This window comes from Schistocerca gregaria, chromosome X (genome assembly GCF_023897955.1).
Source record: "Schistocerca gregaria isolate iqSchGreg1 chromosome X, iqSchGreg1.2, whole genome shotgun sequence".
Taxonomy (NCBI): domain Eukaryota; kingdom Metazoa; phylum Arthropoda; class Insecta; order Orthoptera; family Acrididae; genus Schistocerca; species Schistocerca gregaria.
In genome coordinates, this window is record NC_064931.1 from 549,871,391 (window position 1) to 549,943,479 (window position 72,089).

Below are 72,089 nucleotides of genomic sequence, written 5' to 3' on the forward strand. Positions count from 1 at the left end.
AAACTCGTTGGTAACGTTTGGAGTACGAAACGAAATGTCAAAACCAATAACGGGTCAGGGAGCAGCTACTGCTGCATCTCCTCGTTCTGCTGCCACCACGGCTCATTGCTGTCGGGGTTCTCCGCGGTGCGCGCGCCGCCCTGTCCGCCACCGCCGGTTGAGTCTGTCAACGTGGTCGCATCCGCCTGGCCACCACGCGGGGCTGCGACTGACGTCGGCGAGTTACTGCGAGAGCGCTGCTGCAGCTGCTCGCTGCTCTGCTCGCTCTTCTTCTTAGCCGTTACGGTGCTCGGATCCTTTTCAGCGCTCAGTAGTGCCTTCAGGTGTTTGGTTTGTTCACGAATGCGTGAGCATATACCTATGCCTCGCGGTGTCCACGGAGCAAGAAGATTGAGGTTCAGTCTCGCTGCCACTTTCTGACATGTGTACGGGTCTCAAGTCATTCGACTTTTCCTCTTTGCTACTATTCCCTTTGCTTCTCCTTCGGCGGCCTTTCTTCGTGTCTGCTACTGTCTCTACCGAGAGGGGTGGTTCAGGCAAACTGATCTGCACCCGCTCCTGTATCTCACATGGCTTAGTTTCAGAGGTGGCTGGCTCATCGTTGGTATCTAGCGGTAACTGCCCCGGTGAGGATAACGGTGCCGAATCGACGTCCGTCCTACCGCGAATGTCTTTGGCACTGCATTCCACCTGAACTGGCACCTCGGCCTCGCTGACATGTTCCGGCTGCCGGGGTGGTGGTACAGTCCCCGCGACCACCTCACTCAATAGTGGAACAAGCTTTTCACTACCGTCTGCAAGACGTTCCCGTGGAAGTTGAAATGGACGTCGACGTGTACAGTTCATCCGCAGATGTTCAGTTGAATGGCAAATCGAACAGGTAGGGGGTTGGCCAATGTAAGTTACCTGTGCACGACAGCCGCCAATGGCAACATACGAAGGTATATGTTTTTTCAAGTCTACACGTACACTTCGCACCCCGCTGTTAACTTGGTAGCGATAGGCACTCGACCATTTTTCATTTGTAACTGACAAAACCGCACCGTACAGTGACAGTGAACGTGCAATCACGTCGTTAGGGCACTCAGGTGGCACATTAAATACCCTGACGGTTCTTACTCCGTATCCCGAAGGCACGATCTGGACATTACTAATACTGCCATCATTATGACGGAATGGTCTCACACCAACATGCTCCTCAACGAATTTCTCATAAGTGTCACTCGAAATAAATTTCATAAATAACGAGTACTGCACAAAGTCCAACTGGAACGTGTCGACTATATCATCAGGCAATTTCAAATCCTCAAAGATCCACTCATGAATTTCAAACGCCGTCGGTCGCAAGGCAGCACGATCGAAAACACACTGAACGCTGTTCGCTCTGTTAATTGTCGACATCTTACTTACAACAGTTATACAGAAACAAACGTTAACAGCGCTTGCACACGCTGCTCAGCTCCCCACCTCAGCACTGCTCGCGACGTAAACACTGGCCCGCGCTACCGCCCGTCACCGTGCGATGTGCACTGGCCGAGTGCCGGAACACGACTGTTATCGGGGCGGCCACTTTGATAGTGACGAAGAGGTGCAAGCAGAGGTGAGGTTGTCGCACCGTCAATGGAGTTAAAAATTTGACAATCACGGTATATACAAACTAGTCTGTCGTTGGGAAATATGCATTCGTCGCCAGGCATGCTATGTTGAGAAATAAATATGTAGAGACGAATTATAACGCTGTACCACGTTAAAAAGTTCGTTTGAAAAAAAAAAACACTTTAAGAGTTTTCACTTAAAAATTCGGCGCCATTAGTTTTCAGAACTCCCTCATAATACCACTGTTAACAAATAATTATTTGAGTTTTGCATGATATATATTTTATTATAAGAGCTTATTATAAGTTATAAAATTTTAACTATCTCACAGGCACTTTTGGTATCGCTAAAACTGTTTTTTCAAACCCTCCGCATATCTCACGCTGGGAATTTAAACCCGTGAATGACCCAACACTTTGGTTTCTGTGAATCATTAGGACGACTGGAGAGACGATGGACACTGGCTTGAATAATACGAAACCTCGATTTGGGGTTTAAAATTTGTCTGAATTTCGCAGCTAACTGCAGACTTTGTGTTTTATATTATGGATTTGATGCAGAAAACGGATGTTTTAAATGTTCTTCAGAACACAACCCTCAAAATACGTCAATACCGTTTTGTTAAACCTTGTAAAACGTACTTTAATATTCCTTCCAGTAATGAATTACTCTAAAGTGAACAAGGAAACTGAATGCAAAATCAGCAGTTATTTGAACAGTGTGGATAGATCAATTCATTAAAAGGCATGCAGTGACAGTATTTGGCTGTAATACTGAAATCACAATATATTTGAAATTTATATGCTATTAACTCATATTAATGTAATAAAGTAAATTTATTAGTTAGAAATCACGAATTTCATACTTTAACTTAAGAAAACACTTGGTATTGCTGCGAATATTGTCGGTTATGCCAAAAAATACCAGCACTTCAGTGAAAATAACCAAATATGGTACCAGAAATGTAATAGAATTTGTTGCCATCTTTGTTGCTCAGTAAACGGCGATGCAATTGGAGCATTCCATTAGTCACAGTTACGTCCTGTTCATACTTTGACGACTGCCATGCTGTCACTTGACACAGCGCTGGCAGATCCATGCAACACAAGGTTCATTGTCTTAATTTTTATTTTGAAGTATTTGCTCTTATACAATGCATCTCAAACTCCAGTACTGTTCAGTATTACCATAAATTACTTACCTTCAGTTTAACATTATTCGGCAACTAAATACTCTAAAAGTTAAGAAGAATAGACATAAAAACCTCGTATTTATCTTCATTGTAAATTCACAGCTGAATCCCGAAGTTATCGGAACCGAATAAAATTTTGTTCGCCTTCTCTAGTTTATAAATCAAACTCTCGCTCTTTGTTATAAGACTTCACAAAGGCGCCCAAAGATTTATAAAATATCCTCAGATTACGACCCAAGTTGTAGCGTCATGTTGTCGCAAACATTTTGCTGTGACGTGCAGTAAATTTTTCAGTTTATTTGGTACCTTGATTGAATCTAAATTCACTTTTCGTGCATGTGTTGCAGTCGTGTGCTTACGTGACCGGAATATTCATGCATTCTTACGGCAGCCAATGTTCATACTAGGCACTAAACCCCTCCTCTCATTCGGTAACAGTCCTGTTGAACTCATTGATACTATTATTTTATGTATCCTGTAATGTGACCTATTTGTCGTACTTTGTTTAGATTCTAATGTTGATCAATGACCTACTAGCGCATAGTGCATCTGTTTACTCTGTGCAAGGAGCGCTTCTTCTAAAAGAGAAAATTATTAATGAGTCTGGTGTCCATAAAACCATTATCCGAAAGTTCCCTTGTTTTCCCCTCAACCACGTTCTTATGTATAAGATTTTGATCTGTGCCAGGCCATACTACCATCCATCCTCTTGTTAAGTGAGTAGTATATTTATGACGATTCTGCTGCCAAGAACATACTGCATTAAAAACTCCAGGATACAATCCAAGATTCTAAATTCACAGTATTCCCCAACCAACTCCCATTTGCCTAGAGCAAAAAAACCAAATTCTTATTTTCTCAAATGAAAATTTACAAATGTAATAAATTTTATTCTATATGAATAAGGACCATCAACCTCCATCTGCCTTTACCAGCAAAACGAAATTCTCATCTTTTCATTTATAAATTTAGAAATCTAATAAACTTTATTCTTTACAAATAAGAACCATCAAATCTCCTCTCCCATCAGCGAAAATATCAAATTCTCATTTATTTAAAATATAAGTCTAATGCATTTTTCTGTTTACAAAATCATATGTGTCCTACCTTGCCTATCTATACCATCGATTGAAATTTAAATTAAAACAGCTCAAAGGTACATTTTAGAAATGAACATTTTAATAACGAAACTTAAATTTGATTATGTATAAATACAACCAAATCAAAAGCTGGGGTATTTCAAAGCTTAGAAAATTATAGTAAAGGAAAGTATGGATTAAGTTTGGCTTTCTGGAGTGGGAAGCACCATCTGGTCCCCAACACGAATCCGCCCAGCAGACTTGTGTTGAGGTCTGGTGAGCCGACCAGTCTGTGGATGGTTTTTAGGCAGTTTTCCATCAGTCTTGGCGAATGTGGGCTGGTTCCCCTTATTTCGCCTGAGCTACACTATGTCGGTGATTGCTGCACAAAACAAGTTCTCCACGTACGCGTGTACCACCATTACTCTACCACACAAACATAGGGGATACACTCGTCTGGTCTGAGGCATTGCCTTGGGGAGGTCCACTGGGGGCCAAACCGCACAATAGCCATGGTTCTGAAGTGGGACTGTGGAGGGGTGAAGTGGACTGCTGTAGTCAAACGGTTCAAATGCCTCTGAGCATTATGGGACTTAACATCTGAGGTCATCAGCCCCTAGAACTTAGAACAACTTAAACCTAACTAACCTACAGACATCACACACATCCATGCCTGAGGCAGGATTCGAACCTGTGACCCTAGCGGTCACGCATTTCCAGACTGAAGCGCCGAGAATCACTCGGCCACACCGGCCAGTGACTGCTGTAGTCGTCATGGGGTTGTGGATCACTGCAGCTGTGGTGGGGACGCAGCGTCTCCATCGTTTGTAAGTCCCTAGTTAACATACAGTACATGCAAAACAATGGATTAATTTATAGAGATGTGGAAAATTGTTCTAAAGAAAATCGTTATTCAAATGTAACAATAAAAGATATGATAGAATTTATTGATTATTTCAATAAGAAAGAAACTAAGAAATAAATGAAGAGTAGAGAATTATAATACATAATTCTAAAAGAATTTCGATCAGTCTGAAAAACAGAAATTTTGAACAATTTTACAAACTTAATAAAAAAAATTGACAATAATAAAAACAACAATAACGATAACGAATTAAATGAAAAACCTTTAAAATAACTTCATCAGATCAGGAAAACAAAAAAATTAAAAAATATTCTAATCTTACAAAAAGACAATGGATCTCAGCAAAAAATCTGAAGGTAAAATTAATAACAATAACGATATGCATAATAAATCTTTACATGATCTTTCTAAAATTTGTAAATCAAAAAAATTTAGAAATAGTTCTAGACTTAGTAAACAACAATTAATCGATCTTATCAATAGATATTAATGTAAAATTAATAATATCGATGATAATTATTTTCCAAAGCTTATTGAGGATAAAATGAAGAAATTAGACAAAAAACTACAATAAAAATTTAACATATTTTAAATTTCTAGATAATGAAGATTTATTGAAATCATCTCAACAAACTTATAGGAAAGCTTCTGCTTTTGAATCAGGAATAATAAATTATGGAACTACTAACAATGCTAATATTGTTGAAACACAAAACTTTTTATAATCAAATTAAAGAATAAATAATCACCAAATTAATGAATATTCATATTCAAAGAACAGTGATGAAAGTTAGCATTAAATTTTGTTGTATTTTTAAAAGACAAGATGCAATATGGAATTTAATTTTGAAACAACAGATCAAGTTTTATTAAGAACAAATGATTTGTAGGATTATCATCAAAAATCAATGAATAATCTATTAACTGAATTGATAGAACTGCAAAGGAAAAAAATTTGGTTGTGTTTATTTTGTATAGGTAATTCACAAACACAATCAAATTTTTGGTTCTTCTTACATCGATTTACCAAAAGCAATTAATGATAGAATATTGTAGTTAACATAAATAATATGGATCATAAATGTTTTCTGTGGGCTATAAAATCTGCTTTATACCCTATAGATCGTGATGCAGAAACAGTTAGTAAACATCAGAATATTGTATTAGAAGCAGATGAAATTTTTGAAAAAGAGAAAATTAATTTTCCTGTTCAGGTAACAAAATCTGAAAATAAATCAAATATTTCAGTTAATAATAACATATACTTTTGGGAGGGCTCTGCCTTTAGTAAAGCACCACCCCCTGTCCCCCTCCACACATACATACATATGCACATATAAAATTAAAGTAAATAAATAAATATTTATAATTATAATAATAATGATAAGTCCTCAAACCTACTCTCTCTCTCTCTCTCTCTCTCTCTCTCTCTCTCTCTCTGTCTCTCTCTCTCAGACACACACACACACACACACACACACACACACACACCTCTGAGAGATTCAAAATAACTGCCAATGACATCTTCAACTGTTCCAGTGCCCGCCATCTAGTTTTCACACCTTTGGTTATTCCACTGTCCACCAACTTGTTTTTATAGCTGGTAAACAGTGACAGTGACAGTGACAACTCAATACACAGAACCTGATAAGGAAGATGACGAAAAAAAATATTAGAAATAGATAAAATACTAAGATAATAACAAAAAAATGGCTGAGCACTATGGAGCTACACTTCTTAGGTCATCAGTCCCCTAGAACTTAGAACTACTTAAACCTAATTAACCTAAGGACATCACACACATCCATGCCCGAGGCAGGATCCGAACCTGCAACCGTAGCTGTCACACGGTGCCAGACTGTAACGCCTAGAAAAGCTCGGCCATGGCCACAAAGTAATAACAGATGCAATAAAATTAACACATTATATTACAAAACCAATTTATAAATGTAGTATTGTATTTTCAGAAAATCTTTTTAGGAGTTAATATGATAAAGCTAAAAGTAATGTTCAATAATCCAATTTATAATGGAATGAGCATTTCAGATGTTTCGAAAATAAAAATGTATGATTCTCATTCTCTTATAAAAGAAAATATGGTGAAAACTCTGATTTATATTATGTGGATGGTGATTATCTCATTTATGATATATGAACTGAAGATGTCAATATAGATAAAAAATCAATGATTGATTATGTTGATACAAGTCAATATCCAAAAGATTATATTTATGGACTTCCTCTAGTAAATAAGAAACTTTGAGGACAAATGAATAATGAAAACTGTGGAAAAATATGTTACAGCATGTTACTTTAAGATGTATGCTTATAACGTTTATGAGACAAAATTAAAGGATTTTAGAACTATGTTCTGAAGAATTAAATTACTATCTATGATTATAGAGATGTTTAATTGACAAAATAAAACAATACAGGAAAATAAATTCGAGTAGATCTTTAAACCTAAATTGTGTACAGCTGAATGTAATAAAATTGTTTAAGTTCTGGCGATGATAAACATGTTTTATTAGAAGATGGAATTAGTACATTACCATATAGTCACTATAGATTTAAACCAAATAAAATAAAAGAGGATAAGAATGATTTCCTGTGAGAACTTAAGGGTAGCACAGAAGATAAAATAAAGTAAAAAATATATTTAACCAATACTATATTACTTTCTTATTTGAAACTTTTTCAACCATAAAACAATAGGAAAATTCGGTTTCAGCATATCGTGTTCATACAAATTTCCTTTCCTTTGTTCACCATTTAAAACTTTCAATTTATGTGCGATTGGATTAGGATGGGTAACATATTCTATTTCAAAGGTTTCTATTGTCCAGTTGCCAGTTTGGCCATTTTCAAAAAGTCCTTTCAGTTTGCTTATTCTTACTCAATCACCAAATTTGCACACATCAAAAAAATTTTCATGACCTTGGATCCGAGAGTTCCGGAACCTGAACAAAAATTTGGAACTGAGAGTAACAGAAACATATTTCTGCCCTTTTTATTGCTCATGAAAACCACATATTGCATGTTGTACTACCATATAGTGAGACCTTCAGAGATGGTGGTCCAGATTGCTGTATACGCAAGTACCTCTAACACCCAGTAGCACGCCCTCTCGGACTGATGCATGTCTGTATTCATCGTGGCCTACTATCCCCAAGTTCATCAAGGCACTGTTGGTCCACATTGTCCCACTCCTCAACAGCGATTTGACGTAGATCCCTCAGAGTAATTGGTGGGTCACATCATCCATAAACAGCACTTCTCAATCTATCCGAGGCATCTTCGATATGGTTCATGTCTGGGGAACGTGCTGACCACTGACGTCGATATCCTGAAGGAAGTCATTTACAAGATGTGCAGAATGGGGCGCGAATTATCGTCCATAAGGCGAATGCCTCTCAAATATGCTGCACTATTGGTTGGAGGATGGAATTCATGTATTATACACCCATTATGGCATCTTTCATAACCACCAGCGGCGTACGTCGACCCCACATAGTGCGACCCCAAAACAACAGGGAGCCTCCACCTTGCTGCACTCGCTGGACAGTGTGTCTAAGGCGTACAGCCTGACCGGGTTGCCTCGAAACACGCTTCCGACGATTGTCTGGTTGAAGGAATATGCGGCTCTCATCGGTAAAGGGAACGTAATGCCAATCCTGAGCGGTCCATACGGCATGTTGTCGGGTCCATCTGTACCGCGCTGCATGGTGCCGTGGTTGCAAAGATGGACCTGGCCCTGGCCGTCGGGAGTAAAGCTGCGTATCCTGCAGCATATTGCGCACTGTTTGAGTCGTAACACCACGTCCTGTGGCGGCACGAAAAGCATTATTCAACATGGTGGTCTTACTGTCAGGGTTCCTCCGAGCCATAGTTCGTAGGTAGCGGTCATCCACTGCAGTAGTAGCTCTTGGGTGGCCTGAGCGAGGCATGTCACAGACAGTTCCGGTGTATCTGTATCTTCTCCATGTCCTAGTTTTGGTTCACTCCCAGACGCCTGGACACTTCCCTTGTTGAGAGCCCTTCCACGCAACCGAATCACGGTACTGATCGTCTAGGCATGATTGAACTCCAGACAACACGAGCCGTGTACCTCCTTCCTGGTGGAATGACTGGAACTGACCGGCTCTCAGACCCACTCCGTCTAATAGGCGCTGCTCATGCTTGGTTGTTATATCTTTGGACTGGTTTAGTGATACCTGTGACCAGTCAACGAGACTGTGTGTATTGTGAAGCAAAACGCAAATACTACATAGTGATAATGAAGAATAAGATATCCAATTAAGAAAAAATATCGTAAATACATATTAAAAGTATGATTTGTGTATTATAGGAAAGACCTCATGTCATCTAGCTCATAATAACAGAGCGTACTTTTATGTCATGTGCTACGGAGCCCTAAGAATTATACTCACGGGAAATGACTGGTAAAGAGAATTAGATACTACAAAATTAATAGCAACAGGAATGGATATAGCACACAATATGACAAGCGTACGTGTAAAGAACATGTTGAGCACAATAATAGGACGCCGTTTGAAGGGCATATAAAAAGCAGCAAATATGAATTTCGTACAATAATAGAACAGATGGAAATGCTTCATAGAGCTCTATGGAGTATTTATTTTAATGTACTAGAATAACTTATTATTTACACCCACCAGCTAAAAATCCCGGAAGAACTGTTGAGTGAACAAAGCAAATTTGCACATCGTAGTTACTCTTAAATTTCTATAGCCATATTTCAGCCTTTATCAGCACATTACATTGTGATGAGGAGAGGCGCTTTACCACTAGTCTGCTGCGACGGCCGGCTCCGCATTGGCTGCGTGCTGTTTGACACGACGGAGGAAACCTCAGCGTGTGCCTTCTGTCGGTCTGGTACTTGCGCATCTACCTCTACGATGGTTTAAAAGAAAAGAAGAAGGAAGAGATTCTTAAGAGTTTTTTAACTATTTCCATTATCTTCAACGTCTGACGCCGCTTCTCGCTTCCCGTTTTCCACTTCCTCCTATCATGCGAGCCTTTTTCTAGTAGCCTTCTGACATCCACTGCGTCCAGGACATCTCCACTCCCACTCCTCCTGGGGCGTTCATGCTTTCTTCTTCCTTGGATATACTCTGCCACACGTTCTATGACAATGGGATGGACATCCTTCCTAGATGTCCATACCATTTTAGACGTTTCAGCTCTATTACTATTTATTTACTGACACACATAACATCTCCTATATCTGTACTTGGTACACAGTCCAGCTTGGAGATGTCATAACTTCGTCTCCTAAAGTCTGTCTCTAGTGCAAGCTACTTGTTTCTCTGAAGCTGATTTACCACCAACTTTTCCATGAGTAGCGATGTTTTCTACAGCTTAACGATGTATCACCTGTTTGGTCCATTTTGTATTTTATTATTCCAAAGGAATGAGTTCAGTTGCCATGCCCTATTTTAGTATTTGTGTCATCTTTACTTTTTCCGTTTGATAACATTATAATCTCCAGATACTTAAAGGAATTACAACTTCAGATCTCACTGGCTCTAATCTCCCGATCTTTTGTGGTTCTGTTCCCAACCTCCAGATATTCGGTTATTGCCATGCTTATTGTGAGCCCTTATCTTTCATACTCCTCTTTTAACTTCCAAAGTATGTACTCAGCATTATTCTGGTCGCCATCTGCGATGACCTGGTCGTCATTGAAGAGAAGTATTTACAAGATTTCGTCCCCTACAGGGACTGCCACACCTCCATAATTGTTCCTCTAGGCCTTAAGTGTTTCCTCAACAGAGATTTGAAATAGTGTCGGTGCTATAGCACGCTCTTGGCGTAGTCCTTTTGTAAGAAGAAACTTCGGTAACACTGACTTTCTTATTTTTACGGCACTCACAGAGTCCCTATAGAAATCTTTAACTGCTGTGATGTAAATATTTTACATGCCGCTATTCTTTATACTTGTCCACAGTCTGTTTTATAGCCCTGTATCGTTCAGCATAATCACGAACACTTAATGGGTCACTATTTCTCTGGCAGTTCTCTTCTTTATTAGATTCCGTAATGTGAATATTACATCAATACAATTAGCGCTCTGGTCAGTAACCATTCTGTTCCCCAGATATTACGGTCTCCATCTCTATTTTTTCTTTTAAGATTCTCCCGTATAATCTACAGCTACACATCTACGTATATACTCGGCTAGCCACCAAGCGGTGTATGGCGGAGGGCACAATTCACGCCGAAGTCATATTAACCCCCCACCCCCACTCCCTCTGTTCCACTCGCTAACGATGGCATCAAACTTATGCCCCGCTAATTTCCACAGTTCTGCCTATTCCTCTTCTTATAGATTGAAATAATAACTGACTTTCTCCATTCATTGGGTACCTGTTCCCCTCCCTAACACTTATTACACAGCTCGCCAGAATATATCAAAAACAACTAACGAGCTTCCTTTATTAATTGTATGTTTATTCCACACTGTCCTGGTGATTCCCCATTTTTATATGCTTTGCTGCCTCAGAGATTTCTGCCACATAAACTGTCGTGCACATGCCTTTCTTCCGCGAGTGGGGCTTGGTAATTGTTCAGCCAATCCTTGGAGCTTATTAGAGCAATCCGAACACTATCCTTGTTTTCAAATCTCGTCGTCTTCAGTATCTTCCGAGCTCTGCTTGCTCTAGTACAAGCTAAGTTTTGTTCTGTATCCTCCACGACTTTCTGTCACGCCTCATTTTTATCTGTTTCTCATTAATATAATACGTTTGTCAGTCTAGGAAATCCTCTGCAATACATTATGTTTAGCTTTGGGATATGTTATGAATAAATTATTTGAAGATCCTAATTATAAACCCGTTAGTACTTATAGGGGCACTCATTAACGCTGAAGGCTTTTTGCACCAATCAGATTTCTTATAAAATTTAGCAATGTACATCGAAGATATACTAGCATTATTTCATTATATAAAAGTGTAACTTAAGATTCAGTTCAGACTGGTTGTTCCATAACTACCGGAAATTATCTATTATACAACGTTTCTATTACAAATAAATTTTTATTTTTTTATTTTTGAACTGTTGTAAATGCAGGTTTATGACCCAATTCTCATTTATTGTTATACTGTTTACCAGATCTGAAGGTGTGCGAAACTGTTGGAAACCAATTAGTTTGAAATAAACAACGATCGACAGAGGAAAATAAGTATGTATAACATTTAACGTTTGACCTGTAAGTTCAAAATAACACAGACGGCAGAGGACCGTTAATTAATGTCTTTGAGACGCCGAATCAATGCTCCGAAATTTATACTTTAGGTGACACCTTGTGAGAACAGGACTGCGTCAATGGCGGTGAAATGCAGCCCGCTATGTTCCATGGAATGGAGCTACACACCTAGGCACCTTCCAGTATACTAGCGAAGTTGATATTTGTGGTACCACTGTTCTCTATTTTCGAAAATCTTTAGAAGCAGTTGATATAGTACTTCATTTAGCTTAAAGAGAAAGAAACAAAGTTGCTTCAGCGCTAGGTACCTAACGATGGTTTCGAATAATAGGCAGGTGACTTTCTACCCTTCGTATACAATTATTCACAGGTAACTATGGTACGCTATCATGGACCATTTATGAAATATTAGGTTGATGTTGCGAATTTCAACTGTGTATCCGAGCAGCACTGTATGAGAATGTGTAGATCGGTGATGTTTCGGTGGTAGTGGAAGCAGCAAATTACTGAGGATCTAAATTACCGCCACCACATTACTGGCCACGAGATGAGCTTCACATAAATCTTTGCTGTTAACGCACTCGCTTGTCAGCCACAGCTGTTGTACTCCACAGGCGCAACGTTGCCCACTAAGCAAGGTGCTTCAGCAGAAATAGTAAGTTCTTAAGAAAGTGATGGTATGGAGAACATCGGATAGGTCTTCGTAATATATCTTCAAATCACAGTAGCTATTAATATGGAACACTCTCAACTTGGGCATTACAACATTTATTAAAACTAACGAAGCAATTAATGCTTTTCCGCTTTGTGATTTTTACCGCAGCTTTGACTGATATTTAGACAAAAGTCGATGCACCTCTTCCTGAGAAATACTTTTTGTGTCTATCCTAGATAAGTATGTGTTTCTGTGAAATCGTCAGTCAGTTTAATTTACCTGTGGCCTAAAATTCTGACCGTACAGGAGCTATGTACCTGCAAATAGAACAGATTCCATAGACTCCACAACAGCATGTATTCTTTAAAAAGTACGACTCTTAGTGGTATTAATCATGATGTGACACACATGTTAAAACTAACACTTCTCGAACAACTGTTCATTCTTTTATGTCTTTGTAGTTGATATCTACATCTACATCTACATGAATACTCTGCAAATCACATTTATGTACCTGGCAGAGGGTCATCGACCCACCTTCACAATTCTCCATTATTCCAATCTCGTATAGCGCGCGGAAAGAAAGAACACCTATATCTTTCCGTACGAGCTCTGACTTCGCTTATTTTATTGTGGTGATCGTTTCTCCCTATGTTGGTCGGCGTCAACAAAATATTTTCGCATTCGGAGCAGAAAGTTGGGGAGTGGAATCTCGTGACAATATTCCGTCGCAACGAAAAATACCTTTGTCTTAATGATGTCCAGCCCAAATCCTATATCATTTCAGGGACACTCTCTCCCATATTTCAAGATAATACAAAACGTGCAGCCATTCTTTTAATTTCTTAGATGAACTCCGTCAGTCCTATCTGGTAAGGATCCCACACCGCGCAGCAGTATTCTGAAGGAGGACGGACAAACGTAGTGTAGGCAGTCTCCTTTGAAGATCTGTTACATTTTCTAAGTCTCCTGCCAATAAAACGTAGTCTTCGGTTAGCCTTCCTCACAACATATTCTATGTGTTCCTTCCAATTCAAGTTGTTTGTAATCGTAATTCCTATGTATTTAGTTGAATTTACGACTTTAGATTTGACTGATTTATCGTGTAACCGAAGTTAAAGAATTCCTTCTAACACTCATGTGGGTGACTTCACACTTTTCGTTATTAAGGGTCAACTGCCAATTTTTACACCATTCATATATCTTTTATAAATCGTTTTGCAATTTTTTTTTTCTTCTGATGACTTCGTTAGTCGATAAACGACAGTCTCATCTGTAAACGATCTAATACGGCTGCTCAGATTGTCTCTCAAATCGTTTATATAGATAAGGAATAGCAAAGGGCCTATAACAGTATCTCGGGGAATGCCAGAAACCACAGGAAATCACCAAATCCAGTCACATAATTGAGACGATATTCCATAAGCACGCAATTTCACTACAAGCCGCTTGTGTGTTACAGTGTCAAAAGCATTCCGGAAATCCAGAAATACGGAACCGATCTGAAATCCCTTGTCAATAGCACTCAACACTTAATGCGAATAAGGAGCTAGTTGTGTTTCACAAGAACAATGTTTCCTAAACCCATGTTGACTGTGTGTCAATAGACCGTTCTCTTCGAGGTAATTCATAATGTTCGAACACAATATATGTTCCAAAATCTTACTGCATATCGAAATTAATGATATGGACCTGTAATTATGTGGATTGCTTCTACTACATTTCCTGAATGTTGGCGTGACCTGTGCAACTTTACAGTCCTTGGGTACAGATCTTTCGTCGAGCAAACGGTTGTATATTATTGTTAAGTACGGATCTAATGCACCCCATACTCTAAAAGGAACCTAATGGGTACACAGTCTGGACCGGAACACTTGCTTTTATTAAGTGATTTAAGATGTTTCACTACTCTGAGGGTACTTAATTCTGCGTTACTCATGTTGAAAGCTGTTCCTGATTCGAATTCTGTAATATTTACTTCGTCTTCTTTTGTGAAGGCATTTCGGAAGGCTGTGTTTAGTAACTCTGCTTTGGCAGCACTGTCTTCGATAGTATCTCCATTCCTGTCGCGCAGACACGGTTCGAAAAGTTGTTCAAATGGCTCTAAGCACTATATTACATGTATGATTATCAGTCCCCTAGAACTTAGAAATACTTAAACCTAACTAACCTAAGGACAGCACACAACACCCAGTCATCACGAGGCAGATAAAATCCCTAACCCCTCCGAGTATCGAACCCGGGAACCCGGGCGCGGGAAGCGAGAACTCTACCGCACGACCACGAGCTGCGCACCGCAGACAACGCCGTGATTGATTCTTGCCGCTAACATACTTTACATACGAACAGAATCTCTTTGGATTTTCTGCCAGGTTTCGAGACAAAGTTCCATTGTGGAAACTGTTATATGCATCCCGCATTGAATTCCGCACTAAATTTCGAGTTTCTGTAAAATATCGCCAATCTTGGGGATTTTGCGTCTGTTTAAATTTGGCTTGTTTGTTTCGTTGTTTCTGCAACAGTATTTTGACCCGTTTTGAGTACCAAGGAGGATCAGCTCCGTCGTTTGTTAATTTATTTGGTATAAATCTCTCAATTGCTGCCGATACTATTGATTTCAAGCCGGAAGGCGTCAAGTGAATTTTTATCTGCTTTTTTGAATAGGTATATTTTTCGTTTATTTTTGGAGGATTTTGGGGTTACAGTATAAAATCTCGCTACGACGACTAATCCCTGTATCTGTTTGATGCTCGTTATTAACTCTGGATTATTTGTTGCTAAGAGGTCAAGTGTGTTTTCACAACCGTTCACTATTCGCGTAGGCTTATCAACTAACAGCTCGAAATAATTTTCAGAGAATGCGTTTAGCACAATTTCGGATGATGTTCTATGCGTACCTCCGGAATTAAACATGTATTTTCGGCTACATATCGAGGGTAAATTAAAGTCACCACTAACTATAATAGTATGAGTTAAAATGCACAAGCTGTTTGTCCTCGTAACGGAAAAAGCAACGACAAGCAGTAATGTTTTTACCACCACATGGAATAGGTACCACGTGCCACAAATTATTAGTTGCCGCTGTGATAAAGCCGAAATTTTCCTATTTCATAAGAAACCATTAAGCGTGGCTTAAGCTTTCGCAAACACACTTTTAAGACAAGATAATTCTCTGATTAGCTGAAAATCGGAAGAGGCAGCTTTGGATGTAAAGGAGTTTTTATTTTTGATATGAAATAAATTAAAAGTCTAAAAATAAATATTGTCTTGGATTAGGAAGTAAATATGGTGCTAAACTGTAAAATGTGTGTAATAATTGACATTCATTCAAGAAAACTAAATATTTATTCAGATGCAAACATCACAGTTCGTCTGTCATCGTGTCATCACTTTGCGAGACTGGGGCAAGGAGTGGCTTCGTTATGCATCACTCTCAGTTATCACGAGTGGACGTGACTGAAGTGGTTCACTCACCATGCGCCTTTTTTGGAAAAAGTGTTGCAGTTTAAATGGGTTCTTAATTCCGTATGTGATATGTTTGTACAAGAAAAGAGCCATGTGTATCCAACTCCACAGAGCCTTACTTCTGAAATGGGTGTCAGCGCAGAGGCAGTCATAGTAGCACCAAATTTGGATATTAAACCAAATATTTACACTAACGGAAGAAAATTTCAGACATCAAGAAAGATCTGTGAAAGGTAAACGGATGTTGGTAGGGGTGTTACTATATCTGAAAAACTACGCCTGATCAGATTTCGTGACAGTCGCACAATAGCGGCGCAGGTGTGGATTAAATTTACGCTGTAACGGTCATTAGCGTTAGTTACCTTTGAGATTGGATGTTGTGAGTTGATGTTAGTAAAGAATTCCTTTAAGACGATGAAGAAGCCATTATCAATAGCTCACCGAATTTCAACGAGGTTGTGTAGTAGGGCTCCGAGAAGCTAGATGTTCCTTCTGCGGCACTGCAGAAGGACTTTTCAGGAACGTAGCCACCGTTCATGATTGCTCGCAGCGGTGGTCACGGGAAGGTACGGTCAAACAAGACTGTGCTGCAGACGGCTACGTGGCACAACTAAGAGAGAAGAGTGTCGTGTTCGGCGTATGGCTTTGGCGCATCGTACTACGTCTGCAGCAGTAATTCGCGCAGTTGTTGACACCACACTGACACAATGAAATGGTACAAAACGGTTACTTTCAGAACAACTCCAAGCCAGACGCTCTGTAGCGTGAACTCTCAGGATGTAAGGAAAAAACATTTATTTTCTGCCAGGAACACCATTTCTTTTCCAGAGGTGGTAACTTTGAAGGCCGATTTAAGGAACAATAACTGGCTCCTGGCCGAATTACAACGGTACCAGATAATTTCTGGCTAAATGGCCAAACAACAAAGCAGCTCTCTGCGTAAGGCAAATTCTAATGAAATGATAGTTAATATCTCCACTATCTTCTCTGGAGAAAGGCTCGTATCGAGAAGTAGTTAAGCCAGTTTGACTTAGACTGTCAACGCATTTCACTTCGGTCACTGACAGTGTCCACAATAGGTAAGGCATTTTAGAATTTGGAGCAACCAATGTCAACAACTAGCATAATTTACAAATTGTTCAAATGGCTCTGAGCACTATGGGACTTAACTGCAGCGGTCATCAGTCCCCTAGAACTTAGAACTGCTTAAACCTAACTAACCGAAGGACATCACACACATCTATGCCCGAGGCAGGATTCGAACCTGCGTTCGAAGCGGTCGCGCGGCTCCAGACTGTAGCGCCTAGAACAGCTCGGCCACTTCGGTCGGCCATAATTTACAGATCCAGAGCGTGATACTGCGTGTCACGCCAAATGCCGAGCGGTACTATTTCGGACAGTAGTGGTGGCCCCGGGAGGACGACTGGGTGGCGTAGCGTCGGTGGTCTGCGATGCATCTCCCTGGATGCACCCAAGTAACCCCCTGATTGTGGAAGAGCGGCTGCTCTCGGCGTCTTGCCCAGAGAAGTACTCGGCGAAGACTGCCGTCTGTGGCCTGTGAGCGGCTTTAATGGGCTGCCTGCGGCAGGATACTCTGCGACCTGTTTTCAATCACGTGTCTAATAAGCAAATTCCAGTACGTCGTGACCTCTAGTGGCGTATCTGATGCCTCCTGGCGGATGCCGGTGTGACATGGACTCTGCTTGGCGGCAGACAGGCTGGCCCTTATTCCACATTTGGGCCGCTGACGGATCTGTTGCGCACGTGGTTGGAACGCGTACTCGCTCTGCCACTGGATCCAGACCACCGCTTGCGACTTCAGTGTTATCGAGCGACAGCTCACGGGAGCTCTTTTGTGCTTTCTGATGAAAACTGGTTCTGCCTTGGGCCAGTGAAGACCGTGTGTTGGTCAGCAGAAGGACAGGTCAGTGCCCGTAACCAATCTGTCTGAGGCCTAGCCATACTGGATCCACTCCTGCAGTAATGGTTGGGAGTGTGATTTCGTATGACAGCCGGACCACTCTCGTGGTTATCTCTCGCACCCTGACTGCAAATTTGTACGTCAGTCTGGTGATTCGACCAGTTCCTACAAAGGAGGTATTTTCCAACAGGATAGCGCTCGGCGACACCCCATTGTTGTAACCCAATATGCTCTGTGGAGTGTCGACATGTTTGCTTGGTCTGCTCCAACAACAGATCTGTGTCCAATGGAGCACGTATGGGACACAGCCGAACGACAACTCCAGCATCATCCACAAGCAGCATTAACCGTCCTTGTATTGACCGACCACATTTACCGACCTTGTGAAGCGGTTATGGAACTCCATCCCACAAACTGGCATCCGGAACCTGTACGGCACACTGCATGCATATTTCCATACTTGCATTCAACTTTCAGGCTGTTACGTCGCTTATTAATGTACAAGCATTTCACATTTTCAATGGCTTTTCTGGCGCTTGCCTTAATATGTAAACGTGCGACGTTAATAACTTAAATAAGGTACCCTTCTAACAGGCGTGTACCGCAAGTCTTTAGAGGAACAGAAGGTTCCAAATGATTGGAAAAGAGCACAGGTAGTCCCAGTCTTCAAGAAGGGTCGTAGAGCAGATGCACAAAACTATAGACCTAAATCTCTGACGTCGATCTGTTGTAGAATTTTAGAACATGATTTTTGCTTGAGTATCATGTCGTTTTTGGAAACCCAGAATCTACTCTGTAGGAATCAACATGGATTCCGTAAACAGCGATCGTGTGAGACCCAACTCGCTTTATTTGTGCATAACACCCAGAAAATATTAGATACAGGCTCCCAGGTAGATGCTATTTTTCTTGACTTCCGGAAGGCGTTCGATACAGTTCGGCACTGTCACCTGATAAACAAAGTAAGAGCCTACGGAATATCAGACCAGCTGTATGGCTGCATTGAAGAGTTTTTAGCAATCAGAACACAGCATGTTGTTATCAATGGAGAGACGTCTACAGGAGTTAAAGTAACCTCTCGTGTGCCACAGGGGAGTGTTATGGGACCATTGCTTTTCACAATATATACACTCCTGGAAATGGAAAAAAGAACACATTGACACTGGTGTGTCAGACCCACCATACTTGCTCCGGACACTGCGAGAGGGCTGTACAAGCAATGATCACACGCACGGCACAGCGGACACACCAGGAACCGCGGTGTTGGCAGTTGAATGGCGCTAGCGGCGCAGCATTTGTGCACTGCCGCCGTCAGTGTCAGCCAGTTTGCCGTGGCATACGGAGCTCCATCGCAGTCTTTAACACTGGTAGCATGCCGCGACAGCGTGGACGTGAACCGTATGTGCAGTTGACGGACTTTGAGCGAGGGCGTATAGTGGGCATGCGGGAGGCCGGGTGGACGTACCGCCGAATTGCTCAACACGTGGGGCGTGAGGTCTCCACAGTACATCGATGTTGTCGCCAGTGGTCGGCGGAAGGTGCACGTGCCCGTCGATCTGGGACCGGACCGCAGCGACGCACGGATGCACGCCAAGACCGTAGGACCCTACGCAGTGCCGTAGGGGACCGCACCGCCACTTCCCAGCAAATTAGGGACACTGTTGCTCCTGGTGTATCAGCGAGGATCATTCGCCACCGTCTCCATGAAGCTGGGCTACGGTCCCGCACACCGTTAGGCCGTCTTCCGCTCACGCCCCAACATCGTGCAGCCCGCCTCCAGTGGTGTCGCGACAGGCGTGAATGGAGGGACGAATGGAGACGTGTCGTCTTCAGCGATGAGAGTCGCTTCTGCCTTGGTGCCAATGATGGTCGTATGCGTGTTTGGCGCCGTGCAGGTGAGCGCCACAATCAGGACTGCATACGACCGAGGCACACAGGGCCAACACCCGGCATCATGGTGTGGGGAGCGATCTCCTACACTGGCCGTACACCTCTGGTGATCGTCGAGGGGACACTGAATAGTGCATGGTACATCCAAACCGTCATCGAACCCATCGTTCTACCATTCCTAGACCGGCAAGGGAACTTGCTGATCCAATAGGAAAATGCACGTCCGCATGTATCCCGTGCCACCCAACGTGCTCTAGAAGGTGTAAATCAACTACCCTGGCCAGCAAGATCTCCGGATCTGTCCCCCATTGAGCATGTTTGGGACAGGATGAAGCGTCGTCTCACGCGGTCTGCACGTCCAGCACGAACGCTGGTCCAACTGAGGCGCCAGGTGGAAATGGCATGGCAAGCCGTTCCACAGGACTACATCCAGCATCTCTACGATCGTCTCCATGGGAGAATAGCAGCCTGCATTGCTGCGAAAGGTGGATATACACTGTACTAGTGCCGACATTGTGCATGCTCTGTTGCCTGTGTCTATGTGCCTGTGGTTCTGTCAGTGTGATCATGTGATGTATCTGACCCCAGGAACGTGTCAATAAAGTTTCCTCTTCCTGGGACAATGAATTCACGGTGTTCTTATTTCAATTTTCAGGAGTGTATAAATGACCTAGTAGATAGTGTCGGAAGTTCCATGCGGCTTTTCGCGGATGATGCAGTACTATACAGAGAAGTTGCGGCATTAGAAAATTGTAGCGAAATGCAGGAAGATCTGCAGCGGATAGGCACTTGGTGCAGGGAGTGGCAACTGACCGTTAACGTAGACAAATGTAATGTATTGCGAATACATAGAAAGAAGGATCCTTTATTGTATGTTTATATGATAGTGGAACAAACACTGGTAGCAGTTACTTCTGTAAAATATCTGGGAGTATGCGTGCGGAACGATTTGAAGTGGAATGATCATATAACATTAATTGTTGGTAAGGCGGGTACCAGGTTGAGATTCATTGGGAGAGTCCTTAGAAAATGTAGTCCATCAACAAAGGAGGTGGATTACAAAGCACTCGTTCGACCTATACTTGAGTATTGCTCATCAGTGTGGGATCCGTACCAGATCGGGTTGACGGAAGAGATAGAGAAGATCCGAAGAAGAGCGGCGCGTTTCGTCACAGGGTTATTTGGTAACTGTGATAGCGTTACGGAAATGTTTAACAAACTCAAGTGACAAACTCTGCAAGAGAGGCGCGCTGCATCGCGGTGTAGCTTGCTCGCCAGGTTTCGAGAGGGTGCGTTTCTGGATGAGGTATCGAATATATTGCTTCCCCCTACTTATACCTCCCGAGGAGATCGCGAATGTAAAATTAGAGAGATTAGAGCGCGCACGGAGGCTTTCAGACAGTCGTTCTTCCCGAGAACCATACGAGAATGGAACGGGAAAGAGAGGTAATGACAGTGGCACGTAAAGTGCCCTCCGCTACACACCGTTGGGTGGCTTGCAGAGTATAAATGTAGATGTACATGTAGATGAAATGTATTATCGAAATTTCATTCTTCTACATTAATTATGCCTTGATGTTGGGATATTTTTCTATCAGTGTATTAGGATTTTAAATCGCTAGTTTTCGTGCTCTAGCTGTGGAAACAAACTGAACAAAAATAAATGTGTCAGTAAATAACGGAAATTATTTGTTTATCTTTCTTTGTTAGCTAGTATTGGAATTTCAGACGAGTATCTTTGTTCACTGTGTTCAGTTTGTGTAGTGTTCATACAAGGTCTATGAAGCCTTTATACACGGTTCGCTAGACAAACAATCACACAAGTCGAATTATTGTGTTTTAATACAATAAGGCAGTTATAATACTTAACTTTGGCAATTACACAGATGTGTCTCAAGCAAGGGGTGACATATAAAATAATCAATCTTCTTCAGTATAGACGTATAGACACTGCCTAGTCTGTGCTACATAGAGTGTACAAGCGAAGTGACCAGCATTGACGCTGCTATCGAATATCACTCATGAACAGAGACAAGAGTACAACGAACGTTGTATGGTACCGGAAATAGATCTAAGTTTTATTTGATAGAGGACGCTAGGTGATTGATCTGTGTAAGGAATAGCCATTCAACAACGTTATTGTCCTAAGAGAAGCTTAATTATCGAGCTCATGGTCCATTCTTGAGAACAAAATGTGAAATATTAAGATTAGTGGGTTGGTTTAAAGACGGCGAGGGAGGGGAAGGGGTAGGGGAACCTAACGAAATAAAAGAAGGCCCATTGTAATCACTCGCCCATTTGGCCAACTTACATAAACACCGGGAATTGCCAAGGTCCATCCCTCAGTACTATATGGTTTTAGGCTCTGGATGTACTATTTAGTTACTGACATGTGTTTAACAGCCCTTAACCCTGCGGAAGGCGCGCTGAAGAAAATTACGACAGCGTGATTCAGTGCCACCTAACGTTAGATACTATTTAACTGATATTATTTAGTTTTCCGGTAGAAGCTACAAGTAAGATAGTTATAATCACAGATTTCAGCGCTATTTAGACCTTTATTACAGCAAGTCTTACAGAAATGTATAAACATAAAAAAAAGTTTTGCATCACCTCGGTTCCGAGAGTCTCGCAATCTGTACAGAAAATTGGAATAGAGATCAATATAAACATCATTTCCACCCTTTTTATTGCTCATGAAAACCCACATTGCATGTTGTCCCACCATACAGCGAGACCTTCAGAGGTGGTGGTCCAGAGTGCTGTACGCACTGGTACCTCTAATACCCAGTAGCACGTCCTCTTGCATAGATGCATGCCTGTATTCGTCGAGGCATACTATCCAAAAGTTCATCAAGGCACTGTTGGTACAGATTCTCTCACTATTCGGCAAAGATCCCTCAGTATGGTTGGTGGGTCACGTCCTCCATAAACAGTCCTTTCCAATCTATCCCAGGCATGTTCGAAAAGGTTCATGTCTGGAGAACATGCTGGCCACTCTATTCGGGGCGATGTCGTTGTTCTGAAGAAAGGCATTCAAAAGATGTGCACGATAGGGGCCCGAATCGTCCTCCATGAAGACGAATTCCTCGCCAATATGTTGCACTACCTGACGGATGATGGCATTCACGTATCGTACAGCCATTACGGTGCCTTCCATGACCTCCAGCAGCGTATGTCGGACCACATAAAGCCACCGCAAAACAACAGGGAACCTCCAACTTGCTGCACTCGCTAGACAGTCTAGGATGTTCAGCCTGACCGGGTTGCCTCCAGACACGTCTCCGACGATTGTCTGGCTAAAGGCATATGCGGCACTAATCGGTGAAGAGAACGTGATGCCAATCCTCAATGGTCCATTTGGGACTTTGTTGGGCCCATCTGTACCGCTCTGCATGCTGTCGTGGCTGCAAAAGATGGACCTCGCTATGGACGCCGGGAGTGAAGTTGCGTACCCTGCAGCAAACACAATTTGAGTCGTAACACGACGTCCTGTAGCTTCACGAAAACCATCATTCAACATGGTGGTGTTATTGTCAGGGTTCTTCCGAGCCGTAATCCGTAGGTAGCGGTCATCCACTGCAGTAGTAGCCCTTACGCGGTATGAGAGAGGCATGTCATTGACGTTTCCTGTCTCTCAGGATCTCCTCCATGTTCGAGCAACATCGCTTCGGTTCACTCCGAGGCACCTCAACACTTTCCTTGTTGAGAGCCCTTTCTGGCACAAAGTAACATTGCGGACGTGATCGAACCGCGGTATTGACCGTCTAGGCATGGTTGAACTACAGACAACACTAGCCGTGTACCTCCTCCCTGGTGGAATGACTGGAAATGACCAGCTGTCGGACCCACTCCGTCTAATAGGCGCTGCTCATGCATGGTTGTTTACATCTTTGGACGGGTTTAGTGCCATCTGTGAACAGTCAAAGGGACTGTGTCTGTGATACAGAATACGCACTCAACGTCTATCCTCATGAGCTCTGGGATTTGGGATGATGCAAAACTTCTTTGATGTGTGTATTGTGAAGGAAAAGGTAAATACTATATAGTCATTATAAAGAAAAAGACATCCAATTAAGAAACAATATCGTAAACACATACTAAAAATATGATTTGTGCATTACAGGAAAGACCTCATGTCGCCTAACGCAACATAACAGAGCGTACATTTATACCATGTGCAACAGAGCGCTGTGAATGATACTCATGGGAGATGAATTATAAAGAGAGATGTTACAAAACAAATAGCAACAGGAATGGATATAGCACGCAATATGACAAGCGTACGTGTAAAGAACATGTTGGGCACTATAATAGGACGCTGTTTGACGGGCATATAAAAATATGCTGCCGAAATGGTTGCACTATCGGTCGGAGGATGGTATTCACGTATCGTACAGACGTTACGGCGCTTTCTATGACCACCAACAGCGTACGTCGGCCCCACATAAAGCCACCCCAAAACAATAGAGAACCTCCACCTTGCCGGCCGGTGTGGCCGTTCGGTTCTAAGCGCTTCAGTTTGGAACCGCGCTACGGTCGCAGGTTCGAATCCTGCCTCGAGCATCGATGTGTGTGATGTCCTTAAGTTAGTTAGGTTTAAATAGTTCTAAGTTCTAGGGGACTGATGACCTCAGATGTTAAGTTCCATAGTGCTCAGGACCATTTGACGTCCACCTTGCTGCACTCGCTATACAGTGTGTCTAATACGTTCAGCCTGACCGGCTTGCCTCCAAACATGTCTCCAACTATTGCCTGATTGAAGGCATATGCGATACTCATCGATAAAAGGAACGTGATGCTAATGCTGATCGGTCCATTCGTCATGTTGCTGGTGCCCATCTCTACCGCGATGCATGGTGTCGTGTTTGCAGAGATGCACCTCGCCATGGACGTCGGGAGTGAAGTTACTCATGCTGCATCATATTGCGCACAGGTTGAGTCGTAACACGACGTTCTGGGGCAGCACGAAAAGCATTATTCAACATGGTAGCGTTGCTGTCAGGGTTCCTCCGAGACATAATCCGCAGGTAGCGGTCCTCCGCTGCAGTAGTAGTCCTTGAGCGGCCTGAGCGAGACATTGTCATCGATAGTTCCTGTCTCTCTGTGTCTCCTCCATGACCTAACAACATCACTTCCCTTGTTGAGAGCCCTTCCTGGCACAAAGTAACAATGCGGACGCGATCGAACCGCAGTATTGAGCGTGTAGGCATGGTTGAACTACAGACAACACGAGCCATGTACCTCTTTCCTGGTGGAATGACCGTACTTGATCGGCTGTCGGACCCCCTCCGTCTAATAGGCGCATCTCATGCATTGTTGCTTACAACTTTGGGAGGGTTTAATGACCTCTACACTACTGGCCATTAAAATTGTTAAATCACGAAGATGCCATGCTACAGACGCGTAATTTAACCGACGGGAAAAAGATGCTGTGATATGCTGATGATTAGCTATTCACAGCATTCACACACGTTTGGCACCGGTGGCGACACCTGCAACGTGCTGACGTGAGAAAAGTTTCCAATCGATTTCTCATACATAAACAGCAGTTGACCTGCGTTGCCTGGTGAGACGTTCTTGTGATAACTCGTGTAAGGCGGAGAAATGAGTACCATCACGTTTCCGACTTTGATGAAGGTCGGATTGTAGCCTATTGCGATTGCGGTTATCGTATCGTGATATTGCTGCTCGCGTTGGTCGAGATCCACTGATCGTTAACAGAATATGGAATCGGTGGATTCAGGAGGGTAATACGGAACGCCGTGCTGGATCTCAACGGCCTCGTGTTTCTAGCACTGGAGATGACAGTCATCTTATCCGCACGGCTGCAACGGATCGTGCAGCCACGCCTCGATCACTGGGTCAACAGATGGGGACGTTTGCAAGACAACAACCATCTGCACGAACAGTTCGACGACGTTTGCAGCAGCACGGACTATCAGCTTGGAGACCATGGCGGCGGTTACCCTTGACGCTGCATCGCAGACAGGAACGCCTGCGATGGTGTACTCGACGACGAACCTGGGTGCACGAATGACAAAACGTCATTCATTCTGATGAATCCAGATTTTGTTTACAGCATCACGATGGTCGCATCCGTGTTTGGCGACATCGCGGTGAACGCACATTGGAAGCGTGTATTCGTCATCGCCATACTGGCGTATCACCTGGCGTGATGATGGGGGGTGTCATTGGTTACACGTCTCGGTCGTCTCTTGTTCGCATTGACAGAACTTTGAACAGTGGACGTTACATTTTAGATGTGTTACGACCTGTGGCTCTACCCTCCACTCGATCCCTGCGAAACCCTACATTTCAGCAGGATAATGCACGACCGCATGTTGCAGGTCCTGTACGGGCTTTTCCGTATACAGAAGGTTTTCGACTGCTGCCCTGACCAGCACATTCTCCAGATCTCCCACCAACTGAAAACGTCTGGTCAATGGTGGCTGAGCAACTGGCTCGTCACAAAACGCCAGTCATTACTAATGATGAACTGAGGTATCGTGTTGAAGCTGCATGGGCAGCTATACCTGTACACGCCATCCAAGCTATGGTTGACTCAATACCGAGGAGTTTCAAGACCGTTATTACGGCCAGAGGTGGTTGTTTTGGGTACTGGTTTCTCAGGATCTATGCACACACGTTGCGTGAAAATGTAATCACATATCAGTCCTAATATAATATATTTGTCCAATGAATACCCGTTTATCATCTGCATTTCCTCTTGGTGTAGCAATTTTAATGGCCGGTAGTGTATGAGCAGTCTAAGGGACTGTGTCTGTGTTACAATGTCCATAGTCTATCTTCAGGAGTTCTGGGAACCAGGGTCATATAAATCCTTTTTTCGTGTGTGTATTTATGGAAATACTTAAAAAGTTTGTTGTAACTTTTCACTCATGAGACTAGCACCGCGGTTCTGGGAGGGTGTCTGGAGACTGGTAAAGTGTTCTTGCAGAGTAGCACCTGTGATTTTAACGTCATCTCAGTAATTAGATGAATGCGCAGTTGACTATTCCAGATAGCGTGGGAATCTAACAAGCGAATTCTAGAGGACTTAAGTCACTTGTACAGCAATTATGTCTAAGTTAGATGTTCATAACTATTAATTTCATCATGTTTCGTCTTAAGATATTTCTATATAAGTAGCCTCTAAAAAAATTTCGGAAAGCCATTCTCCGTCTAAGATTCAACAACGGTTCTTGTTGGTGGCGTACTATAGAATAAGGGTTAGCTGCCTTTTAAAGAGCTCCACGTACCAACAGTACAGATATCGATCCTGTTTTTAGCGGATCCAATCCATTCATGCTCTTCTTTGCTTCAGAGCAACCCCCCGTACTGTGGGCCACTTTTCTTCCTCCGCACCTCCTTTGGGGGCCGCGCCATTGCACTAACGGCGAACGCTAGGCCGTAGGGCATTCAAATACTTCCGTAGGGCCTATTAGTTAGCTGTTTCTTTTCAGAAAAAGCAAATTGTCGTACCTTTCTACGCCAAATCAAACTCCATAGTGTATCACTTCTGTCACTTAATGTAACTGGGTTTTCTCTTTTGATGCTAGTCAGTTGTCAGGATGAGCATTACTGCAAAGGGCATTTGATTCTAAGCATTATGTCTGCGTGAAAATACTAAATAAATTAATTTTTCTCTCTTAACAACATGTGGGCAGGGAGGGTTCTTCCTTGGCTCGGGTATGAGGAAGAATGAAACAGCATTTTTACATAAGATAACTTTTATTGAAAGTTTTGTACAACTGTTTCCTTACTGGAAGTTCTGGCTCGGAGAGCGGCAGCTGTGTCGTTTGCGAAGCCTTCTGCTGCGGCGGCGTCTGATTACGCATGGCGGTGTGTATCTCGTGTCGCCGTCTCGCCCAGTTGACTGGAGACGTGCATCGTACTGTGGCCCGTTTAATTATTGAGAACGAAGTTGTGAATCGGATGGTGATACCTTGGATGTGGCGTCCCCGTGTTTCTCTTCTCTAAGCGCCCGCGTGTGTTAGTGTTGTGCGTCGGCCAGTGCAGCGGCGCAGCGGGGGAAGGCCAGTGTCCCTAACTCGAACAACGGACTCCCGCTTGCCAGTCTTCGGCTGTCAGATCTTCAGCGCAGCTCACAGGTGACTGCTGATGTGAGGTCTGTCCTTCCCGTCCTCACGAGTCACCCGGGTATGTAAAAATCAGTCTTAAACTACCTTTTTACTTCTGTCCTCTGGCGCCGAGGCTGCTACTTGCTATTACATTACAGCGGCGGACTTGGTGCGTCTGTGTGTGATGTAGTCTCTTCTTGCATGACGGTCTTCAGCACCGAAACTGACTGAAAACTATTGCTACTCTCGTCGGACCCACTGGGTCTCGCGTATTTATTCACTTCAGTTCACTGGAGGTGAACGACTTCACGGTCGTTGCCTCCTCTGTCAGGTTGAAAAGCTTGTCGAAGAATCTTCTTAAGGTCGGTCATTGGCTCTTGGAATGTAGGCGGGGGCCTTTGATCACATGTGACAATTGAGAAACACATGAGCCGGTCGGGCGATGCCCTGACGGCTGAATCGACAGCGTCCGATTATGTGGTGATGGCGATGGCTTCTTCTGTCACGTTGAAAAGATTCTCGGAGAATCTTCTTGACGTGAACCGGTCGGGCGATGCCTGGACGGCTGAATCGACAGCTTCTGCTTCTCTCCTGAACGTGCTGACTTCAAGCGCCGGCCGTTGCCACTGCTGCTTTGTCCGCTGTTTGCCAGTGTGTAATTCTTCTAAACTAAAATAAGTTTTTCATTTATTTTCTAATTTCTACTTCACTTCATATTGCTTTCACTAATTTATTTACCTATCTTAAGTACCACTCAATAATAGAACACCAAGCTGGCACATTCCGCCGGTGTTTCCCCCGCCCTAACCCGCAGCACGGCTGCAGCGAAAGAGGCGCGCGAGTCGGCTGTTCCTGTCGACGTCAACGTCCCGCTTGCCGCCGTTGAGGAGGTATTGGCCGACAAGGATCGGCAGATCGCTGCGCAAGCGCATGAACTGCTCGTCCAGCTTCGAATAATCACCGACCTCTGCGGCTCATGCGATTCCCCCACACGAACCAGCACACTACATATCTCACTACGCTCGCCTGCAACTAGCGACTCCTGCAGAACAGGCAATCGAAAGGCGATGCTGCCTACACCAACACCCGCACTTCCGGCTAGGGACAAAGACACACCAACCAACATGAACCGACATGCGGTCAGCAGCAACACAGAAACACCAACCGCAAGTACGCCCGCACAACAGAAAACTGGTTTTCCCCCAGTTGTAATACAAAACTATGGGGACCTTAGTGTCCCCAACACAACATTCGCAGAAAGGCACACACCTTGTACGCTTCACACCAAGTACTCTGGAGAAAGGGCCTCATTGTACGTGTTTACGAACACTGAATACAAAGATCTCATTATCTTCCTCAAACAAAAGGCGATCGTGCACTATATGTACAGTACAGCAGAAGAACGAACACAGCAGTACGTGGTCAAAGGAGTGGACCCCAGTACCCCAAACACAACAGTTCAAGCGGCGCTCAATTTCCTGCAAAAGTGCTTCCCGGAAGAAGTGCTTCCGCTCACACACTCGTCTGCCACACTACCTGGCCGAGATGGCCTTTACGGTCGCCTCCCGCGGCCTTCTGCAGATCAAGAACCTTCTGCGGATGGATGTAAGGGTAGAGCAACGCGAATCACCACACGTCCCCCAACAAAGCAACAATTGCCAGAGATTCGACCATTTGGCCCTTCGCTGTGGCCTGGCACCCTGTTGCCGCGGATGCGCTGACAAATACGCATCCAACGCTTGCACACCCAAACAGCAAAACGTACGCCTTTGCGCCAACTGTGGTCAAGGCCACTCGGCCAACTACTGGGGCTGCGACGTATAGAAAGAGGCGCAGAGGCGCAAAACACAAAAACTGAGGACACCAAACACCATACCATGTCCAAGATCCGCACCAAACCCTGTTAGGAACGGAGTATCGTTCGCCATGGCTACGCGCCCTGGAGGAGAGGGGCGGGCACATTACACGCACTCGACACAACCGCTGCGACCACAATACAACCGTATCGGCCAACACAAAACACCACAACCCCACCGGTCCAACACCAGCTCCCCAAAACAACACGACCCCACTCCCCGAGGCCACGGCCTGCGAAACCACGCACATCACACAGAAAGACGCATCCACACAAGGTGCTCCAAAACCGAGAACCCAGAGACAGCATAGGAGACCACGAGGGAACAGGAATGGGAACATACACACACCACAACAAGCCACCCAGCAACAACAGAACACCGAAACGCAGGCACAGGCGTCTATCGTACCGACCGACCGGACGGCTCTGGTCACGGTGGAACGCACATCATCATACACAAAGACATGGAACACACAAACATAGTGCTCCCCTTAGTTGAGAAATTAGAGGCAGCCGCCGTCAGGGTCAAGTTCAAAGGAGCCTACACTACACTGGTGTCAGTATGCAACACCCTTAAGAACATCAAAACACGCGACATCAGCACTATACTCAACATATCACCGAGCGTAATCGCCGCTGGAGATCTTAACGCAAAACACCCTGACTGGAACTCACCTATACGAAACTCCGACGGCAAGAAACTATACGAACACGCACTGGGACGAAACTACATTACACTAGCGCCGACCGAAAAAATGGTTCAAATGGCTCTGAGCACTATGGGACTTAACATCTATGGTCATCAGTCCTCTAGAACTTAGAACTACTTAAACCTAACTAACCTAAGGACATCACACAACACTCAGTCATTACGAGGAGCGCCGACCGAACCGACGCACTTTCCCTAGACATGGCCCTCATCAAGGGCATTACAACGACACTCAGCGTTGCTGTTGAAAACGATCTGCCCTCAAGTCACCAGCTCGTTATACTGTACATTGAAGAAACAGTGCAGCACATTTACCAACCCAGGATGTTAGACTACTGGCGCGCGATTTGGACTTTGTTGAAAGAAATGCTTGACAGTCGCATCCCACCCACCCACGCGATTAACGAGACAGCTCAAATTGATGAGGCCGTTGAAACCCTCGCTGGCGCCGGCCAAGATGCAACAGCCGACACCGTACCAATCTGCACACCACAACAACACAGTGCTGCCCTGCCCCAGGAGATCCTGGGCCTTATCTCAATGAGGAATCGCCACAGGAGACATTGGCAGCGTACCGGGCGCCAGCACTTCAAACAGCACATGAACAGGATCCAGGGAATAATCCGGGACAAAGTAAAAACATTTAAAACATAACAGTGGAACCAGAAACTCGAAGGGCTGGACACCACGCAACCTGGCGTGTGGCAGATGGCCCGACGCTTCACCAGGGAGAAACTGTACACACCCACGCTACAAGGGCTCGACGGACACGCATATTCTGCTGAAGAAAACGCGGAACTGACGGCCCTCACACTTGCAGCGTCATTCACACCGAACCTGGATCCCTCAGACCCAGCGTTCACACTTTGCGATCGACCAGGAGGTTACACGCATCCTGGCCCAACCATCGCCAACGTCATCCGACAGGCTAGCACAGCTGAAGTCAAATGGGCCATGGTCACGATGGCATTCGAAACCGTGGCCTCCAGGAGTTGACGGATAAAGTAGTAGAATATCTCACACACATCACGAATGCCATACTTAAACATCAACACTTCCCCGTCTTTTGGAAGACCGCCAAGGTCCTGATGTTCAGGAAGCCGGGGAAAGACCACTCCCTCCCACAAAATGACCTACCCATCAGTCTGCTGAGCGCGCTCAGCAAGATCGTTGACGAGGTAATACTAAAACGACTCACTAGACACTGCATTACAAACGACACCCTGAAGCCGGAGCAATTCGGCTTCAGGAATCACCACTCGACAACACAACTCCTCCGCGTCGTTGAGTACATAACACACGGATACAACACAAACAAAGCAACTGGGACGGTGTTACTGGACATCGAAAAAGCCTTCGATCGTCTGTGGCACAACGGCCTCATACGCAAACTCAGTGACGCAGGGTTCCCCGACGGGCTCGTACGTCTCATACACTCATATCTCACGGACAGGAGTTTCAACACAGACGTGCTGGGCAAACAATCGACACGACATGGTATCCAGGCAGGAGTACCCCAAGGAAGCATCCTACAGTCCTTACTGTTTAACCGCTACATTAACGACCTCCCAGCTACACGCAACACGACGATGGCAATCTACGCGGATGACAGTGCATCCTTGCGCAAGATTTGAAGCCGTCTAAAATTAACTCACGACTACACTCAGTGCGGCAGATCCTTGGCTGGTGAAATGGCGTGTTAGAGTAAACGTCGACAAGTACGAAGCCGTTCTGTTCACTAGAACATCGAAACTACTGCGTAAACATCAACACTGCAACCCAGTAACACTACATACACGCCCCATACGTTTCCGCGAGAAGGTCAAATACCTCGGTGTCAGGTTGGACCGGAAATTACTCTGGGGGGACCACATTCAACACGTGACTAACAAAGCAAACGAGAAGCTCAAACAACTCTACCCTATGCTTAACAGGCATAGCACACTGAATAGGAGGGTGTCCAGATCCATGTACACCACCCTTATCAGACCTCTGATGAAGAACAAAGTACTCAGAATCATAAGCAACGCTCCGCACTACATACGCACAGCGTATCTTCACCGGCAATATCGGCTACATACCATCTAGCAGATATTCCAAAAACTCTCTACAGGACTGTACAGGAACATGAGACACTCGCGTAACCCGTTTATCCTTTCTCTGGGTAACTACGACCACAACCATAGATGGAAACATAATAGACTAAAGACACTATTTGCAAGAAAATAAACATCTATGCTCGAAAGCACGGTAACACGACAGTACTGGCTAGCCCCTGCAACACAGCTACTACTGGCAACCCCAGATGCTCGACTCGCCGAAAAACAGGCAATCGCAGGGAAACCGTACTGTACACAGCACGCAAACCAGCCACACACACACACACACACACACACCCTACACTGTGAGCTGATCTATGACCGATCGCCCACTAACGTATGACGACCTTGAATTGTTACAGGGACGCAGCAGCTGCAGCAAGCCCTACAAAGAGCACCCCCAACGACACAGGTAACGATGCACGATACCTCGCACTAACATGACCACACCTTGTATGCACTGTCGCAGCTACCAAGCCGCTACTGCCCTTACTACCCGTCCTACTGTCGCAGATGTTTTTCTCCCTTGGCGCTTGCCTTGGCACCTTTTTTCCTCTGCCCTTACAAACCGCTACCCTTCCATCGCTTTCGTCCACTTTCTGTCTCCTGATGGACCATGTCAACGAATAAACCTACCCGGACGCATGGACAACATCACAGCCAGCATCCTGTGACTCAAGATTTGAAAACTAACATGTTATACGGAGGTGACAGTAGATCTTTTAGATTGGTCAACACGTTGGTGTGGGCGTGGAGGGGCCCCATCCTAAACATATCCAGTGCAGCGGCGTCGGTGAAGCGGATGCCTCATAATTCTAGAAGGGACAGACAGTGATAGAGTGAGTCGCGCCAGAGAAATTACTCGAGTAGGATGAATGTGTGTATAAGAAAAGCAATCGTGGTCAACACAATAAAGTTGTAGATTTTCTTATGGTTCAAATGGCTCTGAGCACTATGGGACTCAACTGCTGTGGTCATTAGTCCCCTAGAACTTAGAACTACTTAAACCTAACTAACCTAAGGACATCACACACATCCATGCCCGAAGCAGGATTCGAACCTGCGGCCGTAGCAGTCGCACGGTTCCGGACTGCGCGCCTAGAACCGCGAGACCACCGCGGCCGGCAGATTTTCTTATCCGTGCACTGTTTACATAAATGAAAGGCGACCCTACGCTAATAAATCTGCAATGGTAATCTCATAAACGCTCGTGATAGATGAGTGACTGTAATTGCAGGTTGACTGCGACCTGAACATGTACGGATATAACACTTGGAGTTAAAGTTAAGTAAATTAACTATGTCGTGCAAAAGTGCTGAGATACTGCAGCCTCTTCATTATTGTTAGAATATTTAGGAAAGGAATGATGTATAGGACAGTGTGGGAGAATGATAGGGCATCTGTCGTAGCCACGCGGTCAGAAATTTAGTTACAGCACATATACTTTGGGAGTAACTTCGTGCTCTAAATCTGGATAATTATGAATGCGCGATACCTAATTTTCCAACCAGCCACACTATAGCAAATAATACAGAAGTGTAAATTAGTAAAAAGTACAGAGTGGCGGCTTACAACGTGAACGGAGAATACCTTGTTTTACTAGTCCCTTGAACTTGGCCGTAACAGCTGCTTTTAGTGGAAATGGGATAGGGCGAGCCCAGTATAGTTCCAGCACAGCGGAAGGTTTCATAGTAATATCATTGTCGTAGTTAGTTCCACAACACAAACCGTAAGTAATTACGGGCACATAATCTCTAAATGTTAAAACTAAAAAAAGTTATCAATTGAAAATTTGAGATAGCAAAGTTATCGTACCTGATTTCCTTGACACCCAGAAGATAGAGAAGGCAAAGCTATCTGTGTGTTTCCTTCAGTGAGAACTTGTGTTTCGGAGTAATTAGAGAAGCAAGCGTCAGTCAACTTCATATACCTGTGGGGAATCTAACCTGTAATAAGCCTCGTGATTAATTAACGTTGCCGACGCCCCTGTGTCTGCTGGGAACTCGACCTGTTGATTGCTTCCGCTGAATCTTACATACAAACGATTTCGGAGTAAGAGTTTCGAAATGAAGTTTTGTCCCTACTCTGAACATTCAACACCTTTCTGTGTACTTACCTGCGAACGGCACAGTCACATTTCTAATTACAGGCAGTGCATAATATCTTTGACCGTCTGGGTTTTCTCATTTCAGCTTACATTTGTGGCTGTTGTAAAAAACAGAGTGGCCCATGACAGATACGACTGGCCTTAATTAATTGCTTACTAACATCTCTAAATGAAACTATCACTGCATCAGCAAATACAAAAAATTATCCTGGTACGAAAAACCTAGGAACAATTCAAGAAGAGAAAAGTGATAAATGCCAGTCAGGATCTGTAATTTTTCATGCAGCAAGATAAGGCGCAGCAGACACAGTTTCTATTCCCGGACTTCGTAGAAGGAACCAATTAGCAGTAGACTTGAAGGCTGTTCTGGTATTGCATGTGGTTGCCGTGCGGTTATGGAAACGCGTGATAGAGTCACTTCAGATCCAACCTTGTTGATTCTGTTTTTTCAGCTGCTGGATCAATTTCGCAAATGCTAGATCGGTTCTGTCTATTGTACTTTGACAATTTCCTTTAACATCGGTTACCACTTTTTGTCTCGTTAACGGGTCATTATTTAGATACCTCATAATAAATTAAGCCTGCGTAAACGTGGATTATTATAACCAGCACGAATCAGCAGTGGTTTCTATCCCAATGCGCCAGCACTAGGTGAGCCGGCTGCCTAGAGCAGAGAGAGCTCAAAGACTTTGCATTAGTCTTGGTTTAGTTTTTTATCGCCTTTCTGTTTGTAAGTAAGCGGAAAATAATTTTTGTCAAAGTATGGTGTTCTTTAACAGCTGTACATAGTTTTTATTTACGATAACTAGGCTAAAGCATGTTTTTCTAAACAGTATAACTGAACCACGTCATGAGCGTAACGCTCGTCTGATTCAGTCCGAGCCAGCGATCGCTTATAATACACAGTAGTGCTTTAGATTCGTTGCTTCAAAACTAGATGAGGGCAAAACTCAACGCTGCCAGAACGTAAAGATTGTGCATTGCACATGCTTTAGTTTTTATATGAGCACATCTAGTTTTCGGTTCAAATTGTTCAAATGGCTCTGAGCAATATGGGACTTAACATCTTTGGTCATCAGTCCCCTAAAACTTAGAACTACTTAAACCTAACTAACCTAAGGACATCACACACATCCATGCCCGAGGCAGGATTCGAACCCGCGACCGTAGCAGTCGCGCGGTTCTGGACTGCGTGCCTAGAACCGCGAGACCACCACGGCCGGCACCTAGTTTTTACCGTGTTTCCTCTACTTATCCATACCTCTCTAAGAGCTTGCTGGAGATCGTCGCGCCCGCATCTCGTGATCGTGCGGTAGCGTTCTCGCTTCCCGCGCTCGGGTTCCCGGGTTCGATTCCCGGCGGCGTCAGGGATTTTCTCTGCCTCGTGATGGATGGGTGTTGTGTGATGTCCTTAGGTTAGTTAGGTTTAAGTAGTTCTAAGTTCTAGGGGACTGATGACCATAGATGTTAAGTCCCATAGTGCTCAGAGCCATTTGAACCATTTTTGGAGATCGTCGCTGGAAGCTGCATTGGCACAGTCAGTCGGCTGAATGTGACTGCTATGAATTTCAACGTGGCAGAGCGACAGCCTCCTTCAAATGGGCCGCGGAGCTTGCCAGCTACACACTGCTTTTGCCGACGTGGCACACAGAGAACTGCGGTCCGTTATCAAGCGTTCACCTGATAGGGGCTGGCCGGTTGTGTCTATATGTGCGTAGTTTCGCCAGGAAGGTTGCATGTGGTTAATGGACGGTATAATAGCCCTTCACCGTCCGTTCAAGAAGTTCCGAGACTGATTTTATTCCTCGGGTACATGCGAAATGAGTGTAGTGACTATAGTGCCAGCTTTAAGTAACAACTGTAACCAAAATGTACGTTGGACGAGTCACCTGTGAGCAGGCATTGTTAGGCAATGGACGTGCCGCCGTAATGTTTCAACGTTCTTGTGCCACCAATTGAAATGGAGCAACACCTTTAAATAAACTGTTCAAGATGTTCTCCAGAATGTATAGAAGATGAGAAAAGTAGTAAGGTTTTCATATATTTCCTGCCATTGTAAACAATTCACCATTACCGTACTGAGACAAAGATGAATGTGCGCGTTCGCTTGCTCACCTGTCAGTTGGGAAGAGCTGGGGCGTTCTTATTTGAGGATTAGTAGCGAGCAGATGAGTTTTTAGAGAATAAGATTCGATATTTGTCAACTTGAGAGAAATGATCTAAAATACTTTGTAATGGAGATGAAAACTTGTTTGTGACCATATGTTCTTGATTCTATTGATGGAGAAGTATTTTTTTTTTTTGAAGATTTTTTCAAGGTAAGCAATACATGTGCAAGAATGAAATGTTTGTTTATCAGAATTGCTAACTGAAGGTAATCTTTATCACTCAGATAACAGCAACGTTGATTATTAGTGTTAATTTGATCACTTTGTGTGCCGGCCACGGTGGTCTAGCGGTTCAGGCGTTCAGTCCGGAACCGCGGGACTGCTACGGTCGCAGATTCGAATCCTGCCTCGGGCATGGATGTGTGTGATGTCCTTAGGTTAGTTAGGTTTAAGTAGTTCTAAGTTCTAGGGGACTGATGACCACAGATGTTAAGTCCCATAGTGCTCAGAGCCATTGAACCATTTTTTGATCACTTTGTTTTCATTAATGTCACAAATAACGCAATTATCAATGTCAATAAAATCCACCTACAGCCGTATCCTTTAAGATATTATTTTATTTTATTCTGAAAACATCCAGCTTCGATATTTCATTATGCCATCATCAGGCCCCATACGGTTCTATCCAAATAAATGAACTTGTCGTATAGCGCCATAAATCACTGATTATCGTGAAACCCAATCGTTATACAGTTGCTTCATACGAAGACGTGACAGCAACCTCAGCAGGCTCCATGGATTCATGAAGTTGTCGCCATACCCATACACTTCCATCCGCTCGATACAATTTGAAACGAGAATCGTCCGATCAGGCAACATGTTTCCAGTCATCAACAGTCCGATATCGGTGTTGACACTGTTCACATGCGCAACACGGTGCCACCTACCAGTAATGATCAGCAGTTGAATACGATATCTAAAGCACTCGTTACAGGAGGAGAAAGTGTTTGAAAAAGGAAATTTCTTTTTAGATGACACCACTAAGGCGGTTTGCGTGTCTATGATGATGAAATGAAGATGAACAACACAACACCCAGTCCCCGGGCGGAGAAAATCTCTGACCAGGCAGCGAATCGAACCGTGGCCCCTCGCATGGCACTCTGCCGTGGTGACGACTGAGCTGTGATGGAAGACAACTGAGGAGAAGCAAAGGGGTATTAGTTATACGTAAGTTTACGTTTAGATGCGTGATAGACCCTCTTATCTCGAACCCCTCGTGTACGAGGTCGCAAAAGCCCAATGATATTTACGGCATCCGACGCCCCACATATTGTCTACCAAACAACCGTAAAGTTTGGAAGGTAGGAGACGGATACTGGCAGAAGTAAAGCTGTGAGTCGCGGGCGTGAGTCGTGCTTCGGTAGCTCAGATGGTAGAGCACTTGCCCGCGAAAGGCAAAGGTCCCGAGTTCGAGTCTCGGTCGGGATCACAGTTTTAATCTGCCAGGAAGTTTCATATCAGCGCATACTCCGCTGCAGAGTGAAAATCTCATTCTGGAAACAATCCCCAGGCTGTGGCTAAGCCATGTCTCCGCAATATCCTTTCTTTCAGGAGTGCTAATTCTGCAGGGTTCGCAGGAGAGCTTCTGTAAAGTTTGGAAGGTAGGAGACGGATACTGGCAGAAGTAAAGCTGTGAGTCCCGGGCGTGAGTCGTGCTTCGGTAGCTCAGATGGTAGAGCACTTGCCCGCGAAAGGCAAAGGTCCCGAGTTCGAGTCTCGGTCGGGCACACAGTTTTAATCCGCCAGGAAGTTTCATATCAGCGCATACTCCGCTGCAGAGTGAAAATCTCATTCTGGGACCGTAATACTGACTGCTAATGGCGACGGGAGGTGAAACTGTCGATATCCAATGGTGAACACAGGATGAGGGTACCGAGTGAAGCTGAACAGCTTAGTTGACGAGTGACTCGCAACATTGCTGCAGTGATAGTTGTGTTGATAGAAAGCAGAGCAATGGCATCGATAAACAAAGCAAACCTTGCGGTATACCGACAACAACAGTTTCCGAAGTTGACATTTCGTAAGAAAGGAAGCAAGGAATTTCGCAGAATGGGAAAGAGGCGACAGATGAAATATGAGCGTTTCTGCAAGATTAATCAGTGGAGTATGTGGTGCCGTATACGCTCGACTGTGTGGACAATGTATACGAGGAATACAGTGATGATACGTGCTGAACAAGTGAAAGTGATACTGAAACAGGGTTTGAGCGACGTAGTTCACCTTCCTTGTGGGGCAGATAGCCACAAATTCAGTCTCCAGTGAAACGTAGTAAAGGACATCGTTGTCCAAGGAGTGGGTGCTAAACACAATTAGCTATATGGAAGATCATCCCCACTACAGTAAAAAATTTTTAAAAAAATGACAGATTTAGAATAAGTCCACATCAGTGTGACCGTGTAGTGCTTAGGAAAAACTACGGATATTCAAGGAGGACAGGGCGCACTTGGTACAAAAACCGGTATTTGCACGTTTCAAGGATGATCGATACGATTTACAGGATATGCACGACAAAGACTTACAACTATGCACATCATAGATTGCAGTGATTTCATGGAAAGCTGAGGATGGTTGCATAACTTCAAACAATGCTACAGACTTGGAAAACGTAATATAACAAAATTTCACCCAAAGCGTCAACTTGGCAATGCACAGCAAACTGAGGAATCAGCCGAAAAATGTGGAGATACTATAAACAAAATTACCCCATTGTTCAATAAGAAATTTGTTTTCAACTCCGACTAATCGGATTTGAAGAGGGAATGCATATCAAAGGAACTCTGTGAATTACAGGTACCAAGAGAGTTGTACCAAGGTCAGCTAACATCAATTCTTAAAGGCATTCGCATACAATTATGCCGACTTTTCATCTGGATGGTAAATTGACTGGAAAGTTAGTTATTGTGCTGCGAGGAATTGGAGGTGCCCTGTCCAATACAATTCTTCCTCGCGTGCGTGATCGTGCAAGGGCAGTAGATAATATTTACGTCACAGCAACCAAGAGTGGGAAACTGGGCTTAAGAGAACTTCGACTATGGTATGAGCACTCCTTTTGGCCAATTACTGTCCAAATAATTTGCATTTGCTTGATTCCTAGTCTGCGTATAAAAATCATACTCATAACAAACTATCCCACCCGAAAAATGTGTGACATTGCAATTCATACCACTGGAAAAATTCATCCTCTGAATATTTGTTTTTTCCGTCCCTACGAAACATATTATTGCACTACCTGCAGCTAACGGATAGCCACTTTCGCGAAGGCTCCGAGACAGACTGATTCACATTCCGTTGCATGCCATCACATTCCATCAGCTCTTATCGCCCCGTTACACCAACATCAGTGTAAGACCTGAGTTTCTCCTGTCGTATACAACTTTCAAATAACTTCCAGGAATTCAGCCAGGTAACACTTTCAGCAACCGCCGATATTTCGGAAGGAGAACACCCCGCCATTTTCCAAGGCAAACTGCAACGGACAGGCGACGTACATGCAAATTTAAAACCTCGGTTCTCGAACTGATGCTGGAAAGGTAACACACACACTGAACGCTAGTGTCACCAAAGATGACCAAAATAAGAGATATCGATAGTGAGATTACTAACTCGCAGGTGAGGTAGCATTGACTCTGTCCTTCTGTTTTTTGACAAGGGAGGGAGCCGGATTCCTAACAGAGTTAAAACAGAAACCTCCACTCCTGTTAATGAGGTTGCTCTCTAATTTAATCTCAGTTGCCTCCTTAATAACACTGTCCCAATAGCTGGACGTGCAATAGCAGATCTACTTGGCTGCTGTAATCGTGTGTGCCATTTATGCTCAGTACATCGGTCTTCCACAGTCCTGATAGTTTGACCAATACATGCCATGCCGCAGCTACAAGGAATGCGATCTACATCGTCCTTATAATTAAATAGTAAATTTCATGAGAGTCTCTGAGTGAAGTGATTCGTGGGAAGTGATGGGAGGCGTATAGAGGTAACTTACGATGACACTATGCTGCACTTGCACTGTGACAGCAACTGCTTGTAGGCTGATGTTGACAAGAAGTGACGAAGTTTACATCACTTAAAAAAATGGCTACTTCTTTTGGAACGCACTCCCCATTTAGGTTAGCCTCTCTGTGGGGACTATAACTCTTTAGTACACTGCCGTACGACAATTAAAAAGTTTTACTTTTGAAGTAAACACAAATTTTTGCGCTTTGGAGGGAAATCCAAATTGGTGCAGAACACTTTCACAAGTTGTAGAAGCCGGTAGAGGGCGATATTTGACTTCACACCGAAAGTAACATGCCTATAATTGACATAACTGAGTCCCAGTCCGTCAGAAGCAACATACAAAATTGTTTCAGTTTATTGCAGAGCTAAATCAAATTCAGGAGGTTATCAACACAATAATATGATGGTGCATGAAAGAGTCCGTCACGTAAAGTATGTGGAGGTGATTCTCGCCCACTGGGCACACTTATTTAAGGTCTAGGATAAACGAAGAATTTTTAATCTGCGTCATGTCTCTTGGCAACCACTGCTGCTATACGGCTCTATATCCATCCTGCATCCCCCATGGCGATGACTAATGCAGTCCACGTCCACAATATTCCTCTACTTTTTAATTGAGCCGTAGTGTCGGAAACTAGCCGAACAGTAACAAGACTGGCGACGGAGGGAAGTTTGGGGATACAGATATCTGCAGCAAAGGATTGGGCAGCATAGGAGGTTACAACAAGGGAACGTCATATCCGCTTCGTTCGAAGGTGGTAGCACACCCGATGGGGGGCGAGGGGAATTGCGTGTTGGGAGAGGGTGGTTTAAAAGTGAGCCATGCTGGTACCGGCCCCTGGGACTAAAGGTGTGTGTGGGTAGAGGGACTGGCTCATCGGTTGCTCCTTGTCCCCATTACGACCTTGTTGTTACTTAAACCCCCCCCCCCCCCACAACCACTACCTCCACCCTTCCCCTCCCGATTGACATGGAGATCAGAACGTGGTGACAGCACCTGAGACAACGGCGAATGCAGCGGAAAAGCAATCTGTTGAGGCCTCAGTGTGTCTTTGTGCACGGGTCAAAATCTGAAGCTGCTTGATGCCTCACTAAGAGTTTTCGTGGGCTTGGTGTTCTGATGGCGTCGCGGCCACAGCTGATTTCTTTGACGCGCATGTAATTTGGTACTGCTGACCGTCAAACTTTTGACGCCCTCTATAGTCGGCGTCCACCCAAATTTAGACAGAAGTTGCGAGCCCAAAAAGAAGTGTTTCAGTGATAAAAGGCGTATGGTGGGGCCTGGCTCGTGACATCACATGCGGGATGTGTTGTAAAGTTCGTGATCGTCGTCCTTACGAAGTTTCAGACGGGCAGAAACCGCCGATTGTCGTGGACCTGTGCGATGCCTCATCAAAGGTCGCTGTGAACACGATCTTATGTATCTGAATTTCAAACCTTCTGACCAGCTGCCCAGCTTCCGAATTTGAGGCTAGGTGGAAGGGACAAATGGTGAGTTGAGTGATGCCGTTAAGCTGTCAAAAGTGGCTGTATAACATGCAACGGATTTGGGACCGTTGTATGAGACTACTGCGTGTAGTGTCACTTCTATTCCGAAGGTATAGGACAGAGTATAGACTGCTCCAGCGGTGATTGTGGAAGACATCCATAACACACAGGGAATACTGGAGAGGACGTCTGACACTAGAACCTACATTACGCCTTTTAATAGTCCAACGAAATCCATATAAACACACTCCAATGTTTCTTCCAGCTCGGGCCATGGCGGAAATCTCTGCGCAGGGGAAGAGCGTTTTTGCGTGGAAGCATTGCAGAACGGGACCGTTCGTTCAATACGTGCGTCTCCTCCCAGCCAGTAAATATGACTCTTTCTGACGGCCTTCATACGACTCCTTTTTCAGTGCTCTCGATGCAGGAGCTGGAGGATATACGGTTGTAACCTGGGTAGTATAACGACTCTGCACTTTGGGTTCCGCGACTTACAGCAGGACGCCGCGGACAACATTAATCGATGTAGCAAGGAGAAATACAGTCTAAAAGAAGATTCCGAGTGACTGGCAATACGCCCAGGTCAGTACCCTGCGAAGAAGCGTATCCGTCCGTGTTTCCATCGCTACGTCATGAGTCGTGATTGAAATCTCAACTAAGTTATGCCTTACGTCTTTGCCGATGAGAAAGTAAACGGCTTGAAGTTCAGATCGGGCCGCATTGGCAGGCGGGATGAGGTATCCGCGTGTACGTGTCGAGAGGTGCCCCTGAATGACTGTTGTAATTACTGCTGGTGAGGAACAAGGCCCATTACTGAAGCTGACGACCCGCTTTATCAGGAAGTTTCGAATTTCGACTAAACGAGACTATCAACAGCTTTTGGTCTGTTAGTAAACGGAACTTGGTACCACACAGAAAAATGTAAAACATTTTCACTCCATAATCTGTGACAAAAGTTTCTCTCTCGATTTGCGAACAGCTTTTGGCCTCACAGACAAAGTTTTACACGTCAACACTAAGGATGCACTGTTCCATCTGCATATCCATGAAACAACACGGCGCTGATGGCAAACTGTGACGCGTCCACGGGTAAAATAGCGTGTCTTCTGGGTGTACACATCGATAAATATAGAACAGATTCGGGGCACTGGTTTGAAATAGCAAAGATTCTCTGGTAGGCATGACCGCAGAAATTAAGCTTCCATTTTTCCCAAAATATTTAGCGTATGACAAATGTGGTCTGACCTGGGTATGATTTATCCGTAATAACTGCTTTTTCTGAGAAAAAAACTGGAGTTCTTTAAGATTTTGGGCAACTGACAGTTTGTCTACTGCCTCCACATGATCCGCCATTGACAGATGGCAATCTTTACTTGATATGTGTTCCAACTATTTGACACTAATCTGCATTTAACACCATGAGCTTGGAGACTATCAAACAAACCACGCAAATTTGCGAAATGCGATTTCCATATTTTTGAAGCTGTGAAGAAAGACATTCGTGGCCGTCGCTTTCTTGAGACGAATAAGTACAATCATGGTTCCGTAGGCAATCGTAAACATTTTTCCTTTAATGTACTGACCGCCTTGTTTCACAGAGGGATAAATGTGTTAACGTTATCGTTTAAAAAATAAACCGTTTACTTACTTTTTGTCCATCTGTATCATTTTAATTTGACCGCCCGTTATACATATTCCCTAGCGACGACAAGGAGGGTCGTGAGAACTAACTTAAACAACTAAACTAACAGCCCACAAACGAAAGAAATATTGTATACAGAGTTTTGAGAAATTCCCGTTACAAACTTCTAGAACTTAGAGAGAGGGGTGAGTAGAAAATATTTTGAACTGGGACACATGTACGGAAACGTGAAGTCTCCGTGCTACAACCCCTTGCAAACATGTTGATAACGTAACCACTTTTAGAAATGGAAATGGAAATGCCGTGTGGCTAGGGCCTCCCGTCGAGTAGACCGTTCGCCTGGTGCAAGTCTTTCGAGTTGAAGCCACTTCGGCGACTTGCGTGTTGATGGGGATGAAATACACACAACACCCAGTCATGACGAGGCAGAGAAAATCCCTGGCCCCGCCGGGAGTCGAACCCGGGACCCCGTGCGCGGGAAGCAAGAAGGCTACCGCAATACCACGAGCTGCAGACACTTTCAGAAATAATTGGTTACGTCCGAGTTAGTACACAATTTGTTTTACAATTCCACTCATTAACAGGAAAAGAAACTGCTCTAGTACCTGTTAATGGGCTATCTTCAACGTGAAAGAGGCTCAAATCAGGTCGGAGAGGTAGGATAGGCGAGAAATGACATCAGCCGATCTGACGTAACTACTCCACACCATGACTACACTGTTCCATATCTACCTAGCAAACATATTTTCAAACGGCTTTAGCACGGAAATGGCACTTTTATGGAAAATGGATTCCTAGTCAAAATATTATGTACTCACTCCCCTCTACAAGTCCTAGAAGTCTGTAACGGGAGTTTCCGAACACCCTGTATATGCTGGCTATAACAGACATGATGTTTTCTAGAGTGTAGCCAGAGAGAGAGTGATTAGCAATCAAAGGTTATTACAAAAACGGTGGTCGCCTAAGGCAGAAAAGTTATCAAGCGTGCCAAAAGTGTGTTTGTGTTTGATATAACTCATGGAAAGTAACAAATTACTTAAACGACGAACCGAAAACATTCAGTTTCGATCCCACAGATGCAGAACAGTTTTGGCTGAATTTTCAATACGTTATGAACCACAGTTCAAAGAAATAAGCAATTAGTACAGCAATAAAAGACTAGTAAAAGACGACAAAGACCCATCTTGATTTAGGGCAATATTCTAACAATGATTTTATAACAGAGACTACTAAATTCTCGCTATGACTGAGACTGCAGAAAAAGTCACAGAGAAATCCTAACAGCAAACGAAGGCTGCGCATGGAAGTGAAAATAACTTCCACTGTCAGAAAATCCTAGGAAGGTGTCTAGTCACATATAAAGTCAACCAACAGAGAAATACCTTCCGTTCATTCTCTCGGATATTAATCTGGTGTTGAAACTGAAGATAGCAGAAAGAGAGCAGAAATATGAAATTCCGAGTTTTTAAATCTTTTTACGCACCAGGATCCTACCGTTCGAATGCCTGACTACCGCACAAACTGAAAGATATTTCTGGAAGCATAATCTATATGGAAAAATATGTAAGATTTTGTATTGATTATGATGTGAAAGTAGCCTCTTTTCTAGCTCGTAGTTCAGAGAATCTCTTGCTCACCGAATAGTCTTACGTGACAGGAGGAGGGCAACTCACTCCCATTCATAAAATAGCTAAAAGAACGAATGTTCAAAATTACAGACAAAAGCGCTGACATCTGTCTGTGGGGATTTTAGGGCACATTATAAATTCAAATTTTATGACGTTCCGAGAGGAAAAGAGGTTCTCCAAAAAAATCAGGGTGAAAAATTACTTTTGTGAACCACAACTTCCTGTATTTATAATAGATAACTCTCAGATAGCAGATGCTTGTAAACAGGAAGGTTCAATCTTTTCAGATTTCCGACACGCTTTCGATAATCATCTACTAATGACCACGACACTATCGTAGATAGTGTCTTCGCAGATATGTGACTGGCTCGGTGAATATTTGACTAACAGAATCCACTATGCAACACTGGACGGCGAATGTTCAGTATAATCGAAAGGATCTCTAATGTTCAAGATAAATATAAGCGATTTCGTGGGTAGGATCAGCAGCACTATTAGGAGAAAAAAACCTTGTACGTAATGGCATCATGTTGTAATGAATGAATTTGGATAATAAGTGAAAGATAATGCGAACGGTACGAAAACGTTAGTATTGCATTACAACAGTGGTGGTTACCAACTTGTGCACGGCATTTAACAGGAATTCACAGAGGTAATATTAAGAGGCGATTTTAAATCGGATGAACACGTAAAATCAATGTAAGGAAGTCGAATAGGAACAATCAATTTTTTGTTGCGTTGTGAGAAATGACAGTGCATCTGTTAGGGAATTACATACACTCCTGGAAATTGAAATAAGAACACTGTGAATTCATTGTCCCAGGAAGAGGAAACTTTATTGACACATTCCTGGGGTCAGATACATCACATGATCACACTGACAGAACCACAGGCACATAGACACAGGCAACAGAGCATGCACAATGTCGGCACTAGTACAGTGTATATCCACCTTTCGCAGCAATGCAGGCTGCTATTCTCCCATGGAGACGATCGTAGAGATGCTGGATGTAGTCCTGTGGAACGGCTTGCCATGCCATTTCCACCTGGCGCCTCAATTGGACAAGCGTTCGTGCTGGACGTGCAGACCGCCTGAGACGACGCTTCATCCAGTCCCAAACATGCTCAATGGGGGACAGATCCGGAGATCTTGCTGGCCAGGGTAGTTGACTTACACCTTCTAGAGCACGTTGGGTGGCACGGGATACATGCGGACGTGCATTGTCCTGTTGGAACAGCAAGTTCCCTTGCCGGTCTAGGAATGGTAGAACGATGGGTTCGATGACGGTTTGGATGTACCGTGCACTATTCAGTGTCCCCTCGACGATCACCACCAGAGGTGTACGGCCAGTGAAGGAGATCGCTCCCCACATCATGATGCCGGGTGTTGGCCCTGTGTGCCTCGGTCGTATGCAGTCCTGATTGTGGCGCTCACCTGCACAGCGCCAAACACGCATACGACCATCATTGGCACCAAGGCAGAAGCGACTCTCATCGCTGAAGACGACACGTCTCCATTCGTCCCTCCATTCACGCCTGTCGCGACACCACTGGAGGCCGGCTGCACGATGTTGGGGCGTGAGCGGAAGACGGCCTAACGGTGTGCGGGACCGTAGCCCAGCTTCATGGAGACGGTTGCGAATGGTCCTCGCCGATACCCCAGGAGCAACAGTGTCCCTAATTTGCTGGGAAGTGGCGGTGCGGTCCCCTACAGCACTGCGTAGGATCCTACGGTCTTGGCGTGCATCCGTGCGTCGCTGCGGTCCGGTCCCAGGTCGACGGGCACGTGCACCTTCCGCCGACCACTGGCGACAACATCGATGTACTGTGGAGACCTCACGCCCCACGTGTTGAGCAATTCGGCGATACGTCCACCCGGCCTCCCGCATGCCCACTATACGCCCTCGCTCAAAGTCCGTCAACTGCACATACGGTTCACGTCCACGCTGTCGCGGCATGCTACCAGTGTTAAAGACTGCGATGGAGGTCCGTATGCCACGGCAAACTGGCTGACACTGACGGCGGCGGTGCACAAATGCTGCGCAGCTAGCGCCATTCGACGGCCAACACCGCGGTTCCTGGTGTGTCCGCTGTGCCGTGCGTGTGATCATTGCTTGTACAGCCCTCTCGCAGTGTCCGGAGCAAGTGTGGTGGGTCTGACACACCGGTGTCAATGTGTTCTTTTTTCCATTTCCAGGAGTGTATAAGAGGCAAGTACTACGAATTCTGAAGTACTGCTCCAGCATTTGGAGTACTTATCAAGTACTCGAATCAGCAGAAATGAGTGAGCGTTTGCTGGTTTCATGACAGCACAGCATAGGTCATACGAAAGGGTAACTGAGGTTCTTAGGGGCCGCTAATGGGAAATTGTGGATAGGCGACGTTTTTCTCGCGGATCCAGTAAAGTGAACTGACAGAAACTGCATTCCAGGAAGACTGGGGAAACCTTCTGCGAGCACCACTGTAAACTCACCGGGCAGGATATTAGTCACCCCCTTGAACAGCAATCTGATCGTGCTGGAGCACTGTAGATGACGTAGAACTGGTATGTGGCGGTCACGTGGCCCTCTACTGTTGACGTTAAGTCATGGCATTGATGTGGATCCCTATATTTCTGAGACCATTGCTCCTGAGTGTAAACGAATGGTATCTAGTACCCCTCCGACGCACTCCTACCACCTCCCCTTTGAATCAATGTTAGCTTCCAACCAAACTTTAGAATGAAAAAGAACTTTCTTTGAACACTTTTATTTTTAAAATGACGAAAGGTAAATGATATTTAGTTTTTATAGCTGTTTAGTCTAACGACGAACTAAGGAGTCATTTAAACAACTGATACTGATTATTTCTAACAGCCTTTATTTGTAGACTGATGAAACAATTCCCAATGCATTGCGAGTGCTACCTGCCACACCTTCTCCGCAAAGAAAGCTAACTATCCATACTGAGGGTATAGATTTAATAACAAATTTGCTTCCTCTGCACCACTCTTCTCCCTAATAACAGTTGCTACATCCACACCCAGAACACATATGTAATATCAAAAAAGTTAAAATGTGCTTTATATTTACTGTCTGTGAATCACTTGATTGCTGCAAGTCTTTCATTTGACCTGACAGAAATGGGGAGACTTCATGCTGCCAATGCTTTGTGTCTGAGCTCTGCTGCTACCTCTACTTCTAATAATAATAATAACAATAATAATAATACTTTGTAGGCTCTACGTCATTATTGTAGCCGTTGCATAGTTACTGTTGTGTTGTGCTGAAAATTAGTTCTTTTATTTGTTAAGAAGTGAATAATGAAGCACTTTCTGAACCACTGAGGGAACTACCTACAACTTCAAGATGGCTTTTTAATAATATGCCTCAGTTTTACTGTCATAGATGCATCGTGCACAGTACAAACTGTGTGTATAGTGGGTGGACTATGTGAGAAATATAATGTTCAGATATTCGTTTCACAAGTTGTAACCTCCCCAACATTCTGAGACGCGCGTGTAATACCAGTATTAGAAACAAAATTAATTATTGGTAACTTTTGTAATTAGTATTATAAACTTAACGAAATAAAAATGATATTTTTTAAACAATTTAATTTCGTGATCAAAGCTCACTCTAACCCATTCGCTTTTACCCCTCAGAAAAGCTTATTTTACCCCTAACGGGGTGGTTACCTACAGGTTGGGAACCGGATGTATTAAATCAGCGCAGTAAACAGGGTCGATGTGGAGGCGTGACACAATGACAGAAATCAGCTATCGTGTTTAGATGGGTCCCTAACCTCGCCTTGGATGTGATTGCCCGATTCGTTGATATATCAGCACGGTTTGCACAACGTGCCTAAAAAGAATGGTGTATCACTCGGAGCCATGTAACACAGAATAACAACATGGATCCTAGTAACATCCTAACCGATAGGGAAGATGGACGAGTATCATTCGGTTTCTGGAGGCAGAAATTGTACCACAAGCACTGTAAACTTACTTGTAGACTATATGCGCAGATTTAGACTTCAGTTCGATGTCCTCCACTAACAACAATCTGCAGACAAAACCGAGGCAGGCGACACGTAGTTTCTACACCACACACATGTTTCCATTGAGAGTGATAACCTTCTGGATGGTACTAAATTCATATACAACCATAAACACACAAAACAATGTTATCCACCTTTTCTTCATTAAATTCTTGTCAGACCTACGAAATCGTTATACCACTAATTTGTCTTCATTCAGGCACAAAGATTATCATGCATTTACGCATCACGGTGATTAATGAATATGATAAAGTGCGTTGATATTTTTCACTTGCGTCACCAGTCGCTAGTCGTCTACGTCAAAATAGGTTACAGTTTTCTTTAACGATGGCCACAGTAATAACCAAAATTACAAATCGGGCAATAGTGCAATATGAAGGACAGTAATTCTGAACAAAACGCCGAGAACAAGCGGACTAAAGAAACACCGATGCCTTTTCGAAGTCGACGAGAGGTTGCGCCACTCGATTTGCTGATAAACAAACGGGCCGAAGGGTGTAGCCGGGCCGTGACAATAACGCTCGAGTAGAATTGGAAGGGGAAACGCTCGCTGGAGGGGAATGTCTCGCGAGCCACGCTTTGCCTGATCTGATCTACATATTTCATTGAGCGCTGTGTCCGTCTTTCTGGTAGACGGTGATCCAGTTGAAATTAAGTGTCTTTCGAATAGCGCACCATACTAACCTTTATCCTTTCCGTATCAGGCTTCTTAGCGGATCTATGAAGCCTACATCCAACGGATTTTGTTTTTCATATATTTGTTACTATCTGTAAGGGACAACAGATCTTCTTGTTTACTGAAGAAGCTGTATTCACGAGCCATCGAAACTTAGATGAGCCATCGCAGCTGCTATGGGTCCCGCGAGATCTGTGCGCAACACAAGCGGCAGCTAGGAGCCTCTCTGACCCCCGAGCAACGCCCGCTAGATGTAGCTGCAGCGGGAGAGACATGAAGAATGTAAGCGTCCGAAGAGGAGAAAGGAACTAGTCGCCGAACTGACAGGAAGTACGTAACACGGTGCAGTGTGGAACCAAATTAGTGGCGAGTGTGCCTATCTTGCAGCACGCTGTCCAACTTCTCCTTTAGTAACACGACGCCTGTAGACCGAGGACGCGACGCGGCTGTGGTTGCGTCCTGCTGTCTTTTGTTTGTCATTCCGTCGCACTGCTTTGCGTTATATCCGTTACCGATTGTAGACATAACTGAGGTGTGAAGATTACACACACGTCGGTGGCGTAGCTAGTGGACAGTGGTGAATTTCACTTCCGATAATCCGATGTCTGACGAATCGGCGGCTGTCTGAAGTCTCAAATTGGTAAATATGTTGTTGGAGCAATGCACTGAGCAATGATGGGACATGCTAGACGGCGTTGCAGTGAGTTATTCAGCCTGTTTAGGTCACCGAGTTTGGTGTCGCTGTGAGTCTGAGCTCCCTGCTAATAGACGCATGTCCAGACAGTTTATTTCTTGAAGGTCACCGTATCGTGTCGCTTCTGTCTAGCGATTCTAGTTAAGCTTCATTTGGTCCCGTGTGGTTGTCATTCATAGTAGGTTATGCCCTGTTGCATGTAGTACACTACTATGATCATATTCCGTGGTACATCAAGCTTAAAGGAGTTATTTTTGTTTGTTGTGTGTAACAGGTTCTTCCCTGTTGGACTAATTAAATTATTGTTAAACTATTCTGTGGCACACTAACATCAAAAGATATTTTAATTTTTTGCTGTCAATTGTAACAGGTTCTGTCCTGTTGGAAGTAGTAATTTATTGTAAAATTGTTGAGTGGCACATATAGAGCAAAGCCTTACAATGTTGACCACTGTTGAGTAAATCGTAGTTGTACGGAGCTAGGCGCTTCAGTCTGAAACCGCGTGACCACACGGGCCGCAGGATCGAATCCTGCCTCGGGCTTGGATGTGTGTGACGTCCTTAGGTTAGTCAGGTTTAAGTAGTTCTAAGTTCTAGGGGACTGAAGACCACAGAAGTTAAGTCCCATGGTGCTCAGAGCCATTTGAACTATTTTTTGTACGGAACTAGGCACATATAGTAGCTGTAAGAATATTGTCATTATTATATGTTAATTTCACCTCTCATGGCTGTTCTGTTAGATTAACAAATTTTTTCGATAGAATGATTCATGTTTCAACTGCATTATAAATTCCAAAGCTGTTGTTCTGAGCATCGGATCTAAAGTGATTAACTTCTCATCTACAGAAAAGGAAAATAATTTAATTGTTAACTGAGATCTGTTCCATCACTATTATCGTCGACACACAAAGAATAATACAGACAGTTTGCAATCAGATTGTTTAGTTTCTTTTTTATTCGATTTCACATATTAGAAATTCACAGGTTTGCACGACGAAGAAACTTATTTAAAGAGTTCAGCTGCATCATCGTACTGTGACACGACGGTTATTTGTGGTGAAGTAGTGTGATCCTTTCCTTGCAAATGTAATTTCCAATTATTTAAAAGATACGTAAAATATGTTAGAAATGAAGTTTGATCGCTGGTCGCCCTTCAAAGAAGCGCGTGATGGTTGGTGAGATCTGCGGGGACAGACGACGGGGAGCGAGTGGTCAGCGACAGATCGCTCCACGTGCACTTGTCAGTTTCAAGCGACTGGCGGTTACGCAACGTCACGAGGGTTTACCAAGTTCTAGTACATGGCTTTAACATAGTGCTTTATCCACGTCTGCGTTAATTACACTGAAACCAAATTAGTTTGAAATTGGGAGACTTCATGGTGCCAATGCTTTGTGTATGATCTCTGCTACTACGTCTACTTGTAATAATAATAATACTTTGTAGGCTCATTATTGTAGCCGTTGCATAGTTGCTGTTCTGTTGCGCTGTGGATTAGTTCATTTATTTGTTAAGAAGTGAATAATTAAGCAATTTCTGAACCCCTGCCGGAACTACCTACAACATCGAGATGGCCTTTTATTGATATGCCTCAGTTTTACTGTCATAGATGCAACGTGCAAAGTAGAAACTGTATAGTGGGTGGACTATGTGAGGTAGATGATGTTCAGATACTCGTTTCACAAGTTCTAACTTCCCCCAAATTCTGTCTCGAGTGTGTAATGCCAGTATTGGAACCAAAATAAATTATTGGTAACTTATAGAATTAGTATTATAAACTTATGAAATAGTATTAACAACGATCTTAAAGAATTTAATTTCGTGACCAAAGCTCAGTCTCACCCATTAGCTTTTACCCCTCAGAATAGTTTATGTTACCCCTCACGGGGTAGTTACTTCCAGGTTGGGAACCTGATGTATTAAGTCAGCGCATTAAGCTGGGTCGACGTGGAGACGTCACACAATGGCAGAAAGCAGTTATCGTGTTTAGACGGGTCCCTAATCTCGTCTTGGATGCGGTTGCCCGATACTTTGGTGTATCAGCGCGGTTTGCCCAACGTGTCTACAAAGAATGGTGTATCACTCGGAGCCATGTAACACAGAATAACAACATGGATCCTAGTAACATCCTAACCGATAGGGAAGATGGACGAGTATCATTCGGTTTCTGAAGACAGAAATTGTACCACAAGCACTGTAAACTTACTTGTAGACTATATGCGCAGATTTAGACTTCAGTTCGATGTCCTCCACTAACAACAATCTGCAGACAAAACCGAGGCAGGCGACACGTAGTTTCTACACCACACACATGTTTCCATTGAGAGTGATGACCTTCTGGATGGTACTAAATTCATATACAACCATAAACACACAAAACAATGTTATCCACCTTTTCTTCATTAAATTCTTGTCAGACCTACGAAATCGTTATACCACTGATTTTGCTTCATTCAGGCACAAAGATTATCATGCATTTACGCATCACGGTGATAAATGAATATGATAAAGTGCATTGATCTTTCTTAGATACGTCTCTAGTCGCTAGTCCTCTACGTCAAAATAGGTTACAGTTTTCTTGAACGACTCAAACGTTATCTAAGGTGAGAATATTAGACACTATATCTGCATTTATGGTGCAAACCGTGCAATTTTGACACAAAATGTTCCGTAAACCGCCCTGATTTACGAAATGAAGTTTTCGGTCAATGACAGGATGCAAAATGGCAATTAATTTGTTGAAGTGGTTAATTTATCTTCGTATCAGAAAGATACAAATACACAGACTCAGCTTCAGATAAAAAGATAGCATTTTAGACTGGGAAAACCTCCAAGGCACTTGCGGTGGCCTCAATGTGTCCATTCTGTGTACAGGGTATTGCGCACAGAAGGCGCTGAAGCAAATAGCTCGTGATTTGGTCTTGCCTGCGTTCACAGTATGTGTCAGCAACATCAAAGCTTCATTTCTTCATATTGTCCTTGCATCTTCCCATGCCATACTCTAATATGTTAAGGAACTTCCAATGCTGTTCATCTGCTTTCGCCCTTCTCCTTCTACAGATACAGTGTCGTTTTCTCGGGAGCCACGATAAGCTTTTCGGATGGTACATAGCAGGAAGCTGTTCCTGTAACTCTGCGTTTGATGAGGAGGTGTACTCCTATGCAATGGTTGTGAGTTATTCTGCTCTACTTTAAGTCTCATATCATCAGCAGAAACTTCTCCGCATACGGAGAATATCGGTATTATAGCTAGATAATAAAGTTAATCTGTTTTAACAGGCTTTAGACAACGTGTAATCTGCCCATACCAGGCCTGGCAAAGTGAGTGCTTCCCCCTGCTGTTCGACTAGTGGTTGCCGTCACGTCGCAGCAACAGCCACGGCTGTCAGTCATCGCGGATCGTCAGCTCTATAATACGAACTTCCTATACATAAACGACAAGAGACACACATTTCTAAAACATCGACTTTTATTTGGTTATTTTTCCCAAACTCCTATGCTTAAATATTTAGGTTAGAACTATGTACCTAGGCCTTGGAAAGTTCTCTAATGTTGGTGTTCCCACGAACCATTGGACACTGCATTACGATGAGGATATTCAATGTCCTTCAATGAGGAAAATGTATTTTCACAAGTGCATGTTCAGTTAAAATAAAAGGAAAAAAATTTAAGAGCGAAATCTGTGAATTTTCTGTACCGATCTTGTGGCATAGTTTAAAAATTGCATCTGTTTCTGTTCGGAATATGATGAACGGATCATTTTGTAACCAGCAAGCTTCTTATTGAAGATCACTTCTAATACTTCCAAGACTAATCTTCATTGAATTATGAAACAAAATTTAAAATATTTATAACGGGTGTGAATTCATTAAAGATTTCACCAATAACAGAAGTACATCTTGAAAACTTCCATGTCTTCTTCTTTCAGTTCACATAAACTCGAGAAATAACAAGCGGTTTCCTTGTTTCGCTGCAATTTAAAAAACGCAAGCTTACACTTGAATCGATTAATATCGTAAAACATATCAGAAGTAGTTCATCTCTTTCCTTGCAAATGTAAATTCAAATTATTTAAATGATTTGTAAAACATGTTAGAAATGCTGATTCTGATAAAAAAATTTAAAGTGATTATTTTCGAATTTCGTACTATCTGATTTAGTTCTCTATTCAAAAACTTGAAAAGTGAAAATATTTTCCCGTAATTAACCAATGAATTTTGGAAAGAAAAGATATATCTCCAAATTCCGTGTCAGTTTCTTCCAAAAATTGTTTAAATTTTAAATGAGATACAGAACGATTTTGTAAACAATTTATTTTGGTGTTTCTTACTTCACCAACGGAACCATTTTCGCTATCCACCATCAGTGGTGTACCGTAGGTCCTAATTACATTTTCAAAATACTCCAGCACACGTTTCAAGTGCATTATAAATTCCGAAGATGTTGTTCTGAGCATCGGATATAAAGTGAGTAACTTCTCATCTACAGAAAAGGAAAATAAATTAATTGTTAACTGAGATCTGTTCCATCACTATTATCGTCGACACATAAAGAATAATACAGATAGTTTGCAATCAGATTGTTTAGTTTCTTTTTTATTTGATTTCACATATTAGAAATTCACAGTTTTGCACGACGAAGAAACTTATTTAAAGTGTTCAGCTGCATCATCGTACTGTGACACGACAGTCATTTGTGGTGAAGTAGTGTGATCCTTTCCTTGCAAATGTAATTTCAAATTATTTAAAAGATACGTAAAATATGTTAGAAATGAAATTTGATCGCTGGTCGCCCTTAAAGGAAGCGCGTGATGGTTGGTGAGATCTGCGGGGGAAGACGGCGGGGAGCGAGTGGTCAGCGACAGATCGCTCCATGCGGACCTGTCAGTTTCAAGCGACTGGCGGTTACGAGACGTCACGAGGGTTTACCACGTTCTAGTACATGGCTTTAAGATAATTCTTTATCCACGTTTGCGTTGATTATGCTAAAACTCAAATTTCTTTGAAAGAGTACGATGCGGCAAAAGAAAGAGGAGTGGAGACGAATCAGCTGAGATGCTGATGGGATCTATACGAATTTTACATCAAAAGATATTAAATAAAGAAATCTGCAGTATCAGCAAGTTACTGAATAGCTTATAATCTTTGAACCAATGCAAGTACAGAGTAGAGTGAGTGCTCGTTTTAAGGCTCTCGTCAAAACGCAACTATCGACAAACTTTTATAATTTGCAACATTAACATTCACTGGCAAAACACCAGGTTTATTAATTTGTTGCTAATAATTAATTAAAACAAATAATACAAGACATGTAGACGTACAGCAAGGCAATGTATGACACAAGAGTGTCGTTATACGCACATCAACATGATTAGTTTGTGATATTTGTAATTATTATGATATGTTGTCTTCATTAATATTTTGCCCATATTGTCTTTCGGTGATTGTTTTTTGTAAGCAAACGGGACTTCGCTGCAAACTGCAAAATCGTAGCTGTGGGACTCTGTTTCCATTCGAGTGCCGCCGTACATAGCCGCTCAAGCGCTACTCTGGAACTTAGTTTCTGATACGGTCAGGTTCGAGTCTAATTGTTTTCACCGCATTTAGGTGATTGATTCTGAAGCAGTGCCGTAGGACTTTAACTGTGTTTAAACCAATTGTGAATACTTTTCTGCATTCGAACTTAGGAATTCGCGCTGGTGTCCGGTGAACTTTAGATCATCGGGATTAGGCTGTGTTTTAGAGAACTTACGATTTGCTAAATTTCAGTCTATATTCTTGAGCGTTCAACAACTTTTATCAAAATATATAGCCTGTTAAGTATCGGTATTTGGGGCTTGAGCAACAATTAAAACGGCACGTAACTGATTGGAAGATACCATCAGCGAACTGGATTAAGCTATGAATAAAATGTTGTAAATTTTAAGAAACTTATCACACACGTTCGATTCGTCATTCGATTTCAGCCTCCTAGACTGCGCCGTGATTTTTGCACTTGTCGGTCAGCAACATCGAGAGTATTTTATTTATGCACTTTTGCAGGTGCTAATCTCAAGTGTCTGGCGGCAGGAAGGGTGGGAGAGCATCCCCTAGTTAGACAACGAGAGCCAGCGGGCAGAAGCATTTGCAGCCCCAATCTCATTCCGTCAACCATCGGAATTGGGGGCTCGTCCGGGAATGAAGCATTTGCCACCCCATTTCCAATTCCACCAACCGTCACAGTCCTCTAAGGGTTTTCACATTACTATTACACATTCTTTCACGAGTAAGCCATCGCTGAGGCATTTCTGAGCTTCTGATCATTTCAAGCATACCACACGCGATGCAGATAACGCCTTTCGTCTCGTGTGTTACTTCGTGGAACGAAGAGAAATGTCGAGCACATTTGCTACATTCGTTTTGAAGTAAGGATTTTTCACACATTAAAGGATGGGCTACTTTCATCGCAATTGTGTACAAAAAAGTATTTAATTTCCCACTCCCCATTAAAAAGACGGCTTTCAGAATTCTTTCTCTTTTCTTTGTGTGTAACAGGTTCTTCCCTGTTGGACGAAGTAAATTATTGTTAAACTATTCTGCGGCACACTAACGTCAAGAGATTTATGTTTATTTGTTGCTGTCACGTGTAACAGGTTCTGTCCTGTTGGAAGTAGTAATTTAATGTAAAATTGTTGAATGGCACATATAGAACTAAGTCTTACAATAATAGAGTTTAGTTATTTCTGAATTGTGACCACTGTTGAGTAAATCATGGTTGTACAGAACTAAGCACGTATAGTAGCTGTGAGAATACTGTTATTATTATATGTTAATTTCACCTGTAATGGCTCTTCTGTTAGATAACAAAATTTTTTCGATAGAACAACTCGAAACTGTGGAACACGTCATTAAGTTAAACATTTTTCTACTGTTGATTCATGTTTTTGATGCATTTGTGTAAGCATTTCTCTTATGTACTCTGAAGGCGGGTTAAACATTCAAATTTGCTTAACTGAACATGAATTCTTTTGTGAGCAAGGTTAACTCTATGCCCAGATTAATGTACACCTATTTCTTTAAAATCTCCGTCGGAACGAAGCATAATTCACTATTTGACACAGTAACTTGCTGTTTACTGAACTGATTAAGAGCTCAGTTGAGAAAGATAATCTACGTATTATAGTAGCTGATCTATTTTGGACTGTCTATACATTTGTCTAACTAGTTACGGTTGTTTAACTTTATCAAATGCCTTTTAAGGAGTTTCAGTGCTCAGTAGAGCGGAGTCTTGCACGATTTCCATCCGCTCCAAGGCACATACTGAGTTGGTGAAATGGACTAAGAGCAATGAACAGGACGCTTTGGTGATGTTAGATGGCCTGCATGATCCCCTGGTCTTATGCCAGTGGAACTCCATGTGTGGACACCGCCTGTCAGGACACTTTTGTGCGTACGACGTAGCTGTTTTCTTCTGATCCCTTCTGCATTTTCCATAAGGAACCGGTATATTAAATTTGTCCTGGCTTTTGAAAGGCTTTTATCAATAGACAGCAGCCCTCGATACGCATGAGCTGCACAGAGGGAATAAAAAGGTACCTTTCTACATCACACCGGTATAGCGCTGGTGCAACACTCTGTTCCCTCCTTATCCCATGTGACGTATTGCTTTACTTCAGTTATAAATCACAAATTTATTAATGAGACAGAAATCGGTTTGATGTAGAAAATGGATTAATCCTACGTTATAAATATTCTAATTTCTCCTAAATTTGTAATTGGAGTTTTGAGAGTAAAACGTGGTTGAACTCCTCTCTTTCAGATCGGAGGTACTACCGGAAGAAAATCCTCTGATTTCGTTTGAAAATGTAAAGTTAATACCGACATAACACAGGTCCTTAAATTAATATAGCCACGATAAAAAACTAAAAATCATTCAGTAAGGACTTCCGTACAACACATGTGAGTAAAAACATATTTATGACATCTTAAAGAGTTCCGTAAGCATTTGATATGAACTGCCAACTTGCATCGATGTGTGTATGTGTCTTTGTGCGTGTGTGAGCGTGTGTGTGTGTGTGTGTGTGTGTGTGTGTGTGTGTGTGTGTGTGTGTGTGTGTGTGTGTGTGTACGTTTCAGAGAGGTATTTTGCATTTGTTTTTGCGTACTTCTGAAGCTACACTACTAAATAATGGAAAAAGGACGCCATAAATTCGTCCATCCAACACAGAGAAATTTTATTTACAGACTCTTGAGGACGTATGCAACAGTAGATCGCACCGACTGAGCCATATGCATCTGACTACAGTCTACAGGACGCTAGTGCCCTATGTACCCTCGCTTTGCAGGTACGCAGTCTGCAGTTCTCCTATGGTGAAAAATGCCACGGAATTCACACTTGATTCCTCAACTGGGACAGATTTCCAGCCCGTCTTACAGACTGCACAAGCTGACGTTTCATCCAGTCCGAAACATGCTCTGGGGGTGACAGTTCTGGGGATTGTGCTGGCCTGGGTTGAATAGTGTTTTCGATGTACCGTGTACTATTCAATGTTTGATCCACGATCACGGAGCAGAACGGTCGTTGTAAGATGTGGCTCCCCACACCATGATACCGGTTGTAAGCCCTGTCAGGCTCTATCGTATACACTCCAAACGTGGGCGCTCACATGCACGACGCTACAAACGCATACGGCCATCAATGGCACCAAAGCGGAACCGGCTCTCATGACCTTCGTCGTTCCACAAGCGCCTATTGCGACACCGCTGGAGGCGGGCTGCACAATGTTCCATGCTGAGCGGAAGACGCCCTAGCGACACGCAGTGTTCGTAATTTGTGTGATCCGGTACGGCACTTCGTAAGATGCGACGGTCTTGACTTTCATCTGTGTCCCGCCGCTGTTCGGACCCAGGATGAAAGGTACGTGCATCTTCTGCTGACCTCTGTCGACATCATGGTGCACTGTGGGGACATCTCGCGCGACGAACAGTGCAGTTCTGCGGTTTGACCTCCCAGCCACCCGCAGACACTCCACACGCTCTCGTTCAAACACAGTCAGCTGCACAAAAGGTCCACTTGCTCGCTCTCGTGGCATGCGAAGGAAGCTGCAGACACAGATGGTGCTCCTTATGCCCCGGCAAACTGGCTGCTACTGGCTCTTGAGGTGAGCGACTGCTGCGTAGCTTGAAAAATTCCAAGGTTAATGAGATGGTTCTTTGTTTGCCCTCTTCTGACCATCGCATTAACTGCCCTATCGTAGTGCCCCAGAGCAAGTGTGGAATGTCCTCGTCACTTGCGTGAAGCTGTCCTTTACTTTTCCAGTAGTGTAAAAAATGTTGAAATGTGTGTGAAATCCTATGGGACTTAACTGCTAAGGTCTTCAGTCCCTAAGCTTACACACTACTAAACCTAAATTATCTTAAGGACAAACACACGCACACATGCCCGAGGGAGGACTCGAACCTCCGCCGGTACCAGCCGCACAGTCCATGATTGCAGAGCCTTAAGCCGGCCGGAGTGGCCATGCGGCTCTAGGTGCTACAGTCTGGAGCCGAGCGAGCACTACGGTCGCAGGTTCGAATCCTACCTCGAGCATGGATGTGTGTGATGTCCTTAGGTTAGTTAGGTTTAATTAGTTCTAGGTTCTCGGCGACTAATGACCTTAAAAGTTAAGTAGCATAGTGCTCAGAGCCATTTGAACCATTTTTTGCAGCGCCTTAGATCCGGTAGTGTATTTCGTTCGGGACGCTTTAGACAGATGTGAAGCATCCAAAAGAAATCAATTTATCGTAATTTTCTGTTGACTGCACATTATTAAGTGAAGTGATATTGTCAGAATTATATCATTACAGAAGCAATAGAATTTATGCTCGGATAAGAATGGGGAAGAAAAGCGCCAGTACTTTTTTTTTTTTGCCCATTGTCGAGCAGCTGTCTACAGCTTGTTTTCTAGTATATACTGCACGATAAACCACAAACGAAAGATAAGTGGAACATGGTTGTTGACTAATCTGACGCTTATTCACGGAAAATTGGTGACGCCGGAGAGACCCTTTTTGTTGCTGTACCACATTGAAATTGAATAGAGAATTTGAATAGCACAAAACATATATGTGAGAAGAGACTTTGGAAGTTTGACATGAACCTTGCAATGAGCAGCGACTTGAGATTCGTTTATTATGTTTAATAATTCTGGTTCATCATTATTAGACCTGTTTAATACGGTATCAGACAGCACCTGAAGAAGAATGCGAGTCACGCAGTTGAAATATCGTGCAAGAAAGACTCCAACATCCGGCAGAAACCCGATTTTTCAACATGATTATAAGATGAGAAGAGGAGGCAACTAGACAATTTCTTTATTAGAAGTCTAGTTCTTATCTCAACAAAATTGGAACCACTGGCATCTCCCAGCACTTAGTCATTTCCGTTCTTTTCGAGGTCTTTGAATACCCATTTTTCGCAGTGAATTAAATTATTACACAGATTTTTGTATCTCTTGTTATCCAAAAACAAATTGATTATGTTTGGAAAAAATACATTTCATTTTAGCTAGAGACTACAGTGACTGTTTCGAAAATCACACTGATTCAAACGAAATAGCTGGTTTCGACGGGTACGATGTACGAAGCTAATAAAATTAAAAGAGAATTTATGCAGATTGCGTCAAAACTGAAATATTGTGAAATGAAGTGATGTCATACTATAAAATAAATGACGTTATTCATTTCCATCACTGCAAAAACCACGTTGCGTGTGAATAAATATGAAGAAGATCCTGTACAGAAAAGCTAATCTCATAGCGGTCTACTGACTGACTATTAATTTCCTACAACACGTTTCAATAAAACCTTTTCTAAAATAAAATTTTTAAAAGAGCGTACATAAGTACTTTTATCAATAAAACTTATAAAACTACATGCTAATTCTGTAATAACTGTATTTTGTGAAACAGATGTGATGCAGCTGTAACAAGAAATTACAATACGTAAATTCGTATGACAGTACACTAACAACTTTGTTTATTTATTTCTTTACACAGAGGATCACACAAAGCAAATTATGACCTGAGCCTGTTATTTTTCTTGTTCTTCCAGAACTGTTTCATCATCTCGCTATTATTAGCTCGACGTTCATCTGACCACGTTCTCCTTGGTACCTTCTGATAAAATTTCTCAGCTGTAGACCTTATGTCTGAAGACGTTTCGATCTTCGATGCCTGTCGGTGAGAATTTGGCATTTTTTAGATCAATTTGGACTTGTTTCATCCAGGCTGTTGCCGTTTTAGTTTTCTGTAAGTAGGTCAATATTTTCTTTGTTAGTCGGTTGTCATCTAGTTTCATGATGTGTCTGTAGAATTGCAGTCGTCGTCTGCGGAAATCGGTTTCGATGTTGGAATATTTTTCTGTGACTGTGTGCGATTGTTGACACAATCCTTCGTCTGTGAGTTTTGGGCCAGGGATTTTTCGTATGATTTTTCTTTCAGCCTTTACGATATTTTTGAGGTCTCCTTTGTAATTAAGATTTAGAGTCTGGCGTAGAGTGTGTCAGGTTTGATATGAGTCGTGTAGTCTCGAACTTTTGTGTTGATGTTATGCTCTTTTTGTTGTAGATGTTCTCAACTTTCCCACATGATTTCCACATTTTGAGTACCCGTGTTTTTTGTCCTAATATTTCTGTATCTGTAGGCCCAATAATTTCTCCTAAGTACTTTAAGTGGTTAACCTTGTTCACTGTGCCATATTTTGTGATTAAATTTTGTGTTTTGATGTGTTTTGTAGCCGTGAATTCGGTTTTAGAAAAACAAATTGCAGTCCAACTTTCTCGGCACATTCTTTGAGGACTTCAATCTAATGAATAGCTATTTGTTCATCACCGGAAAGGATTGTTAGGTCATCAGCGAAGGCTAGGCATGCGACGTCGATGTTATCCTTTTATTTTCCTAGGCTAATGGGTCTCTATATGTTTCGATTTTTCAGGTTTTTTCCCCAGTCTTTGATGACTTTGTCTTAAGCGATGATGAAAAGTAGTGGGGAGAGGCCATCGCCCTGATGGGAAAAGATTGTGAGGTTTCTCCGTTGAATTTGACTCATACATAACATATTTAATACAAGGCAAAACTGATGTACACTGATAGAGAAAAAGTTGCAACACCAAAAATAACTAATGCCGAGTAATGAAATTTTGGAAATACATTTCTCAAAGTAACATATGTGAGAGATTAACATTGCAAGACCACAGGCCAATGTAAGTGCAAGATGAGCCACTGCAAAAGTGAAAGGCTGGTACAATAATAACCGGTGTAACCGCATGAATGTTGAATGCAAGTATGTAAACATGCATGCATTGTGTTTTGCAGGCGCCAGATGTAATATGTGGGATGGCGATCCAGTCCTGTTGCACTTAGTCGTTTAATACAGGAATGGTTAGTGCTGTTTGCGGATGACACTGGACTTGACGTCTGATGATGTCTCATATGTGCTCAAATGGAGACAGATCTGGTTATCAAGAATGCCAAGGGAACATTTAGACACTCTGTACAGCATGTTAGGTCACAACAGTGGTATGTTGGGAAACTACGACTGGAATGCTGCTCATGAACAGAGGCAAACAGGTTGAATCACCAGACCGACATAGAAATTCGCAGGTGGCGCAGTGGTTAGCACACTGGACTCGCATTCGGGAGGACGACGGTTCCATCCCGTCTCCAGCCATCCTGATTTAGGTTTTCCGTGACTTCCCTAAATCGTTTCAGGCAAATGTAGGGATGCTACCTTTGAAAGGGCAAGGCCGATTTCCTTCCCAATCCTTCCTAACCCGAGCTTGCGCTCCGTCTCTAATGACCTCGTTGTCGACGGGACGTTAAACACTAACCACCATCACCACCACCACCATAGAAATTCGCAGTCAGGGTGAGTAGCACTCCGTCTTCAGGCCACAAGTGGCCCATCGGAACCATCCGACCGCCGTGTCATCCTCTGTTGAGGATGCGGATAGGAGAAGCATGTGGTCAGCACACCGCTCTCCCGGTCACTGTGATGGTTTTCTTTGACCGGAGCCGCTACTATTCGGTCGAGTAGTTTCTCAATTGCCATCACGAGGCTGAGTGCACCCCGAAAAATGGCAACAGCGCATGGCGGCTGGATGGTTACCCATCCAAGTGCCGGCCACACGCGACAGCGCTTAACTTCGGTGATCTCAAGGGAACCGGTGTATCCACTGCGGCAAGGCCGTTGCCCCAGCGTGAGTAGGATAATCACAAATATGCCCCCACTGTCATACGAAATTGCACCTCACAACCTAGATCCAGGTGCAGCTGCACTGTGTCTAGCACACAGACAGGTTGGTTGCAGGCCTTCAACTGACCTACTTCTAATCAACACATGGACATCATTGGTACTGAGGCAGAAAAGACTTTTGTCAGAAAACACAATACACCACCACTTTGCCCTCAAATAAGTTCTCGCTTCACACCATTGAAGTCGCAAATGAAGGTGGTTTGGGGTCGGTGGAAGCAAGCTACAGGCAGTGGCGGATACAGGAAAACCCCAAGGAGAGGGCACTAAAGATATCTTGAGCTACCTTTACTTTTACCGTAAAGAAAATAATCAAGTCGCATGCAAAGTTTAAGAATGTTTTATTTAAACTTATTATACACATATACAAAGCAATCCCATCTTACGATATAAAAAAGTTACAATTGCGGTTCTCTTTCTTAAATGATGAATTCTCTGCCCCTATTGTTCCTCGCAAATCGGGTAATTAGATCGTCAATAGGAAAATCAATGTCAGGGTGAGTGTTCGAGAGAGCTAAACCATGAAATCAATCCTCCTTCGTTGTCGACCTCAGCCATGTCTTTGCACGGCGCAATGTTGAAGAACTTCTTTCTACTGTAGCAGTAGATGCAGGTGGACAAGTAAATATTTTTTACAGCGTGTGCAAAGTAGGATAGTCAGATCTAGGACAAACCGTTTTAATATTTCTGCTTCTGAATGTAAGCTACCTTTCTATTCGGCGAATAGTCCGTATTTATAACGCTACGTATCGAAAGTTCTATGTACAAGAAAACAGTAGAAAAATCGCGAGTTTTCTCGAAGAAATGCCAGACAGAATAACGCATCGAGATCCCTAGAATGGCTGCAACTTTTCTCGTGTGTATGTGTTAGCTATATATGTTTCAGACAGAAAAATATAAAATACGATAACGCTGACGCGCGTGTTACATAGGAAAGCACAGCTACTTGATAACTCGATTCAGTCGAGTCGACTGACGAAAGAAACGAACGAATAGCGTGCGTGCTGATTGGGGCAGGCGGAGCGGGTGGCAGTGTGGTAGGCCCAGAAAGGAGGGGGGGGGGGGGGGGGGCGGCAGCCCCAAGTGCCACTCATATTTATCCACCACTGGCTGCAGGGCGTCTGGTTCGGATCTTTCCTTGAAGTAACAGTTGGTTGCGTCACTGTGATGCCACTGCCATTCAAACTGCTGCTGCAGATGCAGTACGATGCGCCAGAGCCATACGCCGAAAACGATGGTCTTGGCAGTGGTAGTGCCCTGTGGCCGTCAGGAGCCCAGTCTTCTTGCTACCGTACATTCCCGTGACCACCGCTGCTAACACTCATGTCCAGTGGCCACATTCCTATCAAGTCTTTCTGCAACACTGCAGAAGAATCATCCAGCTTCTTGTAGCCCTATTACACAACCCCATTCAAACTCACTGAGGTGTTGATGGCGTCTTTGTCGCCTTAAAGGCATTCTTGGCTAACACCAACTCGCCACGTCCAGTCTCAAAGGTAACTAACTCTCACGCTCGTTACACGTTGCATTTAAAGCAAATCTGATTTGCACCCTCTTAGTGGTGCTGCTAGGGCCACTCATATTCAAATGGCGTGAAATCTAAATAGACGTCATTTTAAGATGCAGAAACTGCACACCAACTTTCGTTTATGTCGGACAATTCCTCCTTGGCGTTGCGACTGTTTTTTCCGCCAGTCTATATATCATTTGAAATTTCCTTCTATACCACTGATGATATCTTGAATAGAATCAAGCAGACCGTTGCATACTGAAAATGGTATGTAATTATAAAGCAGATATCACCAAACGAGTTTATCATCAACAGTCGAGAGGTTTTCCATAGTTCATTATGTTATTGAATAGTATTTCATTACACGTCCCGAAAATATACAGATGACGCTTAGTAATTTTAGGTCTGAATGACAAAATATATACAGAGCTGGATGTCAGCCGCTTTCGTGTTGTCCTATGTATAACTCAAAGACAGTTAGTTACTTACTTGTTCAACAGATGATACTAGAGATAAATGCTATGATATGGCACGTGCTACTGGTTCAAAATTTACACATATTTATTAAAACACCGATAAGTATTACTCAGGCAGATGTTTCGTGTCCGTCTTAAAATAAAACTAGAAGTCGATTCGGAGGAAAATGAAAATATGTCAATACGTGGAAAATCTGAACGTACATTCGCTTTAAACACAGCAGTCTTGAACATCCAGTTCTGAAACAAAAGCCAGTCCCTGTAGGAAGATGTGAACAGTTGTATACCATTAGCAAAACATTTAATGAAATCACCACAAGTTAATGCTCAGATTCGTAATAGTAGTGCGTGTGTGTGTGTGTGTGTCTCTTGCGTGTTATCACATGATTTAAGTGGAGTTCTGCAGTCGCTGAGATGCTGAGAACTTTAAGCTCCCATGCATTTCTTTATTTTACCGTCATTAATATGTTACTTCTAAAACGATGATTTGAGTCAGCATAATAGCACAGGTTTTGCATTCAACTGTTCGGCCAGGAGCAATATGCAATCCACTGAGTTGCAAAGGTCCTACTGTTCTCTGTTATGGCTCACAGAGTTATTGTTACCAACAGTTGGTCCTTTCTGAGTAGCAATGCGAAAGCTCACACAGCCCGTTGGTCGTAGCGCGCCGTAGCGCTCTGAAGGCTAAATCGTGCGTATCCCAGCCCCAGATGTGCATTGCCAGCTCACTTGCCGCTGTGTAAGGGCCGTTTGCGCATCGCAGCCACGCTCCTAACCTTGCACTGGCGTTTCACACACAAGAAGCGACAGCTGCCGTTTACTACGAACAAACGCCAATACCATTCACTAAAGAAAATGCTCTTCTTAACAGCTCTGCGTTACGCAAACAAAGGAACTATTGGAAATAATGAAAATGAATGTAACTGAAAATCAGTGCAGCTGAATTAAATGTATCGTACGGCTCCTCTACATCGTTTACTGATTAATGCACACAAGTAAAAACTGCTGTGGTCGATGTCAATAAAACTACTTTTTAATAACTTAAGGCGTTATACTGACCAGAAATTAAACGAAGGAAACTTGGGAAATTGAAAACTATTTTCTGGTGTGTGTGTTTATTAAGATACCGTCTGATGCTCTTTGTAGGTATATTGCAAAATAGATTAACACAGAAAAGAACTTTTTGGGGAAGAGGAATATACTTCAAGCAGGATTAGTAAGAAAAAAATTATCGTCATCATATCTTGAGTGTTACTTACGGCTGAGGCCGCTTCACGCTTCAGCGAATCCCCTTGACGGAGATCTGTGCCCCCCCACCATAAACACCTTTCTTCCGCTATCAACGTGGGAGTCCCTTTTCTTCTCCATTGAGGAGTCAGGTAACAAATTAGTTGTGGCCATCAGTCGTTATCCATCCTCTTTATCACCAAAATAGCTGTTTTCTTTCTACTGTGTCATTTATCGTCCGGCAGCCTTCCAAAATCTCTTTTACTTTATTTGTTCTGTATCGTTCAGACCTCAAAATGCTACAACTTGTACTCCAGAAGTTCATTTGCAGCATCAGTAGCCTATCTCTGGGTCTCTCGTTCAGCTCCCGTATCTCTGCAGCAATACTCTCATTACTGGATTACTTTATCGTTTATGATATATTGCTGTCACAGAGAAAATAAATGATTTCTCTTACCAGTCTTCTTCTGTGGCCTGTTTTGTTATTTGCATCAACAGTGTTTCTACATCTACATGACTACTCTGCAATTCACATTTAAGTGCTTGGCAGAGGGTTCATCGAACCACAATCATACTATCTCTCTACTATTCCACTCCCGAACAGCGCGCGGGAAAAACGAACACCTAACCCTTTCTGTTCGAGCTCTGATTTCTCGTATTTTATTTTGATGATCATTTTTACCTATGTAGGTTGGGCTCAACAAAATATTTTCGCATTCGGAACAGAAAGTTGGTGACTGAAATTTCGTAAAAAGGTCTCGCCGCGACGAAAACATCTTTGCTGTAATGACTTCCATCCCAACTCGTGTATCATATCTACCACACTTCCTCCCCTATTACGTGATAATACAAAACGAGCTGCCCTTTTTTGCACCGTTTCGATGTCCTCCGTCAATCCCACCTGGTAAGGATCCCACACCGCGCAGCAATATTCTAACAGAGGACGAACGAGTGTAGTGTAAGCTCTCTTTAATGGACTTGTTGCATCTTCTAAGTGTCCTGCCAATGAAACGCAACCTTTGGCTCGCCTTCCCCACAATATTATCTATGTGGTCCTTCCAACTGAAGTTGTTCGTAATATTAACACCCAGGTACTTAGTTGAATAGACAGCTTTGAGAATTGTACTATTTATCGAGTAATCGAATTCCAACGGATTTCTTTTGGAACTCATGTGGATCATCTCACACTTTTCGTTATTTAGCGTCAACTGCCACCTGACACACCATACAGCAATCTTTTCTAAATCGCTTTGCAGCTGATACTGGTCTTCGGATGACCTTACTAGACGGTAAATTACAGCATCATCTGCGAACAGTCTAAGAGAACTGCTCAGATTGTCACCCAGGTCATTTATATAGATCAGGAACAGTAGAGGTCCCAGGACGCTTCCCTGGAAACACCTGATATCACTTCAGTTTTACTCGATGATTTGCCGTCTATTACTACGAACTGCGACCTTCCTGACAGGAAATCACGAATCCAGTCGCACAACTGAGACGATACCCCATAGCTCCGCAGCTTGATTAGAAGTCGCTTGTGAGGAACGGTGTCAAAAGCTTTCCGGAAATCTAGAAATACGGAATCAACTTGAGATCCCCTGTCGATAGCGGCCATTACTTCGTGCGAATAAAGAGCTAGCTGCGTTGCACAAGAGCGATGTTTTCTGAAGCCATGCTGATTACGTGTCAATAGATCGTTCGCTTCGAGGTGATTCATAATGTTTGAATACAGTATATGCTCCAAAACCCTACTGCAAACCGACGTCAATGATATAGGTCTGTAGTTAAATGGATTACTCCTACTACCCTTCTTAAACACTGGTGCGACCTGCGCAATTTTCCAATCTGTAGGTACAGATCTATCGGTGAGCGAGCGGTTGTATATGAGTGCTAAGTAGGGAGCTATAGTATCAGCGTAATCTGAAAGGAACCTAATCGGTATACAATCTGGACCTGAAGACTTGCCCGTATCAAGCGATTTGAGTTGCTTCGCAACCCCTAAGATTTCTACTTCTTAGAAAATCATGCTAGCAGATGTTCGTGTTTCAAATTCTGGAATATTCTATTCATCTTCCCTGGTGAAGGAATTTCGGCAAACTGCGTTCAATAACTCCGCTTTAGCGGCACAGTCATCGGTAACAGTACCATCGGCACTGCGCAGCGAAGGTATTGACTGCGTCTTGCCGCTTGTGTACTTCACATACGACCAGAATTTCTTCGGATTTTCCACCAAATTTCGAGACAATGTTTCGTTTTGGAACCTATTAAAGGCATCTCGCATCGAAGTCTGTGCCAAATTTCGCGGGTCTGTAAATTTTAGCCCATCTTCGGGATTTCCCGTTCTTCTGAACTTGGCATGCTTTTTCCGTTGCCTCTGCAACAGCGTTCGGACCTTTTTTGTGTACCACGGGGGATCCGATCCATCGCTTACCGTTTTATGAGGTATGAATCTCTCAATTGCTGTTGCTACTATATCTTTGAATTTGAGCCACATCTCGTCTACATTTGCATAGTCAGTTAGGAAGGAATGAAGATTGTCTCTTAGGAAGGCTTCTAGTGACACTTTATCCGCTTTTTTAAATAAAATTATTTTGCGTTTGTTTCTGGTGGATTTGGAAGAAACGGTATTGAGCCTAGCTACAACGACCTTGTGATCACTAATCCCTGTATCAGTCATTATGCTCTCTATCAGCTCTGGATTGTTTGTGGCTAAGAGGTCAAGTATGTTTTCGCAACCATTTACAATTCGCGTGGGTTCGTGGACTAACTGCTCGAAATAATTTTCGGAGAAAGCATTTAGGACAGTCTCGGAAGATGTTTTCTGCCTACCACCGGTTTTGAACAAGTAATTTTGCCAACATACCGAGGATAGGTTGAAGTCCCCACCAACTATAACCGTATGAGTGGGGTATTTATTTGTTACGAGACTCAAACTCTCTCTGAACTGTTCCGCAACTGTATCATCGGAGTCTGGGGGTCGGTAGAAGGAGCCAATTATTAACTTGATTCGGCTGTTAAGTATAACCTCCACACATACCAATTCGCACGGAGTATCTATTTCGACTTCACTACAAGATAAACCACTACTGACAGACACAAACTCTCCACCACCAATTCTGCCTAATCTATATTTCCTGAACACCGTCTGAGACTTCGTAAATATTTCTGCAGAACTTATTTCAGGCTTTAGCCAGCTTTCTGCACCTATAACGATATCAGCTTCTGTGCTTTCTATTAGCGCTTGAAGCTCAGGGACTTTCCCAGCGCAACTACAACTATTTACAACTACAATTCCGACTGTTCCTTGATCCAAGCACGTCCTGTATTTGCCATGCACCCTTTGACATTGCAGCCCACCCCGTACTTTCCCGAGGCCTTCTAACCTAAAAAACCGCCCAATCCACGCCACACAGCCTCCGCTACCCGTGTAGCCGCCAGGTGAGTGTAGTGAACTCCTGACCTATTCAGCGGAACCCGAAACCCCACCACCCTATGGTGCAAGTCAAGGAATCTGCAGCCAACAAGGTCGCAAAACCGTCTGAGCCTCTGATTCAGACCCTCCACCCGGCTCTGCACCAAAGGTCCGCAGTCGGTTCTGTCGACGATGCTGCAGATGGTGAGCTCTGCCTTCATCTCGTAAGCAAGACCGGCAGCCTTCACCAAATCAGATAGCCGCTGGAATCCAGAGAGAATTTCCTCAGATCCAAAGCGACACACGTCATTAGTGCCGACATGTGCCACCACCTGCAGCTGGCTGCACCCTGTGCTCTTCATGGCATTCGGAAGGACCGTTTCCACATCAGGAATGACTCCTCCCGGAATGCACACGGAGTGCGCACTGGATTTCTTCCCCTCCTTAGCCGCCGTATTCCTAAGGGGCCTCATTACGCGCTTAACATTGGAGCTCCCAAGTACCAGTAAGCCCACCCTCTGCGATTGCCCGGACCTTGAAGGCTGAGACAGCGTTAGTGACAGCGATACTCCCAAGTACCTGGAAGATTTGCATCCTTTTATTATGTCAATTTAATATATGATTCTTCTGTATTCTCTTACAGTACTGCTCAATACAGCTTTTTAGGTGTTCATTTTCAGTCATAATTCTTCATACTCTTTCCTTTGCTTCAGCAGCATGTAACTTGTGTAGTCATAAAGAACCCGATCATCAGCGAAGTAAGAGGTGTAAAATGTTTTATCTTCTGTGGGTATTCTTAAGCAGCACACTTCTCTTCATCTCTTAAGTAGGTTTCTAATGAGGTCAACGCCATAGAACATCTGTGTCGTATTCGTATGGAAACTGAGAATCTACGTTTCGTACTTTAACTGTACTAATGCGTCCCACATAGCTTTAAGCTATGCGTGTGATACGTCCACATTTATCATGTTAGTTCACAACCTAGTTTATGTAATGGTGACATAGGCTTTATTGTAGATCCACGAGAACTAGATCAATCATTATGGCATAAGCTGTTTGTTTCTCCACGAAATTCGGTAAGGTAAATACCCCATCTAAGTATGACTACTCCGAAATTAATT